This window comes from Capricornis sumatraensis, chromosome 9, assembly GCF_032405125.1.
Source record: "Capricornis sumatraensis isolate serow.1 chromosome 9, serow.2, whole genome shotgun sequence".
NCBI lineage: Eukaryota > Metazoa > Chordata > Mammalia > Artiodactyla > Bovidae > Capricornis > Capricornis sumatraensis.
Genome location: NC_091077.1, coordinates 6724838 through 6794276, shown reverse-complemented (window position 1 = coordinate 6794276; position 69439 = coordinate 6724838). Strand labels below are relative to the sequence as shown.

Here is a 69439-nt window from a genome sequence, read left to right as displayed (position 1 = left end):
CCTGCTAGCAGCTGGGGCATGGCTGAGCAAGGTAAGGTGTGTGGGACCTTGCCTGCTGCTGGGACCACCTCATACTGACTTCTCTCCAGCCACACAATTTTAGCTTTTTTTTTTTTTTTAACACTAGCATATATAGAGTCCCAGGGCCTTCCCAGCTGGTGGTAAAGAACCCGCCTGCCATTGCAGGAGATGTAAAGACGCAGGTTCAATTCCTGGCTCAGGAAGATTCCCCTGGAACGTGAAGACCCCCTGGAGGAGGGCCTGGCAGCCCACTCCAGGACTCTGGCCAGGAGAACCCCATGGACTGAGGAGCCTGGCAGGCTACTGTCCATGGGGTCGCACAGAGTTGGACACGACTGAAGCAATTCAGCACGCATGCTCACAGAGTGAGAGTGTCCCAGCCGCTCGGGCAGTAACCTGGGATTCAAATCCAGCCCCTTCCCAGCTCCTCACTCACTACTGTCTTTTACTCCTGCCTCAGTTTCCCTGCCCTGTAAAGAAAGGAAGTGTGAGAGGCTTCACACTCTCCTCAACCTGGACTGAGGACACCCAGATCCCCTTTCCTTGGGCAAAACCTTGCATCCAGACCCAAGGGGACCCTACTGCCTTCCCTCCCCTCAACCGCCTCCACTGGTCTCCTGCCCTTACAGCGACAGCTGCAGCCAGGGGCTGGGTCCTTGGAGCAAGCAGCCTCCTCGTGGCCTCTCAAGGCTTCACTCTCCTCACCTGCAAGTGGGTCTTCAGGCTGCCCTGGGTGTTCCTAAGTACTGGGACCCCTGCCCCCACAGCACACACAAGACCATCCGGCTTCAGTCACAGCCCCACCCCTCCTGCTCACCTTGCTTAGCGAGAAGGAGAGCACCGTTCTGCTATGCCTCAGGGAAGCCTGAGGCGTCTTTGTACCTGGGGAGATGAACATGAGATCTCTGGGCTCCGGGAGCCCAGCTATTCCCCTGCGAGACTCCCCTAGACAGAGAGCCCACTCCCACAGCCTGCACCCTCTCCTGGAAGACACTCAATCACGGTAGCCTGGGCCAGGCCACTGACGCCAGTGTAGGACAACCGCCCAGCCTTCCTCAGGGCCTCTGTCCAGGGGCAGCGGGTCTGGCACCCACACGTACTCCCCAAGCCCCTCCCAACTCCCTCTCAGAGTCAGCAGCCTTGGAGCATCAGGACCCTCAGGAAAAAGTCCCCTGGCCCTATGGGCTGTCCATTTAGCTCCCAGCCCAGCTCTGGACAGTTCAGGGACCCCAGCCCACCACTTGGGAACCCCTCAAACTCACACAAGTTCTGAGAGGCCTGGGTAGGTCTGAGCTCACTGCCACGACTGAGTCCTGTGACCCAGCAGGAAGGGGGGGCAGGGAGGACTAAGCCTGCCCAAGAGGCAGCCCAGGGTCCCCGCCCTGGTGGAGCCCCTTAACTGTCTGAGCGCCAGCCCTGAGCAGGACACCCTGCTCCCCACACCCACGTGCTACCCTCAGGACCCAGCCGGAAGTGGCAGGCAGAGAGACTGGGAAGGTGTGAAAGTGTCACTGAGATGGTGTGAGACAGAGTGGACAGGAGCGTTGACCATCTGTGTCTGTGCGGGGAGAGACGGGGGTGGGGTGAGCCCGGAGTGGGCAGGCGTTAAGTTTAATTGTTCCTGTGTTTGCTGAGAGAGGGAGGGAGACAGAGAGAGAAGAGGACAGACCCAGAGAGAGAGTCGGCAAGAGATGGAGACAGAGAAACAGGGAGAAGGGAGGCAGAGAAGCAGAGGGAAGCGCAGTTCTGAGGCCAGAATTGGGGGATTTGGGGAAGGTGGGACGAATCAGGAGATTAGGGTTGACATGCATACGCTACCACGTGTTAAACGGATAATCAGCAGGAAGAGCTGTATAGCGCAGGAAGCTCAACTCGCTGCCCTGTGAGGGGTGGCGTGGCAGAGTGGGAGGGAGGGCCACGAGGGAGGGGACATATGCATTTGCTGTGCAGTCCCTAACTCGTGTCTGACTCTTGGCGAGCCCAGGGACCGCAGCATGCCAGGCTGCCCTGTCCTTCACCATCTCCTGGAAGTTGCTCAGATTCAAGTCCATAGAGTCAGTGATGTTATCCAGCCGATTCCTGCTTTGCCACCCTCTTAAGCGGATACCATTTCAGGGGATCTTCCCGACCCAGGGACTGAGCCCAGGTCTCCCGCACTGCAGGCAGACGCTTTCCCTTCCGAGCCACCAGGGAAGCCCTGAGTGGATATCTGTATACGTGAAACTGACTCGCTTCATGGCACAGCAGACACCAACACAACACTGTAAAGCAACTGTTCCAAAAGAAAAAGGATGGGAGGACTTTATTTACCCCAGTCCCTGGGGTCTGGGACCCGGGCCCCACAGCAGAGGCCATGAGGAATGGCTTCAGGAGCATGCAGATGGCCTCCAGGGGGTCCCTGGAGGCTCTGGGAAAGTTACTTGCCACGCCCTGCTGCCCCAGGCAGATTGATGGCCTTTTCTGGCCCTCTGGTTGACACTCCCTTCACGAACAGTGGGGGCTGGAGCTGCAGCAGGAACTGGGGGCCTCCAGGAGGGGCTGTGGGGTGAGGGGGCGCCGTGGCCAGGGGAAAGGCCACCTCCCAAGCTGCCACAAGTTAATGTTTCACCAGACCTGCCGCCTGCCCAGGAGGCCCTGCTGTCCCCTCTGCCTCCAAGAATCACCAGAGCGTGACCCTTCTGGGGGCAGGCTTCACCTCCATGTTCTGGGTGACCTTGACCCCCAGCCCCTCTGACCACCCATTTTCACTGCACAGTAAACCCAGACCTGAATCGTGGCCAAGGGACAAGGGTAAGACCCAGCCTGAAGCCTCCATGTCCCAAGCTGCTAGAGAATCCTGGAAGGTCCCCATTAGAAGGGAAAGCCCATAACCACCAGGAGTCTGAGCCCCAGGCCTGCCCTGCCCTGAACTCAGTTTTCCCTCCTGTACAATGAGAGGGAAGAGAATGGATGCCTGGCTCAGACCTTGGGAAACGGGACTGAGATAATGGAGGGGTTGGGGGTAGTGGTGGCTGTTTTCTAAGCTATTTATTTATATTTGCTGCGTCAGCTCTTAGCTGTGATGTGCAGGCTCAGTAGTTGCCACGTGAGGGCTTAGCTGCCCCCTGGAATGTGGGATCTTAGTTCCCCAGCCAGGAATCGAACCCACGTCCCCTGTATTGGGAGGCAGTTTCTTAACCACTGGACCACAAGACTGGGGTAGCGGGGTGGGGATTGTTGTGACTCCCTGCTCCCTGCCTGCTTCTGGCCCTGTCCAGTCTCCAGGCCTTTGCACAGGCTGCTCCTGCCTCCCGCAGAGCCTCTCTCCCTGCTGATCAGCCCTCCTAAAGACCTGAAGTTGGATGTTGGCACTTGCTGCGTGAAAATGCCCCCACGGTGTTCTGGCTAGAACTCAGGCTCTTTCCCAAGCCCACCTGGTGCTCCACACGCCCCTCCCTCACGCTCTGACCTTACTCATCTCCTTGTTTCCCAAACACCCCGCGTGTTTCCTACCCACCACAGGGCCTTCGCACTTGCTGTGCCTGCCCCCAGGCACGCCTTCCCTGGTGTCCCCACAGCGGCCCCTTTATCTCTTTCAGGTCTCAGCACAAACATCACCTTCCAGGGAACTCCCTGGTGGTCCAATGGGTAGGAACTCCATGTTCTCACTGCTGAGTGCCTGGGTTCAATCCCTGGTTGAGGAACTAAGATCCCACAGGCTGCACGGTATGGCCAGGGAAAACAGTATCACCTTCGAGAGAGACCTCCCTTCCCTCTCGGCAAACCTGGGCACACAGGACCCTGGGCTCCAGCTGCAACCCCACTGTGTGGCCCTCAGCCATTTGAAATTACATCACTTGATTACCTGGCTGCTGTCGGTCTTCCCTCTTGAGACTGTGGGCTCCATAAGGGTGGAGAAATGGTCCCCACTGTGACCCCAGCACAGAGTAGACACTCTAAAATGTTTGTCAAATGAATTTATGACTCAAGATGCCTCGGAGGAGTGATAGGGGCTTTATTGCCCCTCGCCAGATGCCCCAGCCTCATCCAAGTCCCTCTCCCTCAGCTTCAAAGATGGAAGATCACGGCAGTCTGTGATGGGCAGAAGATGACCTTCGACTCACAAGCCCCTGAAGGAGGAACACATACGAGGGGGTGTTCAGGGACCAGCAGTCTCTGCAGCAGGGGCCTGCCCTGCTTGAGAGGGCACCCCCACCCCAGTCCCGCCTCCCCCCACCATGGATACCTCATCCAGCTTCTGGAACTCAGAAACCCCGTTGTGATAGCGCCTCACTGCCATGATCACACCTCCGATGAGCAAAGCAGACACTAGCAGACACACGGCCACCACCACACCAGGGTTCCTGTGCAACCTGGGAGCCTCAGAGTCACCTGGAGCTAAAGGGAGGAGCCCTGAGTCAGCCACGGCACTGGAACTCTTCTAAGACTGAGACACACCAGGGCCCCAGGGCCCTTTTTTTTTTTTTTTACTGTGCCGCGAGGCATGTGGGATCTTAGTTCCCTGAATGGAACCCACATCTCCTGCACTGGAAGGATAGAGTCCATGGCCTTTAAGTCCCTTCTCAGGACGTGATGCTTACTTTCCTCTCTGGTGGCTGCTCTATCTTTTCAAGCACATTTTTTTACCCTTTTACTTTCACTTTCGTTTTTCTCTTTCTTTTCTTTTGAATATATTTGTCTACAAGGCATTCGTTTTGTTTGCTGTGTTCCCACTCCATTGTTGGCCATTTCTGGGAGTTCTTGCAAAGTGGGGAAAAAAAAAAAAAAATTCAACCTAAAACTCAGTTCCCAAATGCAGTGACTTTCTGAGGATATGTACAAAATTTGACACTTTGTAAAGATGGGTTTATATCCTGTGACTTTAAGCAAAATGTTTTTATTTATAGCAAAGTGTTATTGAATTTATAGCAAAATGTTATTATACTTCATGTTTACACTCTTGTTTGCATGTTTTAGAGACAACATTATTTTGAATGATAGATTTTTCTAGACCCTCTAAAAAATGCCTGGCCTCTATGGGCCCCAGGGGCTCCGTATAACCACACTCTGCAAATTCCCCACCCTCACCACCCCAACTAGTATCTCACTCACCCCATTTCAGCCACCTCACTTCTTGGTGGCACCTCAGATACACCAGGAACAGTCCTACCTCAGGGCCTTTGCACCGGCTGTGCTCACTGCCTGTCCTGTTTCCCTCTAGGTACCGGCATGGTTCCCTCCTGCACCTCCTTCAAACTAAGACCTCTGCCGAGTAGTCTTTTAAAATTTCAAATCCTTTGCACTCACATTTCGACCCTTTATCCTGCTCTACTTTGTTCTTTTATAAACAAATTTACTTATAACCTATCTTTCAACATAACCGTTTCCCACAGGACTTGACCCACAATAGGTGCTTAATAAAATGTGCTTGGGATGAAGGTCTGAAGAGGCTTAGGTGATGGGAGGTGAGGGGTGGGGTGGCGAAGAGGCCCGTCCCAGCACATTCTTAGGACTGTGTTTCCCCCTGGTGGCCAATCCCAGAACTGCAATTTGGTACCCCCAACCGTACCCCCTTGCTGCTCAGTCGCTCAGCCTCGTCCCACTCTTTGCGACCCTATGGACTGCAGCACTCCAGGCTTCCCTGTCCCTCGCCATCTCCCAGCGCTTGCTCAAACTCATGTCCATTGGAGCAGTGATGTCATCCAACCATCTCGTCCTCTGTCATCCACTTCTCCTCCTGCCTTCAATCCTTCCATCCCCCTACAGGCCCCAATGTCCCAGTACTCACCATAACCAGATGTCTCGAATGTCCGGTCAGTGGTGGCCAAGGACACAGAGGGAGGCAGCGTGCTGGGCTTGGGGTGAGTGGGACTCCAAGGCAGGGTGGCCAAGGAGACAGAACTCAGGGCGCTGGAGGGGGAGGTGACGGTGTGCTCCGACCTGTGGGAGCCAGGGCTGGGGTGGGTGTCTGGCTCTGGTTGTGAGGAGGTGGGCTGGGTGGTGGAGGTTGTCCCTGAATTTGAGGGGCTGTGGTAGGTTGTGGCCTCTGAACTAGGGCTGTTGGGATGGAATGTGGAGCCTGTCTCTGGGCTCTCTTGGCTGGTGTGGTTTTCCAAGATAGTAGGGGAGCTGTAGCTGAAGGGAGAAGTCAGAGGTTTGGAAGTCGAGTTGTCCATCTCTGAGGCTGTAACATGTGGAAAGAAAACACCATTGGGGTGTAGGAAGGAGATAATTAGGAACAAGGATATGCAACCCCGGCCCCAACCAGCCAGATGCCTCTTTCCCTATTATGCCAGTAGACAGCACCCACCACTTAGGGAGACTTGGAGGGTTAGTGCACAGTGGGAGTGCTCAGTGGGAAACTGAGGTGTTCGTGTCTGAAGCTCCTCATCTGAGTTCCCACAGCCAGCATCTCAGTCTGGGGTGGACCCTCCCTGCCCCCTACTCTTCTTTAGGGCTCTGGAACCCTTCTGGATATAGGGAATGGCTGCCAACCCAGGCAGCATGCTGGGCAACTCTTTGAACCCTTCTGGGACTCAGTTTCCTTATCTGTAAAATGGACATCACAGAAAGTCAGAGTCTCTGAGAGCTCACGCAGGTCTGATACTCAGTGACACTGGGCAGCAGAGATCCATCTCTGAGCTCCCAGAGAGTATCGACCCTAATCTGCTTTCCCAGGTACCTGGAAGGTCCCCATGGGTAAACTCAAGGTTTTAATGGGGGCACTGAGGCCTGAGCTCTAAGAACAGTCAGCAGATATTCATTGGAAGGACTGATGCCGTAGCTGAAGCTCCAATACTTTGGCCGCCTGATGCCAAGACCCAACTCATTGGAAAAGACCCTAATATTGGGAAAGATTGAAGGTGGGAAGAGAAGGGGATGACAGAAGTTGAGATGGTTGGATGGCATTACTGACTCAATGGACATGAGTTTGAGCAAGCTCTGGGAGAAAGTGAAGGACGGGAAAGCCTGGCGTGCTGCCGTTCATGGGGTCAGAAAGAGTCAGACACAACTGAGCAATAAGACTCTGGAACCTCTGCTACCTTCTTCTAGCTGCTCCCTAGCTTAGGGCCCAGGGGCCAGGCTGAAGGTGGGTAAAGATTTCATGGGCCACCTGCCACAATTACTTCCTTCCCAGCTCCAGGCTGCTGGTAAACTTAACTGATTGCAAGTCCATTCATCAACCATATCTTGCTGCACCCAATCCGCTCTGCCCTGGGTGGATCTTTGTGCTTGCCTCACCCTAAGCAGCACAAATGAGGAAATAACATCTGGCCCTGGCCCCAGGAAGGGGCTGGGTCCACACGCAGATCCTATTTCTCTAACCAGTTTCCCAGCTCCTGAGGGGATGACAGATGAGTCTAGAAGGAGGCATGGTATACTGGCCTGACTTTATCGTCATTTTACAGGTGGGGAACTGAAGCTCACAATGGTAGTGTCTGGCCCACAGTGACTGGGAAGTAAGAAGGCTTTTCAACGATCTCCAGGGGAGAGTAGCGCGGAACCATATGCACTACCACGTGTAAAATAAACAGCCCATGGAAATTTCCTGTATGACTCAGGGAACTCAGACTGGGGCTCTAACAACCTAGAGGGGTGGGAAGGGATGGGAGGTGGGAGGAAGGTTCAAGAGGGAGGGGACATATGTACACCTGTGGCTGATTCATGTTGATGTATGCAGAAATGAAACCAATATTGTAAAGCAATTATCCTTCAATTAAAAATAGAGTAAAACACAAAACAAAACCTCCAAGGAGTCAAGGACTAAGAGTCCAGCCTCCTCAAAACTGTCTCCTACCATTCTTTGAGAAGGAATCCAGATGACAGAGGTTTCAGCTGAAATGAAGATGACTCAGGGGCCACAGTGGACCCCCAGCCAAGCGAGACCTCTGAGGAGTTGTACTTCTAAAGCAAACTAAGGAAAACTGGAAAGAGGAGGTTGTGGAGGACATAAGCTCTGCTGAGTGCCTGGCACAGATAGGGCGCTCATGAGCTGCTGGAGAGCCGACCAGAAGGTGAAATGGGGCTGAGTCTATGCGCCGTGCCAGGACTTTGCTTTGCCCAGAGACTCCTAGACCAGGAGGCTGGCATGAGTCAAGTCAGCTGGTTTAATCTGGGTCTGGCACAGGCTGGGAAATTTGGCTTGTCTGAGCCTCAGTTTCCTGAGCTATGTGGTCCTTCTGAGTAAAGCTTTTGTCTGCTATGAGAGTCTCATTTTGTGGTGGCCTCCACTCTGATATTCCAGGTTTGGGGCTGGGACGCTGGTCAGAGGCTTGATGGGATGGAAAGGATGGGGGCCATGGATGCGAGAAATCCAACTCTTCTCCACCCCAGGAGCTGTCGTATAGGGAAACAAAGAAATTAAGTCAGCGGCCAAGAGCCTACCCTGGGAGCCGCAGAGGTTCAGTGACCAGGAAGTAAGCCCTTCTCCCGCCCGCATCCCCGTGGCCCCTGGGTTCTCACCCTTCTCCCTTTGGGGGCGCCTAAGAGAAATTGAGATTGGGAACGGAACCTCAAATTGGGCAGGAGGCATTCACCAGCCTGTTGCTGTTGATGTAATGCTGGGGTGGCAGGCCTGGCACCCTCAGGACTGGGGTGAGGGGTGGGGGGTGGAGGGGCTGGTGCTCCCGCTGTTCTTGCTTCCAGGAGGAGCAACAGCTCCGGGCTGGGGGCACGGGGGTGGCGGTGGCAGACTAGTGTGGCCTGAGGGAGGTGCCCAGACACCAGGTGTGCGACTAGGCCGCTCCCCCCTCCAGCTTCCTGGAAGCCGGATCTTACCTGTTCTTACCTGTGGAGCTGCCCATGAGAACAGAGGAATTCGCATCTGAAGCTTTTAGCAGCAGTGGCAGTAGAGCCAGCAATAGAAGCGGCGGCGGCGGCGGCGGCTGGGGGCTCGCCATTCTTGCATGAGGAGAGGGGGAAAGATGGGCTCCGCGCAGGTGTGTGGCCAGGTGCCCGCTCTTTACACCTGCGCGCCCCCTGCTGTCGGCGCGCGGCACTGTTCAGGGCCGAGGCGGAGGTGGGGCCTCCGGACGCAGGGCGTTTGAGGGACCTACTGTTCACCAGGGCTGATATTCCTGACTTCCTCCTCCACCTCTCCTAACAAACCCTCTTGGTTCGTGACCCCAAAGCCTTACCCCTCAGGGGACTTCCCAAGCGGCGCTAGCGGTAAAGAATCCGCCTGCCAATGCAGGAGACGCAAGAGACTGCAGGTTCGATCCCTGGGTCGGGAAGATCCCCTGGAGGAGGGCATGGCAACCCACTCCAGTATTCTTGCCTGGAGAATCCCATGGACAGAGGAGCCTGGTGGTCCGTGGGGTCAGTGTCGGACACGACTCAAGTGACTTAGCACGCACACGTCTCTCCAGGACATCCTTGCCCCTCCTAGCTTCCACTGAAGCCCCCACCACTCTGCTGCCCCTCTATGCCTTTCCCAAGTCCATGCTGTCACCCCCATGCCCCTCCACTTGGCCAGGCTGCCCCTCTGGGTGCCCCCAGGCCCCTCCCTCTGCTGTGTCTCTGATCCCACCTGCATCCAGGTCTCTCTCACCTAGACTGGGGCCCCTTGAGGGTGGCCCAGCATCCCCCAAAGTCAGGATGTGGCTGGAAGCCTCTAGGATTTTCTAGGAACAAGGGCCTCATGGTAGCCACTCCAAGTCAGGCCCCCTAGACAATGGCTTCTGGGGTGCTTCCGTCCACAACTGACTGGATGCTGCCCTGCTCGCCCTGGATGAATACGGTGGCACATGTGAGTCCAGGCTGGCCACCCTGACCTCCGCAGAAGGCTTAGGGTCCTGATTCCAGGCACAGACCCCAGGTGCCTGCGGCGTGGCTGAAAGTTTTGGACCCCTCTGGTCCAGGATGTTCTAGGTCCCCCAGATTTCCACCCTACACCATGCCCGAGACGCCCACATGCACAGGAGGCCAAGACCCAGGCTGTGGAGGGCTTTATTCATGAAACCCAGAGAGCCATGTGGCCCCTCCCCTGGCATCCCCCCACCAGTAAGCCAAGGTCCTAGACGCCCGGCCACCGCGTGTGTCGTGAGTTGTCCCACACCGCTGGCCCCAGGAGCGCGTCCGTGGTGAGGGAGGCCCGGGTGCTGTGGCCGCGCCAGGTGGCTTGAAGCATCTTGGCTGCTTTCTGTTGCTGCTTCAGCCGACGGCGCACAACAAAACCCCTCCAGGCAGACTGGATGGCTGTGGCCGCCTTGGCCTGAGGAAGGGGTTGCCGAAGGCTCTGGGCCGTTGACTGGCTCAGGCAGCCCCGCGGCACACCGGCCTGGCTGGCAGCACCCCGGCCCGTGCCATGCACCACCCGGGTGGGCAGGGTGTGGCCGCACGTGTGGCATGTGCGGGGGCTGGAACCCACAAGCATCACCACGCTGGGTGGGCTTCCTAGTCCGGAGGTCAGTGACTGGCAGCGAGCACAGACACGCGGCTGGCAGGACTGGAAGCAGCGGTGGCCGGACGCCGCCCTAGCCCCGCTGCCGGTCTTAGCCCACACACTCTGGAGCAGCATTTGCTGGGCGCGGCTCTGGCGAATGGCGAAGCCTCTCCACGCAGCCTGGATGATGGCGGCAGCTCGGCAGAGGCGGGCCAGGCCCCGCCGCACACGGTAGCCACGCCAGGCAGCTTGGATGATGATGGCCCACTGGTGCCACGCCCTGATGGTGCGGCGCACCAGGAAGCCACGTGCACACGCCTGGATAAGAACCACCGCGTGGATGATTATCTTCTCTACAGCCTGCACGGATGCCACCAGCTCCCTCGGCTGTCTGGGGTCCACCGCTGCCTTGCTGCCCACGACGTCCCATGGCACAGTGCCCCTGGCTGGCTCCCAAGCACCGCCGGGGGCCACGGTGCTGCCCCTGGGCCCAACTGCTACGCGGGGGATGGCAGAATTCCACGCTGGGCCACCAGACGTGGCAGTGTCCTCCGGGCCCTGGAGTACAGCGGGAGTCAGGGGCACCCCGAGACGGTCAGCCGGGGTCAGGGGCACCCCGAGACGGTCAGCCGGGGTCAGGGACGCCCCGAGACGGTCAGCCGGGGTCAGGGACGCCCCGAGACGGTCAGCCGGGGTCAGGGGCACCCCGAGACGGTCAGCCGGGGTCAGGGGCACCCCGAGACGGTCAGCCGGGGTCAGGGGCACCCCGAGACGGTCAGCCGGGGTCAGGGACTCCCCGAGACGGTCAGCCGGGGTCAGGGACTCCCCGAGACGGTCAGCCGGGGTCAGGGGCACCCCGAGACGGTCAGCCGGGGTCAGGGGCACCCCGAGACGGTCAGCCGGGGTCAGGGACTCCCCGAGACGGTCAGCCGGGGTCAGGGGCACCCCGAGACGGTCAGCCGGGGTCAGGGGCACCCCGAGACGGTCAGCCGGGGTCAGGGACTCCCCGAGACGGTCAGCCGGGGTCAGGGGCACCCCGAGACGGTCAGCCGGAGTCAGGGACGCCCCGAGACGGTCAGCCGGAGTCAGGGACGCCCCGAGACGGTCAGCCAGAGTCAGGGACGCCCCGAGACTGTCTGCCGGAGTCAGAGACACCCCAAGACTGTCTGCTGGAGTCAGGGGTGCCCCAAGACTGTCTGCTGGAGTCAGGGGTGCCCCGAGACTCTCAGCAGGAGTCACAGAAGTTCCAAGAATGTCAGCGGGAGTCGTGGATGCCCTGAGACTCTCTGCAGGAGCCATGAAGCTAAGGGAAACCAGAGATGCCTGCGGCAACTCCTGCCTAAAAAGGGGCCGCCGAGAACCCCTCGGTGAAGACTCATAACCCAGAGACACCCTCCGAATCCCTGGGTTCAGCTTAGAGGGGGCCATGCCATGTGCCAGCTCATTAGTGTGGATTATTGGCGTTAAGGCTGGCGGTGCACCCAGGGAATGTTTAGGAAATTTCTGCAAGGACTTGGGGGCATCCTGCTGCTCCTGACCGGAGGGCACAGTCCCAGCTGCAGTACTCTCTGGCTTTTCTGGTACAGAAATAGCATGCATGGACCTGAAGGATGTTCTAGGGCGAAGGGGCCCGTGGCCATTCTGAATCAGACTGCCAGCTGTCTTCTGGGGTGCGCTGGGAATGGCTTCCTTCTGGAAACCACTGTACATCATCTTTTTAATCAGGGATGAATGAGGAGAAACATGTGGCCGTGACCTCCGGGAAGTGCTTTGGGTCCTCGTCCAAGCCACAGACCCTGGGTGCAAACCGCTGGCTGCAGTATTGTCATGGGTCGGCTTGGGTGACCCTGAGACTCCAGTAGAAGCCATGACCCCATGGGACTCATGAGTCATTGAGGGGCTCTGAGGCATTATATGAGCCATCAAAGCCTTTTGATAAGCCGAGGGGCTCCGGAGTGTAGTGTGAAAGCTTGGCGTCTGCGGGTGAGCCAGTGGGGCCCCAGTGCCCTTGATGGGCACCATCTGCACACTGGGGCTAGCAGTCACAGTGTGCAAACCAGGGGCCACCAAATTGGTCTCTGACCTGTGCTGCAGGGTTGGGGTGCCACTACTGACCGTGGAGGGCTTAGCAAGACTCGGGGACTGCGGAAGGACAGAGGCCACACTGCTGGGCATTGACTTAGCTTGGCCGGGAGCTACCTCCTCCAATAGCAGCCTCTGGTCTTTGGGAAGAGCCTCATTCTCTACAGGGAACTCTTGGCTGTGGTCAGTGTCTATTGCCAGGGGACTATGGTATGTCCATGGGGTTGCCTCAAGGACTTCGGACCCCTGCCTGGATATGGACCCCTGGGGAGGAGCCCTGCCCGAGTCCTCTGGTCTCATCACAGTCTTGGGATCTGTGGTCTCAAATTCTGTCATCACCCCAAGAGCCTGGTTCAACTGTGAGGCTCTTTGCAGAACTGAAGGTACTTGGTATACTCCACCGGCCATGCCAGGAGCTTCCTGGAGGGGAGCTTGAGCCAGGCCAGGGGGATGGGATGCCTGCAAGGTGGTTGTGGACCCTTCACCTGCCAGGCCCCCATGGTATGGACGAGGAGAGATTCCAATCAGCAGGGACCCCTGGGGAAGGCTCGGGGCCACGCCTCCGATTGTGGAGGGTGGACTGGCTGTACTAGCCATGGACTCCAGAAGTAGGTTCTGACTCAGTCCCCCAGGCACAGATGCTGTGTTCACAGTAGAGTTCACAGGACAAGGAGGGATTCTGGAGTCCACTGCATCTGCCACTGAATCAAAGAGCAGGTCCGGAGCAATTAGACTAGCTGACGGTTTCACCGAGAGACCTTGCTTCTTCCCATCAGTACCAGATGCTGCAATCAGACTGGGGGACACTGAAGTCGCCACAGAACTCATAGGCACAGTACTGGCCATGCCAGTTGCCCCAGACCCTGGAGGAAGGCCCTGGGCTACAGTGCTGGTCATGGGATCTACAGCAAGGCCCTGGCCCATGCCACCAATCACAGACCCTGGGGGAAGGCCCTGGCCCACACCACCAATCACAGGCCCTGGAGGAAGGCCCTGGCCCACACCACCAATCACAGGCCCTGGGGGAAGGCCCTGGCCCACGCCACCAATCACAGGCCCTGGAGGAAGGCCTTGGCCCACGCCACCAATCACAAGCCCTGGAGGAAGGCCCTGGCCCACGCCACCAATCACAAGCCCTGGGGGAAGGCCCTGGCCCACGCCACCGATCACAGACCCTGCCGGGAGGCCCAGGCCCAAACCACTGATCACAGACCCTGGGGGAAGGCCCAGGCCCACGCCACTGATCATGGACCCTGGGGGCAGAGTATGGACTACACCATTGACCACATAACCTGGTGGAAGGCTGGGGGCCACACAACTCAATATGGGCCCTGGAGGAAGGCTCTGGCCCAAGCCTCTGATCATGGACCCTGGGGGTAGACTAGAGGCCACGCCACCGGCTCTAGAGCCTGGGGCCATAGCACTGGGCATGCCCACTGCAGGCTCCTGGCTGATAACAGCAGCTTGTTGGGAACTGCTGGAGATTGTGGACACAGAAGGACACCGGTGGTCCAGAGATACTGGAAGATCCACGCTGACCTGAGATACGCTGGGGCCCACAGTGGTCATGGAAAACCTAGACGAACTCGCACCCAGTCTACCGGACACTGAAGCCTGAGAGAAGCCAGGAGCCACCCTGGCCGATTCATGAGTCAAAGGGGCGGCAGGCACGGAGGCACGGGATGTCCTGGGAGCCATGCCCCTGCTCATCCGAGATTGTCTTGGGCCCATAGTAGTGGCCACACTCCTTGATCTGCCAGGGGACACAGGTACCTGAGACATACTTAGGAACATGCCAGTAGCCAGAGTCCCCCGAGACACATCTGGGAGCATGTCGGAGGCTATGGCATCCTGGGATCTGCCCACAGACATGCCCCTGAACAGAGACACACTGGCTTTCTGGCCTAGACAAGAATCCTCCCCCTTGGCCACAGGTGCCTGGTAGAGGTCTGGAGCTGAAATGATGACAGCAGGTTGTTCAGTTACTCTTGGGTGCCTCCCACCAATACCAGGCAGCTGATGAAAGCTCAGGGCCACCTCGCTAAACTCAGGGGCCTGGGGATGCGGGGCCACCCCTCTAACCGTCAGAGGATCTTGACGTGGGTCCACCCTAGCAGACACGGCTGGCTGGCTCAGACCCTGGCCCGCGCCATTAGCCACTGATGCGTATGGTACACCCGAGGTGACCTCGATGGCTAATGATGAATAGTGCTGACTGGGAGCCACTGCATTCACCCTCGATGATGGTAAATTTGGACTCATCCTGGGGGCCCAACTCGGCTCACTCATAGCACAACCTGCACCACTGATCACAGGTAGCTGGGCCAGGCTGGGGGTGCCCCTAGTGGCCACAAATGGCTGGGCTAGGCAGGGGCCCACCACACAAGTCACAGAAGGCTGGCCTAAGCTAGGGGCCATCCCACTGGTAAAAGATGGCTGGGTGTGGCAGGGGGATACTCCAAAGCTCAAAGATGGCTGGCTTAGGCTAGGGGCCACCCCGGTGGTCATAGGTGACTGGGCTAGACTGGTCTCTACCCCAGAAACCTTAGATGCCTGGCCTAGGCTGGGGACAACCCCACCAGTCACAGATGTCTGGGTTAAGCTGCAGGCTACTCCACTAGTCATGGGTGGCTGGGCTAGGCTAGGGGCCACCCTAGTAGTCATAGCTGGCTGGGCAAGGCTGGGGATCATCCCAGTGGTCACAGGTGGCTGGGCAAGTATGGGGGTTGCCCCACTAGTCACAGGTGGCTGGCTGAGCTTGGGGGCCACCCCACTGGTCATAGATGGCTGGGGTAGGGTCAGGGCCAGTCTGCAGGCCATCAGCGGCTGTGAAAAGCTGGGAACCACCCCCTCAACCATCAATGGCTGGCCTAGGCTGAGGGACACCTTCTTGGTCCTGGACATCTGGCCTAAGCTGGGAGTCAGCTTATTGACCACCGATGGCTCAGATAGGCCGCTGGTCATTCTACTGGCCATGGAGAGCTGGCCTGGACTTGAGGCCACCTTACTGGCTACTATAGGCTGAGATAGGCATGAGGCCAACCTACCAGCCACAGACGGCTGTTCATAGACAGTAGAGGCCACATTACTCAGTGACAAACTTCTGGCCAACAGATTCCCATAGGGTGCCTGGGACAAACTCTCCTTCAGATTCATGGAGCTCTGATCTGAGGACACGTCTTCCTCATCCTCTGAGTCCCAGTGGACACTCAGCGTCATACGATTGGCCAGTGAGCTATGATGTAGAATGGGGATCAGCTCTGGGTCTGCAGAAGACTGGTCATGGAGGCTTGGGGCCAGGTGCCTGTGACCTGCGCCCTCAGTCTCTCCCACACTCCTGGGTCCCTGGGACCTCTCTACGGCCTCTGCAGAGAGGAGAGCATTTAGATCAAAGTCCCTGTCCAAGCTGGCTTCCCAGGGCTCCTCCACCACGTCGACAACGGCCATACTGGCCATAGACGTGGTGGAAAGGCTGAGTGAGCTGCAGCTGCGCAGCGAGCTCTGGGAATTGCTCATATTTAGGCCGTAGTCTGTGGAGCCCTGGGAGACGCTTCTGGACAGGTCATTGTCTGGACCTTGTGGCATATTGGCCACCAGTTCGCTAAGTATATGGCCAGTTATCCGCTCCTGTAGGCCATGTGCCCTGGAAAGGCTACCCCGTGTTTGATTCTTCTCCTTCCCAGGGATGGCTGTTCGGGAAAGGGTGGGTGTCAGCTTATTGCCTGGGGAGGCTTGGAACAGACCGGGATCCACCTGATCCCGTCGCTTGGGCGCAGAGCAACGACCAGGAGCCACGGAGTCGGGCCACTGACCTGCGGTTATGATGCAGGCCTTGGGGGCCTGCAGCTGTGCCTTGCTCACTGTGGCGGCCTGTGGCGGAGCTGAGTTCGCCTCTTTGGTCATCTGCCTAGGGCCCTTGCAGGCTCGTTTATGATTCGGAGACCGAGTTCTCTGCATGGTCTCCTTGGGGACCACAGGTAGCTGTTGCGGAACTTTGGCCCCTTGGGGCTGGCCCCCACTGGGGGGTACCCTGCTGATCCCTGAGGGCTGACACCAGCGAACAGACACCCCATAGTTGGCAGCACAGCTGTGGGAGTGGGTGCCCCTCCCACGAGCTGTGGTGCTGGGAAGCTTGCCCGGTGCTAGCCTGCACTCCCCTGGGGATGCCCTTGTGTGTGGGGCCACCCTGCTGACCTCGTGTGGATTGTGGGCGCTTGTGGTTGAGCTGTCCGTGGCCAGTGACGGCCGGCTGGTGCTCGGGCCGACGCCATTAGCAAGGAGTGGCTGCCCCAGACTGGGGGACGGCTGCTGGTGGGGCACGTTGGGCAAGTTGGGGTCCATGTCACTCACTGTGGGGCCGAGAGCTGATGCCAATTCACTCGCCCTGGGGTGCAGGCACACTCTTTCCTCACAGACCTTGGGGGTCAGGTACAGATTTAAGGGGTTCCTGCTGGGTCCCATCTCCCATGACAGAGTGGGACCCGGGGAAGAAATAGGGGGATACTGGTGAATGGTGATCACCCCAGCAATCAACGAGGCACCTACCGAGACCACGGATGAGCAGGGTGGCCCCCCGAGCATAGCCCCATCCCCCCTCTCTTCCAAGAGCCCGGAGGGCCAGCCTGTGACAAAACCCTCCCAGGCCCCACCCCAGGGAACCCTAACCTTGCTGGGCCGTAGTCTCATGGGGCCCAGGGTGGGCCCCCACGCGGCCGACAGGCTCCCCCTGCAGTCCACCTCCACGGGGGCCGGCATCACAGTCATCCCACTTCCCACTGTTTTTGAGGTAGCCTTGGGGAGGCCGACTCCAGACCTCAGGGCTGCCTGAGAGAGAGATTGGCTGAGGACTGCACCCAGCTCACCCTGACACAGGGCTTGGCTCAAGGTGGCGCGCTCCTCCTCCGTCAGGGCCTTGCTAAGCACGTCCGCCAGTCTGCTCTGAATGGCCTTAGTGAGCTCGCCCCGGGACAGTGCGCGGGACAGGCTGGTGCCCAGCTCGCCCCAGGAGAGTGCCTTCACCAGCACCGTGCCCAGGATGCCCTGGGGCAAGGCCTTGGCCATCGTGGCTCCCAAGACTTCTTTGGACAGGGCCTGGTTCAGGGCCGCCCTCACTTCCCCCTGGGAGAGGGCTTTGGCCAGCAAGGCGCGGAGGTCCTCCTGGGATCCCAGCACAGCGGCCAGCTCAGCACACAGGGAGGCGAGTTGGGAGGCCGCTAGCTCCTCCTGGCTGGGCGGGGGTGCGCTGGTGGTTGACGGCTGGGCCCGGGCAGCCCTGCTGTCCCCCCAGGATTCAGCGTTGCACGTGGTGTGGCCAGCAGAGGCCAGCAGAGGCACCAGCATGTTCTGGGTCTCAGTGGCCCCCTGGCGCAGGCCCAGGGTGGCCTTGCCCTGCACGTAGCTGTGGGATGGGAGCTGGCTCAGTAGTCTGTCCTCTGGCTTGGCTCGGGGCAGAGCGCCAATGTGCTGGCAGGGCTGGGTGGAAGCCTTGAAGCCCACCAGGAGTGGCTGCGACTGCGTCTTGCTGCTGAGTTCAGCAGCCTGGTGGGCCGCATAGAGGCTCTTAGCTGTATCTGTGACCAGCTGGGCCTGGGACTGCGCCTTCGTCAGTCCAGTGGGGAGATGCCCTTGGGACTGCACCTTGATCACTGCCGTGGTCAGCTGTGCCTGGGACTGCGCCTTCATGAGCTTGGCGGGCAGGTGTGCCTGGGACAGCGTCTTAGACAGACACACACTCAGGTGTGGTTGGGCCACGGCTGCTGGCGGTTGGGCCGGTGGATGTCCTTGGCCCTGGGCCTCGGTCAGCTTGGCAGACACGTGCTCCTGGGGCAGGGCCTTAGTCAGCTCAGCCAGCAGATGGGCCTGAGGCAAGCCTGTGGTTGAACAAGGGGCCAGTTGCGCTTGAGGCAGACATGTGCTCAGAGGCGCCCCAGCGGTTCTCGCAGGCCCGTACATCTGGGATTGAACCTTCAAAGCATCCGTCCTCGGATGTGCCCGCTTGGTCCTGTCGTTGGCCACTTTTGCCCAGGTCAGATCCCCGGGCATTTCCACAGCCATACTGGTGTGAGATGCGGTTTCTGTTTTGCCTTGTTTCTGGCAGAAGGCCTTGATTTTCTCGCCTTCCAAAGGAGGCCCAGCTGGAGGCTTGGGAGCCCCAGCCCCCAGATCCGATGGGGGAAAACATTCCACTTTTCTCTCTGTCAAGTATGAGCGGGACGAGACCTTGACAGCCCCTGTCGCCTGTCTCGTGTTCATTGCGCCCCTGGCCTTTGGTCCACTTAGACACGTGTGGGATGAGGTGTCGGAAATTCCAGCTGTCGCCGCTGCTGAGAATGGAGGCTTGAGGTTTCCAGCTGCTGAAGGGGGCAGGCACAGGGTTCTGAGGATGGTGGCCACTGAGCGTAACTGAGCTGGAGTCTTGGTGATCATGGCGGCCAGGCGCGTCTGGGGAGGAGCAGTTTTCACCGCCGCGGCTCCTTGGAGCATCTGATGAGATGCAGTCTTGCTCACTGTAGACACCTGACACGTCTGCAGTGGGATCTTGGTCCCCATGGGTGCTGGGCGCGTCTGAGGTGGGATCTTGGTCGGCAAGGGCACTGCACATGGCTGGGGTGGGACTTTGGTCGCTGTGGCCGCAGGCCGTGTCTGAGTTGGAGACCTGATCATTGAGGCCAGCAGGCATAGCTGGGGTGGGGCCTTCGTCATCGCGGCCTTCGCCGGTCGTGTCTGGGGTGTAGTGTTGGTCATGGAGGCTGTTGGTCGCATTGGGGCTGGGGTCTTGGTCCCTTGGGTCGCCGGGCAGGGCTGGGGTGAGGTTTTGGTGATGGTTATCATGGGCCCTGGGCATGGCTGGGGTTGGATCTTACTCATCATGGCTGCCAGGCATGACTGGAGTGGGGTCTTGGTCGCTGTGGCTGGTGGACACGTCTGTGGTGGGATCTTGGCCACTGGGGCTGGGGTGTACACCTGGGGTGGGGCCTTGGTTACTGTGACAGTTGGCATTGGGCATGGCTGGGGTTGGATCTTACTCATCATGGCTGCCAAGCACGACTGGAGTGGAGTCTTGGTTGTGGTGGCCGCTGGGCACGTCTGGGCCGCAGTCTTGGTCATGGGGGCTGCTGGGTACGTCTGCGGTGGAATCTTGGTCATCGCCCCTGCCAGGTACATCTGGGGTGGGGTCTTGGCTATCGTTACCATGGGCACCGGGCAAGGCTGGGGCGAGGTCTTGGCTATTGCGGCTGCCGGGTACATCTGGAAGGGAGTCTTGATCGTGGTCATAGTGGGCCCTGGCTGGGAGAGGGTCTTGTTTATCACAGGTGCTGGGCCTGTCCGAGGTAGCATTTTGAGGACCTCTGCTTCCATGGGGGCCTGGGTTTGGGTCTTGAATTGTCCTTGAACTGCCTGGGTGCACCTTCCAGATGGTGGTGGCCCCGTGGCTCCTGCCTTGTCGGCTCTGGCAGCTATTTGCTTAGTCTTCATTGTGTCCCCTTCTACTTGGGCAAGGCAGGTACTCCTGACGGTTCTTGTCATCAGGCATGGGCGGCACTTTGCATCGAGACTCACAGGACAGGGAAGTTTGATGGTGACTGTCTGGTGTGGCAGGAAGGTGATGCTGGGGCCTCCGGCAGAGCACGTCCCAGGTGGTGACATGCCCCGGGACTGGAGCAGGGCCAGTTGGTGGGTATAAGCGGCCAGGCTGTCGGAGGAAGGGAACTGGGTCTCCTTGCTCACCATGGTGGGCTGGGCTAGAAGGGACTTGCCCTCTTCCGGATGCTGGAACCGCACCTGCTGGGGCGGGTGGTAAGGGATGTCCCCCTCCTCCACCTTTGCTTTTTTCTCCATTGTCTTGCCAGACCAGAGGAGGCGCCTGGTGTTGAAGCGTCGCCAGGCCTCCTGGATGGCCTTGGCCGCCACCATCTGGGAGATTAGCTTCTGCCGGAGGCAGTACCCCCTCCAGTTGGCTTGAATGAGGGTGGCTGCACGGGACAGCATCATGTCCATTTCATCCACCAGGACATTCCTGAAGGCCTGGCTCTCCAACACAGCCCGGAGGCAAGGGACATGACGAGCCACCGTCTTGTCCTTGTCACGCTGTTCCAGAAGGGTCTCCTTGGAGGCAGGTGGTTCACTCTGGGGCTGTGGATGCAGTGGTTCCGGATTGTCTTGGAAACTGGGGACGGACTGATAGGAGCTCTGCCCACTGGGCGATGCCTGTAGCTGTGAACACAGTGTCCCCATTCTGTCTTGGAAATTGGGGATGGACTGATAGGAGCTCTGCCGACTGGGTGACGCCTGCAGCTGTGTTGCCTGCTGCATTGTCTTGGTTCCTAGGTGGGTCAGCTCTGCCTGTGGGGGCCAGTAGGGAAGTGGTCAGGGAGCAGCGTCATACAAGACACGAGGCCTCCTGGCTGGGGCGGGTACTCACCCCCCAGAACCTACATGTTCCTGTTCCTGGTATCTTGCAATCTTCCTCCTCTCCTTGGCAGGAACTCCTTCCCAGTCACATGCCCAGGTGGCCTTTCCTACCACCAGGCCACATCATCCTGCGGTTACTTCGACATCAGCACACAGGGCACATTCTCACCTGAATGCCTCACCACCTACCTGCTCTTCGACTTCCCTCTGTATCTGGAACATACGATAAGGACAGCACTGATCATACTGTTTTGGAAGTATCCTGCCTGTGTCTGTGTGCATGGTATCATTTGCTTCTTCCCACTGACAGATGGTATTCTGAATTCTTAGATGGTAGGAACCGAGCCTGGCTCATTTCTGTGGCCCCATCTCAGTCACAGGGCCTGGGCTCCCAGCTGTGAAAAGGTAGACATTCTGAGCGGCTAGCCTGGCTGTAAATGAGTAGGGGAGCAGATTGAAGGTTGGATGGATAGATGGATGACTAGATCCTGAATGGATAAATTAGTGGACGAATGAATATTGGATGGGTTGGAGGAACAGATAAAAGAGTTTGGGTTGAAAATGGGTGAGTAAATGAAGCTGATGAATGAATTGGCAAACAGATCAGTAAATAAGGAAATGGATGCATGGATGGATGGATGGATGAGAGGGTAAACAGATAAATGGATGGGGGTCTGGGTAGCAGGATAATTGGATAGATGGAGGGATGGAGGATAGATGAGTGGGTGAGCAAATAGATGGAACATGAGTAGATAAATGAGTGAGTGAGTGAAGGAAGGTAAAGGCGTTGGTAAAGAGATCAATGAAAAGGAGGTGGATTGATGAATGCCTGGATGCATCAGAGAACAGATGTGGGATAACATAGATGATGGATAGGTCAATGACAGAGGGGAGGATGGGGACAGGGAAAAATGAAGAGGTGACTGGATTTCAGAAGTACCCCGGTGCAGAGTATTCAGACACTCAGGCAGCCCTGGAACATAAGACACTTACTTTACAGGAGTCCCCCCTTCTGGCTGAGACCACAGACTGCATACCTTGGAAGATCATAGAGTTGGAGGAGGAGCAGGAGAAGAAGGTGCAATCTCAGAAGCCAGCTTGCAAGAAGCAGCAGCCTTCAGCCCTTCATCCCATGCAATGTGCAGCAACACTGCCCTGGGCTGACTCTGTCCCCAAGCCCAAAATGAAGAGATGTTAAAACCAAAAAAAAAAAAAAAAACACACACACACACACAAAAAAAACTAAATTCTATTTAAAAAACAAAACACACACACACACAAAAAAAAACAACAAAACAAAACAAAACCTTTTTTTTAAATTGCAAAGTTCACTTATTCAGAGGTAAAACTAGAGAAATAACAGTCAGGTCAAAGAGTAGGGTAAAGCCACCATCAAAAATTGCTATTTTGGAACCTGGGAGGCGTGGGGGAAAATTGGCATTTTGGGTGACTTCCCTGGCGGTTTAGTAGCTAATGTAGTGGCTAATTCTCGTGTCCAGTGGAGGGGACCTGGGTTCGATCCCTGGCCAGGGACTAGATCCCAAATGCCGCAACTAAGTCTTGGTGCATCCAGATAAATAAATAAATCTTTTTTTTTTTAAATTGGCATTTTTGGCTATAACTGTCAGTGAATATCCTCCATGTTCATGTCTTTGGATTAAAAATGAAACATCAAAAACAAAGCATTTTAAGTCCAAAAAATGAATGTGCAAGGAAGTTTATTCCTTTTTTAAAAAAATTTTTATTGAAATATAGTTGATTTACAATGTTGTATTAGTTTCAGGTATATAGCAAAGTGATTCGGTTATATATACATATCTATATTCCTTCTTAAAATATTTATTTGTGCTATTTTATTCATTTGGCTGCACCAAGTCTTATCTGTGGCATGTGGGAACTTTAGCTGCAGCATATGGGATTTAGTTCCCTGACTAGGGATTGAACCCAGACCCCTTGCACTGGGAGCTTGGAGTCTGAGCCACTGGACCATGAGGAAAGGCACATATATATTCCTTTTTTACATTCTCTTTCATTATAGGTTATTACAAGATATTGAGCATAGTTCCCTGTGTTATCTTGTAGGTCTGTTTGGTTATAGATTTGATATGTATCCAGTGTTATTTTGTACCTAAAAAAAAAAAACTGGAAATAACCAAAAAGGTGATTGCTAGGGGCGTCAGTTAACAAGTGCATAAAGAAGGGTACTCAGGATCTTCATCACTGTATTGTTTATGAGAGTCAAAACTGAAAACAACAATGCTTATCAGCAGAGGGGTGGCTTAAATGCAGGAGGCCCAGGTTCAATCCCTGGTCAGAGAACTAGATCCCACAAGCCACAACTAAAATTTCTCATGCCTCAGTGAAGACTGAAGATCCTGCATTCTGCAACTAAAATATGGCACAGCCAAATAATATTTTTAAAAAAGAAAGGGTTTAAAATAAGAAATGGTGTCCAGATCCAAGAATAGGTAAAATTTAAAAGGCAAACAAGTTACAACCACTTGGATCCATATCTTGAAGACAACTCATCAGTTCCACACAGATGAATATACTCAGGACATTCAGGTGTTTATACTCTCCCCAAACCAGAAACCGTACAAATGTCCATCAACAGAATAATGAGTGAGTCAACTGTATATCCATCCATATATTAATATAAATGAATAGAATTTAAAATATTGACCTCTTTATAAATCAATGGATCCTATTTGAGATGTCAGTGAGAAAGCGGTCAACAGTACAGAGGAACCTCACATACATTGTTTTGAGAGAAAGAAACTGAACGTAAAAGACGATAAATTGGTTACTCCAGTTACAGGACATACGAAAGAGAAGAGAAGAAATTAAGCTCTGCTATTAAAAGGCTGGACAAGGGCTTCCCTGGTTAAAAATCCACCTTGAAAGGTAAGGGACACAGGTTTGATCCCTGGTCCAGGAAGCTCCTACATGCCAAGGAGCAGCTAAGCCCGTGTGCCGCAGCTGCTGAGCCCGTGTGCCGCAACTGCCGAGCCCCACACACTTGGAGCCTGTGCTCCACGAGAGGAGCCACCGCAATGAGAAGCCCTCGCATCACAACAAAGAGTAGTCCCTGCTCACGGCAACCAGAGAAGGCCAGTGTGTAGCAAGGGAGACCCATCAGAGCCAAAAAATAAAATGCAGAAATGAGGTGATTGACAGGGGACATGAGTGGGCTTGGGAGGCCAGTCACATAGGTTTCTTTGGATTGTGAAAATATGGCCTGGCTTTTCTCTTTGCATCACCTTCATATAGAGGCCAAAATACTCATAAGTGATGATGAGGAGTATGTAAGGAGATAAGCAAATAATCCGAGCATACCTTAAATGAAAAATGCAAGTTACAAACAGCAAGCTCCACAGGCCTTGACCTTTTTTCTTCTGTTCATGTGTTTGGCTGCATCAGGGCTTAGTAGTGGTGGGCAGGCTCTTGTCCACCTACGGTGTGTGGGCTAAGTAGCTGCAGTGTGCCGCCTTAGCTTCCCCCGTGGCATATGGGATCTCAGTTCCCCGATCAGGATCAAACCCACATCCCCTGCACTGGAAGGTGGATTCTTAACCACTGGACCACCAGGGAGGTCCCAGGACTTGACTTTTTTTAAAAAAATAGCCCACACAAACACGCACAACACACACACACTGGAATGGACATTAAAAAGTCTGGAAAGGTAAACATTAAATTGACAAGTGCTTGTGTGTGTGTGTAAGGAGTAGACTCAAGGGGTACTTTAATAGACAAAATTTCACTTAAAAAATTAGAATTTGGCCGTTTAGTCAAGGTGGCAGATGGATATGATGTGGGAACCTAGCCTCCTTCACTTCTTCACTCAAACATAGAAAGAATGATGGAATATTTTAAAACAATGTTACGTGGTGATCATTGTTTAATGCATAGAAACATCAGATTACTAAATTGTAAACCAGTTGTAACTAACAACACTGTGTGTCAATTACACTTCAAAAACAAACAAACAGGGATTTCTCTGGTGATCCAGTGGTTAAGACTTCACATTTCCACTGCAGGGGTCTCGGGTTCAATCCCTGGTCGGGAAACTAAAATTCCACATGCCTTGTGGTGCAGCCCAAACAAACAAACAAATAAACTCATAGGAAGAGAGACCAGATTTGTGGTTACCAGAGGGACTTGGGTAGGGAGAGGGGGAAGCGGATGAAGACAGTCAAAAGGTGCATACTTCCAGCTATAAGCTAAATACATATTAGGGATGTAATGTACAACATGATTTAAAAATACTGTTGTATGCCGTATACGAAAGATTTAAGAGAGTGAATTCTGAGTTATCATCACAAGGGAAAATAATTTTTTTTCTTTTATTTTGTATCTATATGAGATGATGGATGTTCACTGAACATTTTTTTCTTTTATATATTTATTTATTTATTTAAGGCCATGACTTGCATTATGCGGGATTAATTATCCAAGTGAAAGTGAGTCGCTCAGTCATGTCCAGATCTTTGCAACCCCATCTTCTATACAGTCCATGGAATTCTCCAGGCCAGGATACTGGAGTGGGTAGCCTTTCCCTTCTCCAGCGGATCTTGCCAACCCATGAATCGAACCGGGGTCTCCTGCATTGCAGGCATGTGCTTTACCAACTGAGCTATAACCAGAGATCAAATCAGCATGTGCTGCATTGGGAGCTCAGAGACTTAACTGCTGGACCACCAGGGAAGTCCCAATGTTCACTAAACTTCTTGTGATCATTATTTCATGATGTATGTAAGTCATTATGCCATACACCTTAAATTTACACAGTGCTGTATGTCAATTATTTTTCAATAAAACTGGGGGGAAACTTTTCTTTAAAAAGAAAACTATACCTCAAAAACAAACCAACTCATAAAAAAAGAAAGAAAGAAAGTGAAGTGGCTCAGTCGTGTCCAACTCTTTGTGACCCCATGGACTCTAGTCCACCAGGCTCCTCCATCCATGGAATTTTCTAGGCAAGAGTACTGGAGTGGGTTGCCATTTCCTTCTCCAGGGGATCTTCCTGACTCAGGGATCGAACCGGGGTCTTCCACATTGCAGGTAGACACTTTATGGTCTGAGCCACCAGTTACCATAAAAAAAGGAAAAGAAAAACTCTGTAATTTCCTTTGTAAAAAAGAAGAAAAAAGAAAAATATTACCAAAATCTAGCTCTCACTAACAGATATGATGCAAATACTCTAAAAAAATGACCAGTTATCAGAAGAATAATACTATACCCAAGTAGGATTTATTCTAAAGATGTGACAGTAGTTCAGTATCTTCAAATTCCCAAGGTAATTCATTACATCTAGGACTTTAAAAGATAGCCATATGGTTTTCCAAATAGCACCCCAAAGCATTTTCCCAAATCCATAGCTATTTATAATAAATATTTTTTAAAATAGATAAAATAGTACCTAAAAATGGTAAGTCTAACCACAAAACCATAACAAATGCCATTTTAAAACTAAAATTCTGAAGTCACTTTTGGTAAAGGAAGGAGAAAGATGCTGCCCACCCTTGCTGTGGGCCTCATTATTTTTGGTAATTACAGCGAAAGCAAGATAACAGGGACTTGAACAATCAGTGTAAATGTTTGAAAAGAGAGCTTAGCAGGAATTGTCAACTTAGAAGATCCAAGAAATTCTAATTTTTAAAAGCATATATGGACACGCATGCAGAACACATGTATGTATATATATCCCATCATTCTTAAGGCACATGGCTGCATACAAAAAAACGAGCTGCAAATGGAAATGAGAAAAAAAATTCATAGTGATGTCCAAAACTATACAATTCACAGGAACAAATATTACACAAAAGCCAAAGGACTTACGTGAAGGCTAGGAAAAGAGACAAAAGATCTCTTGGAGGCTTTTCTCTCTGCATCACCTTCATATAGAGGCCAAAATACTCTGAAGTGATTTTGAGGAATATGTAATGAGGTAAGCAAATAATCAGAGCATACATTAAATGGAAAATGCAAGTTACAAACTACAGGCACCCTAGCACCTGATGTACCACCAATTTAGGAGAAAGAAAGAATTCCTATAACAATTATTACACAATGTCACAATTCACAGACTATAATTCATGTCCGATTAGAATCTCAATGTGGAGTGTTTTGGAAGTACTGAAGTAATTTCAGTATTCAGATGGAAGAGTGAGAGTAGCCAAAAAGATCATAAAAAATAACAGTAACAAGGAAACTTTGACTCGCCAGATGTATAGACTTAGAAGCCATCCTAATCACAGTATGCTTCACATCCATGACTAGAAAAATAGACCAGCGGGACAGAAAAGTGAAACCAGAAATTAATGCCAATGTACCAAAATACCAATGATATAATGTATTTCAATTCAGGAGAGGGAAATTCTGTGTTTAAATGAAGGGTACAAGGCAATCTATCTGCAAGAACATATGCTTGGATCTCTACCTCATACCATATACTAAAAAATTCAGATGGATTGAAAAATTATAAGAACATTTATTATTATGTGTGTATAAGTCAGTGAGCTCTTATGATACTAAACAGGAAACCCAAAAGCTTTGAAAAAGACAAACATGTTTGACATCATAAAGACAAAAACAAAAAAGTGTATGATTAATGGTGCCATAAAAAGGCCAAAGTATCACAGACTAGGAAAAAAGTTTGCAATGCATGTGGTAAAGAGTCCAAGTTACTCTCCTGCTAAAACAAAAATACCCATACTTTTGGAAGACTATGACAGTATCCAGAGTGTCTGCAACTTAACATTTGCAATGTCTAGGATATAATCCAAAATGACGACAAATTTGAATAAACTCAAAAAAATGAAACATTCTCATGAGAAAAGCTTATCAATGGAGTGTGACCCCAAGAAGCCCAGTTCTTGTAATTATCAGACAAGGATTTTAGAGTAGCTATTATAATTATACTTAATAGGAAAACATGCTCATAAGGAATGGAGGCAGGGGATCTCAGTAAACAGAAAAATGAAGATATTAGAAAAGAACCAGGTGGGAATCCTAAAATTAAAAATATAAAATATCTGGAATTCAAAAAGTATCTGGATGGGCTGAAAAGCAGAGTGCAGATGATAGAAGAGTCAGTGAGTTTGAATATAAATAAGTAGAAATTATGCAATTTGAAGAACACAGAAGGGATAAAGAATGGGCCATAGAGCAAGCCTTAGAGACCTATGGGGCAATAGCAAATAAATAATTGGGTCCCAGGAAAAAGGAGGAGGGTATAAAAATACGTAAAGAAATAGTGGCCAAAAATTTATTGATAAAAAATGTATAAGTTTAAAAAGCTCAGAAACCCTAAACAAGTAAGCACAAAGAAACACACCTGGGCTCAACACAGTCAACATCCTGAAGAGCCAAGATCAAACCTTGAAATCGGTCACAGAAAAATAACAGATAACATACAGTGGAGCCATGATTCAGCCAACTTCTCATCCAAAACTATGGAAGCCAGAGACAGTGGAATAATATTGAAGCAAGTCTGGGCCCAATCAGGAGATCAAAACCAACCATAGATTAAGTGAGGATGTTTAATGTACTGTTTCTGACAATAAAACGGTAACTATAAGGTAAAAAGAAACTCTGATGTGGTTTCCTAGGGTTGAGCTATATTTCCAAAGAAGGGCAAATTGGGAAGAAATTCAGACTTCCCTGGAGAAGATGTGGTAAGACTCATCAGACAATAGAGATACCAGCTGGTTTGGCCAGACTGAAGCAGGTCTGGAGTTTCCAAGCAAGCAAAGGCACCCTCGCCCTGAAATGCAAATGAGGGAACAGGTGATCAGTAACTGGTGATGTGAGCATATATCAGGAATCCAGTTGCTGGAAGCAGAAGGTCTGCAGAGGGTGTGGGCTACCATGGGGGCTTTGATGTCAAGAAGGCTACAGAAAGGTTTTCACCAGGCCAAGCCAGCAAAATCTCAGGAGTGAGGCAGATTCACCAGGAATCTTGACACTTCTACTACTGACCCATCCTGCAATGTCTCACCAGCACCCTCTACTAAGAAAGATTAATATTAGGCTCACTTGAGACAATGAAAGGAACTCCTTTGTTTATTACAGATAAGGTACATAGTGAAAGGTACATTTGGAGGCAAGAAGTAATAGATTGAGGACTGGGATGCACATAATTAAAGAGCTGAAAGAACAGCCACAAAACACTGCCAACTGGTAATTCTATACCTAGTAAAAACGTCCTTTGGGAATAAAGGTAAAGACATTTTCAGGCAAAATAAAACTAAAAGAATTTGTCACCTGTACATCTGCATTATAAGAAATGCTAAGAAACTTCTTCAAGTTGAAGGAGAATTATACTTGAGGGAGACATATCTGGGGAGAAATGAAGAATACATAAGGGATGATAGCTACCCACATAAAAAGGAAAGACTATTATTTTCATCTTAAAAAAAAACACATATGGCAGTATAAGCAGAGAGTTACACATGGTCTTCTCGCATCTATAATCTATGTAGATGTATTTCACATGAAAAATAGAGAATAAACAACAATGTTGAGGGTAAAAGGACCTAGATGGTTGGAAGATTGTTACATTTTAAATGAAGTAGAACAACAGTAACTCTAATTCAGTTATCATTTAAGGATATTTGTTAAGGATTACAATTCCTTGAGCAGCCCCTAAAAAGGAAAAAAAAAAAAAAAAGGCAGTAGAGTTTAAAATAGAATTCTAAAAATGATTCAAAAAAAAAAAAAGGCAGAAGGGGGGATGGAGGAATAAAATTCGGAGGCTACAGAAAGATGGTATATTTAAGTTCAATCATATTAATCACTGATATGGTAATGGGCTAAATACCTTAAGACAGAGATGATCACAATCAGTTTGTTTTCAAAGACCCAAGCACCACCTCCTTTCGCATTAGACATTTGACTTCACTTGTGTGATGGTCTGAATATCTGGCCCCAAGATGGGCCAGGCCCAGGCACAATGGGCATCAGTGGGAACTGACTCATAACAGCAAACTGGCCTGAGGCTGGTTCCCCTGGGGGTCTGCACAGTTGCTGTCTCCATGTCACAGAGGAGGAAACTAAGGTCCGCAGGAGCCAACATACCATGTCTTACTTCTTTATTTCGTTTCTTATTTGCCTCCCCCATTAGACTGTGAGCTGACCACCAGGTAGGACCCTTCGTCTGCTTTTGAGTCCCAGTGTCTAGAACAGTACAGATAGTAGGGTGTTCTAGATATATTGATGGGGACACTTCCCTGGTGGTCAAGTGACTGAGACTCTGTGCTCCCAATGCAGAGGGCCCGGGAACTGACCCCTGTTTGGGACCCTAGATCCCACATGCCACAGCTATGAGTGTGCATGCCTCAGCTAAAGATCCTGCATGCCACAAGAAAGATGGAAGATCTCGAGTGCCAGAATTAAGACTCAGCACAGCCAAATAAATATTTTTTTAAAACAGAGAAATGTATGGATAAATGGAAGAATGAATGGAAGGATGGATACATGGATGGACCAACAGATGGATGGATGAGCGTGGCCCAGCCTTCAGAACTTGGAGATGGCAACTTCAGGATCCGAATCAGTCCATCTCAGGTTCTGAGGTTTCCTCAACCACATGGTTCAGCCTGTCCCATAAACTCAATCAGAATGAGACAAAGGAAGGACAGGGTGACAGAAACAGGATGTCGAGAAACGAGAAGAAGGGGTAAGAGCCGCAGACATGTGAGCTGAGTAGCCAGTTGGGCAATTTTGAGTAAACCCCTCTGAGTCTCCATTTAATGTCACATGAGCAAAGACCACCTCCCCAGGTTCCCAAGAAAATGTGATAGGCTCTCCAGGCTGGGTCTCCGAGGCAGACAAACTCACCATCAGGCCTTTGGGGGCCCCTTGCACCTTTGCTGTGAGGGGCTGTGGGGCTGTCCCACCTCTCAGAGCAGCCTGGAAGGCCCAGGAGGACCCTGAAGTCCCTGGGGGCCCTGGGAGAATGACTAGGTCTCCACGTACCCACCCTTACTAAACCCACCACCAGCCTCACTCACCTGCCCTTGAAGCTGAACCACCAGCCCGAATAGCCAGCCTTGGGGCGCTGGTACCACGGCGGCTTTGTGACTCACAGCCAGGTTCCAGCCAATCCCCACCAGTTCCTGATGGGAGGGGGTTCTAGAAGGCTGACTCAGTGGGATACGGGAGGGGCCAGGACCCAGGTCAGGGCTGAAGTGTTGCTACATCTTGCCTGCATGTGTCCGGAGATTACTTGAGTCTCTCCCATCCCTTGGGCATTTGCTGAACACCTACTCTGTGCTGGGACCTTTGTGCTGGGGACACAAACAACTCAAATAATTTAGGGGTGTGAAACTGTTAGGAAGGAACCTGTCGACTGAAAAATAGTCACAACCTGTAAATAGAGAATTGTTCTATTCGGTAGGAATGTTAAGGACACCAAGCCCGGGAGCCAGCTTCTCAGTAGCTCTTGAGAAAACTGCTCCAAGGATGCGGAAGGGGGAGTCAGGCTATATCCAAGTTTGCAACAAAGGAAGCAAGTAGTCAGAACATCAAAGATTACTGTGAGGTAAGAAAAATCAGGTATCAAGTTAAGGAATTTAACGCACTATGTAAAAGATGTAAGCCTCTGGGCTCGCTGAAATGATTTCTTTCCCATGCACCTGAGCCATGTGGGGCCAAATCCTGTTTCCTTGTTCACTGTAAGGGGTGGCAGGTGTGGCGAACGGCTACTTCTTGCATCCTCCCTAACCCCGCACCACCCAGCTCCTCAGCAATCACCATGCGGGAAAGCTGCTGGATCGCAGGGATCTTGTGCCCTTTTGGGAGCCCTCATTTACATTTAGAAGCCAGAAATTGCTGATGGCTGTGACATTTCTTGCCCACTGGATTCAGAAGGAAATATTTCATTTCACAAACCAAAGAGGGGGTGGGATGGGCTGAACCCCACAGAGAGAGAAAAAGTTTACTGGGGGGCCTGCTGTGAGAAGGACAACCCAGATGGATGGCAGGGCACACGCAAAGGCCCTGAGGTGAGAACAAGCTGGTCACGTTTAGGGAACATGGTGAAAGCGTTAGTTGCTCAGTTTTGTTAGACTCTGCCACACCCCTGGACTGTAGCCCACCAGGCTCCTCTGTCCATGAAATTCTCCAGGCAAGAATACTGGAGTGGGTTGCCATTTCCTACTCCGGGGGATCTTTCTGACCCAAGGATCAAACCCAGGTGTCCCGCACTGCAGGAAGAATTCCTTACTGTCTGAGTCACCAGGGAAAACCATAGACATCATGGAGGCGGCTAAAGCCGTTGAGGGAGGGAAAGGAGGGTAAGGAGGGTGACTGTATAGGTGGGGCTTCAGAGAGGAGGATAGCAGCTTCGGTTTTGTTGAGAAGGTGCAGGGAAGCCATGAGAGGGTTTAAAGCAAAGGAGCACAGGCTCTGGGCTCCCGCTGTTGAGGATGGGGGCTCCTTAGGGTAGTGCCAGATCCAGGGCCCCTTGGGAACTTACCACTGCTTGGCAAAAGTGGGCACTGACCCTGAGCCACAGTCCTGGAAGGGGAACTGAGGCCACCGTCCCCAGTCACCTCCTGGGGCTGGGCCAAGGCCTGGTGTGAATCACTGCTGGCTGGGTCCCGGCTGACACACACTTTGGCCTCAGCTCAGCAAAGTCCTGCCAAAGCCACACAGCCTGGCCCACAGGCCTCTGGCTGGCCTCCCTGGGGAGCCTGCAGGGTGGATGGGGGTGACATCCAAGCAAGAGGCCATCAGGGATGCTCAGCCTTCCTCTCCAAAGACCCTGTCTTTTCCACACTGTGGGTGAGGTTCTGGGCAAAACCAGGGACATGGCAGTTGGACAAAACTTCGGTCTTTTGTTTCGGCAGCCACCAGGATAGGTCCTATCCCGGCCCTAAGAAAGCCAAACACAAATCCAGGGTGATCAGGGCAATAATAGCAGAAGCACAAAGCACCGATGGAGCCCCATAAGGGCACCTGCAGCAGAGGCTGAAAGGCGGAGATGAGCTGTGTGGCCGAGGGAAGCGGTGTCTCAGGCCATGCAGCTGTGCAAAGGCACCGAGGCCAGAAGGAAAGGCAGTAGTTTGGGTGGGGAGGTGGAGCCTGGAGAGAGACACCTGCCCAGGACCAAGTGCAGTCAAAGCCTTTTTATCTAGGAAAGTATCAAGTAGGGGTCAGATCTGTGGTTTCCAGAAAGCCCTTCATGGCACATGCTAGTAAAAAGACTGGGCTTCCACTGAGCCCCAAGGCTCCTTCGAGGGAGGTGAAAGGCCCCCGTGCTGCCATTTAGCAGGAAGGTGTAAGACACACTTGATCCTTTTTTGGCTGTGCAGGGTCTTAGTTGCAGCATGCAAACTTTTAGTTCTCACATGTGGGATCTAGCTGCCTGACCAGGAATCCAACCTGGGTTCCCTGCCCTCTGAGCGTGGGGTCTTTATCCACTGGACCACCAGGTAGTCCCAAGATATATCTGATGTTTGTCCTTGGTTTTTAGCACACAGCTTCTAAAACTTTGGTGAACTCTGGAGTTTTTTTTTGTATCTAATGTGTCTTTTGTATGCTATTAAGAAAAGCAGTGGCCCAAGGCACTTAAATAGCTTCAGAATGGGGCCTGGTCTCCAAAAAGACCCAAGGTATGACTGTGCTGTGTGAAGTCACTGTCCTACTCTTTGCAACCTCATGGACCTTAGCCCACTGGCTCCTCTGTCCACGGGATTCTTCAGGCAAGAATACTGGAATGGGTTGCCACTTCCTACTCCAGGGAAGGCGTGATTAGATGGTTGTCAATTTCAGCCCTAATTCCCAGAACTCCTGGGAGGGGAGATGGCTGGATTTTGAGTTAATCCCCAAATGCCAGTGATTTCATCCCATTGGTGAACACATGGGATGCTCAGAAGATGAGGTACCTAGAGAGGGCAGGGAAGCTCCTTGCCCTTCCCCCATACCTTGCCCTGCACGTCTCTTCCATGCGCTTGTCCCTGAGTTGTTTTCTTTATAATCAACTGGAAATAGTCTGTGAGCTGGGGTCTGTGAGCTGTTTTAGCAAATTACTGAACCTGAGGAATGGGTAGTGGAAACTCTCGGGTTTATTATCAGTTGTTAAGAACTATAAGGGGCAGAGAACTTCTTAGCGCTCCAGTGGTTAGGATGCTGCCTGTCCATTGCACAGGGCACAGGTTCAAATTCTGGTTAGCATGCTCGGCGAGGCCAAAAATAAATAAATAGGTGAATTTTTTTAAATTAAAACATAAAGGAGTATAGGTAGTAATCTAGGACTGATTGGTATCTGAAGTGGGGCAGTCTTGAACTCTTCACCTGTGCAGCCTCTTCTAATTCCAGTAGAGAATTGTAGGATACCCAGTTGGTGTCTGGAGTTGGAGAACTGGTTGGTGTGGGGAAAAATAAACATGCATTTGATGTCAGAAGTGCTGTGAGTAAAAACATTTCAGGGGGCATCAGATCTTTTAACCTCCCTGGGGTCCCCCCTTCTCTATAGATTTGGGGCTGCACAGGGTACACCTCGCCTGACTACTCTTTCTCTACTGTTTGTCTCCTGAGCACTTCCAGCTTCTGACCTGAGACATGTTACCTCGACACAGGAAACATCCTTTTTCACAGCACAGGAGATCAAGGCCAGAGCAGGAAGGGAACTTGGCTGAGGGTCACCGCGGCACACTGGCATTCAAGCTGGGACCCAAGTCTTCCGAAGAGTGAGGCTCTGCCGCCAGGCATGGTTCTTCTTGGTCCCCTCTGTGTGGACACCCCAAGCTCAGTTACCAGCCCTCTTCTCACTCCAGGCCCCTCTCCTGAAACGTCTGCCTGAAGGTGGTACCAAGGAGAGGTCACATGGTTAAAACAGCAGCTCTCAAAGCCTTGAAAAGTGGGCAGCCAGGGTGACCTGGAGGAAAAATGAACTTGTAGGTGGAGGCCCCTCTCTTTTGATGGCCAAGGGGGACTGTGGGCACGAGACCTTCCTTCTCTGCATGTTTCCTCATCTGTAAAACAGGCATACTTGCCCACCTTCCCTAGCAGGGTTGGGTACACAACTGGAGTTCAAAACTCACTTGCCCTGTGTTGTTGGCCACCAAAGCTCAAGGCCCTAGGGACCCCAAGTTAGGCAGAAGCCCAAGGTCTGGGGTCTTTTGCCCCAATAGGAAAGGCCAGAGCAGACAGGGTAAGAGGGGAACCTGGCAGTCAAGGCTCTGGAGATGAGAGGTCCAAGGTCCATACATCCCCACACAGGCTCCTAAAAAGGGTATGTGACCTCAAACCAGTCACTCAACTCTCTGAACCTTAGTTTCTTCAAAACGGGAGAATAGGATGTTGGGGGAGGGGTGTTTCAGAAAGTACTTGAAAAATCCTGGATTTCAAGTTAGTGCTCTAACAGGGAGGTCCCACAGAATCTACCTACACCCCAGGCCTGGAGGAAGACAGCCTTTCTTCTGGTCCTGCGATTCAGGTTTCCCATCCAACAAATGATAACACAAGCTTAGATTGAGCACCACCTGTAAGCCAAGACCTGTTCTGTAAACTAACTCTCTTAATCCTCACTTTATGGGACAAGTTTACGATTGCTCTGCCCATCTTAGAGACTAGCAGACAACAGCCCGGAAAATTCACGTTTCTGCCTTTCACTCCGTCTCAGGCTGGAGTTGCCCCCCGCTCCCCTCTCGCAGTCCCTCCTACGCAAAGGTGACACCCGCGGGCTGGCTATTTAAAAGGCAGGTTGCAAACCCCAATGTCCCCCACCCAAGCCGACTGGAGTCGGCCCGGCGCCCAGGGGCGCCTAGATGGCGCTCGCTGAGCGCCAAATGTGCAGGCTCTTCCAGGACGCCGAGTCCGGCCTCCTCCGAGCAGAGGCGGAGGGAGGAGGTGGAGGAGGCAGGAGCGGAGGGGACTCGGCCAGGCCCCGCCCACCCTGTCAGGCCCCTGCGAGAGAAGAAGGAGGCGAAGAGCCGAGCTGGCGTTAACGAGACTTTACTGAAAACAGAACACCGGGCGAACCAAGGATTACAAACAGGAATGTGGACTCGTAGCAAAACAAAACAAAAAAACAAACAAGAGGAAAAAAGGTGGGAGGAGGGGGTGTCGGAGGGATGGAAGGGGAGGGGGAAGCGAGAGCGAGGAAAGGGGGGGAGAGAGGGTTTTTTTTTTTTCTTTTTCTTCTTCCCATTTCCTTAAAAAACCAACACAGGAGAACACACACACACACAACCAACGTTTGTTCCCGAGTAGAAACATAAATAGGGCAGAATCGAACACTCTGTTCTTCTCTCTTCCAAAGTCAAAAAAAAAAGGGTAAAAGAAAAAGGAAGCGCAGGGCTTGAGGCTGCGCCCCCTCGGAGCCTCCTTCGGCGGTGGTGTGTACAAAGGGGCGGCCAGGACGCGCGGGTTTGTGCAACACGGGGTGACCGCGGCCCGGGATAAAGGCAGCGCAAGAGCGGGGCAGGGGAGGTCATGCGCTCACCCCCCCGGGAGCAGGGGGTCCAGCTTGTCGAGTCTGAGGCGCCCTCTCCGAGTCCTGGCACCATGGGGGGGGGGTCCCCGGGGCCGCGCCCTCTCCGAGTCCGGAGCGCCCACGCCCCCCCCCCACGCGAGCCCGCCTCTCTGGGAGGGGGCCGCGCATGCGCCCCGTGCGCGGGCTCAGTACGCGGGCACCTGGTGCTGGGGCAGCAGCTGGCAGCCGCTGTTGACGTGGCTGAGGACCTTCTGCTTGAGCTGCGCCACCTGCTCGCGCAGCAGGCTCGCCGTGGACGCCAGCTCCGTGTTCTGGCTCTTGAGCGTCTTCACTTTCTCCTCGAGGCGCGAGATGCGCTCCAGCTTGCGCTTGCGGCACTTGGAGGCAGCGATGCGGTTGCGCAGCCGCTTGCGCTCTGCCTTAATGCGCTCTTGCGTGTCCATGTCGATGGGCGACAGCGGCGGGCTCTCGCCGAAGCTCGGCACGTCGGGCACCGTCTGCGGTTCATCCTTGAGCGCGGCCAGGCGCGGCGGCCCCAACGTGCCTGGGGGTGGCGGCGGTGGGAAGGGCACAGGCTCCGCTGCGAAGGCGACCGTCGCAGAACCCGCAGCACTCCCGGTGCCGCCCGCGTAGCTGCTCAGGTTCGCGTAGACGGGTGCCTCGGGCGTGGCCGCCGCTGGGGCCAGCTCACTGGGAGGCGCGGCGCCCGCAGCCGTGCCCGAAGGTCCCCCGGCGGCGGCTGCAGCGGAGGCCGCGCCCGCGCCCAGCTGGTTTTGCTTGTGTAAGTCCTCTAGGGCCTTGACGAAGCCCTCGGCGAACTCCTGCTCCTCGCTGGCCGCCACCTTGGGAAAGAGGAACTGCGTGCTCGTCGGCGTGGTGGTAACCAGCCCGTTGGACTGGATGATGAGGCGCTCGAGCTCGGGCGAGGCGAGCTTGAGCAGCCCCAGGTCGGGCGAGGCAAGCAGACCGTCGGGGGGCGCCGTGCCCGGGGCGCCGTCGGTGCGCAAGGGGCCCGGGGGCGGCGCGGCCGCGGGCTTGAGCGCTGCCGCCACCTGTTCGCTCAAGCTTAGCGTCAGCGCGTCCTTCTTCATCATGCTGCCGGCCGCCGCCGTCGGGGGCGCCCCGGGGAACAGACGACCCGGGGACGCGAAGCTGCCACCGCCGCCACTGCTACTGCCGCCGCCGCCCAGGCCGCTCAGCGCCTCATCGCCGTAGAAGGGTGTTTCCATCCTCCGCCTCCCCCGCCGCGCCGGCCCGGGGGGGGAGTGGCCGCGGCCGCCCGGGGGCCCGCGCCCCCCCCCGTCCGCTCGGCCCTGCACCCTCCCCGGCCGCGGCCGCTGCGCCCGGCCCTCCGCTGGCGGCGGCTCCTGCGCCGCGCAACCCGTGCGCCCCCTTATAGCCTCGGCCCGGCGCGATGAGCTCACTGTCCCCGCTCGCCATTGGGCACGAGTGACGTCTCTCATTTGCATGATGGGGTGGGGCCAAGTCAATGACGCCCCCCTTATCCTCCACCGCCTGCCGTTGTCCGGGTGACGCGCGGTAAACGGCACAACAGCGCGCTGCCTTGTGGGTTGACGTCATGGGGGCGGGCCGAGCACCAGGCCTGGTCACTCCGCCCCAGGAGTGCTGTGTACGACCAATGCCCCCAGCGCCGCCTCCCGCCAAGGCACGTCCCGGGTGGCGTGATGGGCCCGGCCACCCGGCGCCCGCCCTCCCAGAGGCCCCGCCCCGCGTCCGCGCGTGGGGCCCCGGGCGGGACGGGGGCGGTGCTGGCCTCCGGGGACCGGAGGGGGATGGGGCTCCGGATAGATAAATAACTCCCTGGCGCCTCTCGCTTCACTATGCTGTCTCCCTTGTCGCGCCTCACACTGGGCATTGTGCAGGCCTAAGGGAGCTGTGTCCGGCGGCTCGCCGGGGGTGTGGGCCAGGTCTGTTTCCAGCTCACCCCCACCGCAGTGTGTTTGCCCCAGAAAGACTGAGGAGGGGAGAGGAGGTTCCAGCCAGAAGTTGTTGGAAATGCTTTGATCCTGCTGCTTTTCCTAGGGTGGGGTCTAAATCGCGGGAGTCCGACTTCCTGACTTTACAGACGGGAAATCGAGGCTCTGCGAGGTGGAGTGACCTGCCCTCGAGGCCAGAGCGTGACCAAGCCTGAGCTCTTATCCATCCAGTAGAACCCGGGCGTCCATGCCCCGGGCAGCGGCTTACGTTTTTACCTCTGCGTCTGCCAGAGCCTCCTGTGGGTACCTCGGTGGCTCCCGGACTGGGCTGTTAAGTCAGGAATCCCAGATGGTAATTATTACCTGTTAATTACTACTATGATTGTCAGGTCAGGCTTAATGGGCCTCCATAAAGACTGGCTGGGAATGGGAATATGAGGGAGGTGGGAGGGGCCCTTCACCACACTGCCAGATCCTTGGGACATCTGGGTCTGACCTACGACCCCTGCACAAACCCCCCCCCCCCAATGGCTCTCATCACACACTGGATGGCCCCCAGTCAGTCCATCACCAGTTGGTGGAGGGCCCATACATTCCTTTGTTCTTTCCGGTGACACCCTAACCTTTCACTCTAACCCTCTCTGAGGGGCGTCTTCCCAACTCCTTGCTGCCCTCAGGGCCTTAACAGGTGCTGGCTCCCTTTCCCCAATGCAACGGCTGGTTCTCAGAGAGGCCCCTCCCACTCACCTTGTTTCCATTATACCTGGAACCATCCACAATGCTAGGGCAGACTATCTTGGGGCTGCTGGGTCTTCGGCTCCCTGCATGAGGCCTAGCATCCAATAGCCAGTGTTAACAGAGAGGGCTGGTGGGGTTGCTGTGGCACTTTCTGGCCTGTTTGTCCGACTGGCCTATGGACAGGAACACCTGGTTTCTGTTTCCCTTCCTCACGTGGCCTTGCCCCTAACTGGGCCGTGGAGCAAGAAGGCCTTGAGGGAGGCTGCACCATGAGCAAGAGGCCTGGCCTGGCTGGTGGAGAGTTGGGGGTATGTGTGTCTGTGGGCCCACATTGTCTGTTTGTGCCCACATGTGCCTGTATGTGTTCATGTATGAACCTAGGCGTGTTCACACACAGGAGTGGGTGTCTGTGCTTGTGTGAATCCATGCATATGTGTATGTATGTATGTGTGTATGTGTGTGGGTTTCCAGGCATGTGGGTTTCTGTAGCCTCCAGTTGTGTCCTCTCGGGCCCCAGTCTGGCCAAAGGGATGCCTAAATGAAGGGGATGCAGCCGGTAGCCTATAACCAGCCGCAGCCTAGGACCCTTCTCTGGGCCTATGTGGTGGGGCTAGACTGAAGGAGATGGGACCATGCTTCTCCCCAAGGCAGGAGGGTGAGTGGGTAGCCTGAGGAGGCTCCCCCCTGACCTTGGGCCTTGACTTTGATAGGTAAGAATGGTCTGGTGAGCTGCGGCCAGGGCTAGCCTGAGCTGAGAGGGTGACCAGCAGACAGGCTTTGGAAAATGGAGGCAAAGGAAGCCCAAGGAGTATTACCTCTCTGTTTATATTTATTGCTTATGAAAATGGAGCAAATAATCCCACCTACTTCATAGAGTATTGTGACTTCTATTGGAAGTATTTGAACAAATAGTAAGAGCTCAATAAATGTTTTCTGTAATTGTTTTATTATCATTTGGCCAAACTTAACTGCAGTTCTTTGGAGTACCCTCAGCCTGGACTGCCCTTCCTTAGCCTCCTGGCAAACTCCTAGTCATCCTTCAAAACCCACCTCCAGTTTCCCCTCCTCCAAGAAGTCTTCCATCACCATGCCTACAGGGATTTCCCTAGACCCTTCCATCTGAGTGAGCCCTTCCTACTCTCTATGTCTAGATGGGGAAGACCTGTCTTGGCTGCCCTTGGCAGCCTCTGCCATCCCTACTCTCCAATACCTACTCCATTAGGCTCCTGTGCTGTGACTTGCCATTCCTTGTGACCCAGTGTCCTTCCTCATCCTCTCCTTTTTCCCTCTGGGACACCCCAGTCCTGATCCTCCATTGGGCCAGAGGTTGACCCCCCAGAGCTGGGGTGCAGCTGTTTCCAGCTTAGTCTTTCCAGACTGGGGGCTCCTCAGGCAGGTCAAAGGGGGCCTGAAATCCATCAACCAGTCCCAGGCAGTGAACATGGGCTTCTCCCATTCATTCATTCATTCAACATACATTGACTGAGCACTTACTGTGAGCCTAGTGATGGGGGAACACATGAATGACACAAACACACGAGCAACCGCTCAGGCACACAGTCTGAGGGAGGAACCTGACAAGCACAGCTTCAAAGAGAATAAATGGTACCTCCTTCCTGCAGGATGCAGGGGGAAGTGGTTTTAGAGTTGAGTACTCTGGGCGGGTTACCCCAGGAGATGATGCTGAATTCAGGAGGAGCTGGAGCAAATCATGAGATAATTCATTTGAGGGTAGTGTCCCAGGGAAAGCAGCAAGTGCAAAGGTCCAGGGGCAGAAACCTGCTGGCCACACTGAGCCAGGGAAAGCCAGAGGGAGAGAAGGTAAGGGTGGCGGTGAAAGGTGAAAGTGCTTCCACTGAAACCCAGGTGCTATTTGAACTTTGGGAAGTGGTAAAAGATAGGAAGTCCATGGGATCGCTAAGATTCAGACATGGCTGAGCGCCTCTCTCAAGGGCAGAAGTGGCAGATGGAATTGAGGCACTGGACGGTAAAAGGGCTAGGCTGGGACTCTTCATTTTCCCATTTATTCTCCCTGCAGCGTCTCAAGTCCTGGGAATTATCCCACCCCACCCCCCACCCAGAGCAGGGTCCATAGAGGATGTGTGACCTGCCCTGGGTCACAAAGCCGAAGCTGAAGCCCCATCCCCACCCTAGCTTTCCAAAGGGAGGCTGGCTGATCTTAACGGCCCCCTCGCCCGCTTTCAAATCTCCAGGCTCTGGCCTCTCCCCAGCGCGAAGAGATTGCTCTCTTGTTTAAAGGAACCTACAATTCGATTTAATGTTTAGTCTTTATTTGAAGATCGAGACCTAAAATCTACTTAATAAAACACAAAGCCCCAAAGAAAGAAAGTTAAGGAGGAAGCCGAAAGGAATGGGAGGGGTCCTGGGGCAGAGGGTCTTGCCAAAGACGGTCCCCGGGGGCTCGGGACCCCCACGGGGCGGGTGGGGCTCCTGCCTACAGAGTCCCCGGCGCTTAGGACCCAAGGGCTGGTGGGGGTGGAGCTTGCGGAGACCGTCCCCAGTGACAGGACCCGAGGATCGGCCGGGGGAAGGGCGCCGGGCTCGGGCTGGGGGCGCGTCTGGCCCCGGCGCATTCCAGAGGATCGGGTTACCGGCGCAGGCGGCGGCCCCTCCCCTCCTGCCCCGCTTCCGCCCTGGCCTGGAGCGGGAACGGCAGTCACCTTCCTCGTCCTGTGCAGGTGTTTGTCCGGTCGCTGGGTGAGGACCCAGCCCCAGCCCTCTGGCTCTTTCCAGTCTCACAAGACCATTTTACAGGCGAGGAAACTGATGCGCCGCCAGACCCCTTCAGCACCAGAAGAGCGGGCAGAGCCTGCTTTACGACCGGCGACCCTGTTGACTGTTCCCCGAGATTGTGATGTCCCTAGGCTCCCAGAAGAGCCGCTAAGTCCAATATATGTTGATTGATTGACTGTACCAAGTAAGCCCAGAAGGACTATGGGACAAGAAGAAAATAACTTAGCCCACTCGGACACCGCTCCCCCCCACCAGGATACATTTGCTGAATACCCATGCCCAGGTTCCCAGGTGGCTCAGTTGTAAAGAATCCACCTGCCAATCCAGGAGACAGAGATTCCAGTTAGATCACTGGGTGGGGAAGATCCCCTGGAGTAGGAAATGGCAACCTGCTCCAGTTTTCTTGCCTGGAAAATTTCATGGACAGAGGAGTCTGGCGGGCTACAGTCCATGGGGTCACAAAGAGGCGGACACAACTAAGCACATAGTACAGGCCTAGGTGAGTACACTTACTGTATACACAAGCCAGGCCCAATGTATTCACAGGTGGACACTGGAGAAACAGATTTAAGGGTCAGATGTCACAAGACCAACTTCAGAAGTTGATTTTTGCTTTTGGCCAAGTTGAAGCATCATCTACCACCCTCTACTGAACAACTGTGGTATCCCAAGGCCTATGCGCTGGGGGAGGGTTTAGGGCCATCCCTTATCACCTCTAAGCTGGCTAGAATCTCATGGGGGATGGGAAACCACCACTGTAACAGAGATGCCCACTTTAGGTCAGTGTCACCATTTTTTTTCCCCTTTAAGTCAACCCCTTTTCAGCTTTTACTTCAGTAAATGCATTTCAAAAGGGAAGCTTCGAGTCACCACCAGGAATGGAAAACCAGTTTCTCTTGCCATAAATAGAAAGAAACTGAAAAACAAAGAAATGAGAGCAAAACTCAGGCATTCCCTCCTCGGGGACACTCCGGGTCGATTCCGGACCCCAAATGTTCCAGTATCCAAAAAATAGTAAAGGCTGGGAAGCTCCAAACCAAGAAGACAGGCATGTGTGTTCACAGGGCAGGAAGGGCCGCAGGCACCCAAACATCATTCCAAGAGGGAGGTCAGCATACAGTAGGAGCTCAATAATGTGCCCAGCCTGGGTGATACGCACCTACTATAATATGTGTGGGCTTTGCCTGCATCAGCCAGAATCCTCCCAAGGTCCTTCGAAGTACTGAGCTGTTTGGGGAGCAGGGGGGAGAGATGGCAGTGGCAGGCAGAGGCCTCTTGGTTGTGCATCGCCAGGGGTCTCTCTGAGGAGGCTTCAGCTTGGTTAAGTGGAAGCTCTCATTTCTGCCTAAAGACCTTGGGGCTGCCCCACCCACAATACTGTGGGACCCTGACATCCTTCCCATACTACCTGGGGTTGGGGAGGGGGGATGTCAGTCGTGTCTGACTCTGTGACCCCATGGACTGTAGCCCGCCAGGCTCCTGTCCTTGGAATTCTCCAGGCAAGAATACTGGAGTGGGTAGCCATTCCCTGCTCCTGGGGATCTTCCTGACCCAGGGATCGAACCCAGGTCTCCTGCATGGCAGGCAGATTCTTTACCATCTGAGCCACCAGGGAAGTTGGGAATCAATAGATACAGTAACAAATAATTAAATGAATACGTGTATAATTTAGTGAAGTAATGAGCAGATGCTTCCAGGAGGCCAAGATGGGAAACTCACTCTTGCCATTGTTCTTTAAAAGCCCCACAGAAGCACCACGAAGAGGTACACCTGTCCCCATTTTTCACACAAATAAACTGAGGTTCTGAGCAAAGCATAGATCCAGACTTTGGAGGAAGACTGGAATCCAGGTGAATCTCTACGGGCAGACAGGGCTCAGGGAGCTGGGCATCTCGGGGAGATGAGACTGGACCTGGGGCTGCGGGGGCCCTTGGGGGCAGGCACCACGGCGGCAGCTCTACAGGATCCTGGCCCCTGTAGGGGAGTAGATCGAACGAGGGGGTGAGGCAGCCGGGAGGAGGCGGCGGGGGCCCCCAGGGTGGGGAGGAGCAGGCGGAGTCCGCGTCGCTTAGGAAGAGGCCCCAGGGAAGGAGCAGCCTGGGGCCGAGGGCCTACACGTTGGGTATGTATTAACGCCAGTGCTGCCCTTAATGGGCGAAGGGGCAGGACGACCCTTCCTCTGAACCTGAGGACATTCTTCCGAACCCCCTAGCCCGTCGCCTCCTCCCCCTCCCCCCAGGCTCCGCCGCCCCCGCCTCTCCGAGGGAGGAAGCGGTGAGGATGCGGGGGAGGGCCCCCCATTCTCACTTCCCCTGGGGCAGGGCGGGGCCTGCAGGGTTCCCTCCCCCGCAGCAGGGATCCAGGGCCCTCACCCCAGCACACACAAAGGGGTTGGGGCCAAGGCGGGGCTGCCCGAGCTGGGACTGGGCCAGGGTTGCACGCCCGCCACCCCCACCCCACCCCGGTAACACAAGTTCTCTAGGCTTTGACGGTTCTCATCTTAAATGTGAGGGTAAGAAGCTCGACCTTGAAACAGTGAATTGCTGGGTGAGAGGTCCCCGCCCCGGACCTGACGAGCCCCTCGACCCTATCCATTCCCCACCCCAGCTCCCGGCCCGGGGCGGGAAAACCCAGCCGGACAAGGACATGCCCAGCCTTGGAAGGGTCAGGGCCGGGCCGGAGGGAGCGACGTCGCGGTAAACGTGGACTTGGAGGGAGGAGGGAGGCGCATTCCGCGGCGCAGGCCAAGGCCGGATCCCGAGGGGGCCTCTCGGCTTGCCTCGCGGCTGCGCTACCCAAAACCTGTCTCACGTCGGTCCCCGCAGCCTGGCCCCGCCTCTGGCGGGGATCGGGGTAAGGTGGTGGCGGGGGTGGCGAGGTTCGGCGCAGCGGGCGGCAGCGCAAGAGTTAACCCCTGCGGCGGCCGGACTCTGGCGTGGGGGTGGGTGGCGTCAGAACCGACGTCAAGGCAAGGAGGAGCGGCGTAGACGCGGATGCTCGGGCCTCCCGGCCCGCGCCCCAGCCGCTCGGGAGGCGGTGGGTGTGGTTGGTGGGGGGAGGCCTACCCCCGCAGTTTCCCCCACGCGGTGCAAAACGACGGGGCAACTGAGGCACGAGAAGGGGCGTGGCCTACCTGGAATCGCCGCGGGTCTCCGGGCTTCAGGCCCCCGCCCGCCCCTGTCCCACCTGGTCACCCTCATCCAAGCCGGGACTCCCCACCTTCGTCCCCCCACCCGGGGTCGCCTGGCTGGCACGGACTGATGTGTTAGTTTTGTTCTCCAGCACGCGAACAAAGCCGCCTAAATACTCGCTGGGCGGCCCCAGGCGCTGCCGCACTTAGTCGCCACTTCAACGTGGGCCTCAGTTTTCTCCACCCGACAATGGGGAGAGAGCTGGCGTTTAATGCGAGTGCCCGCTCGGCCTTAGGGAGGGGGTTGGGAGGGGATTCCCACCCCTAGGGGCGGGGAAGGGAAGCGAGAGCCCAGAGGTACGAGTTGGGGACACTAGCCAGGCAAGATTCGAATCCCCACTGGCTCCCGGCCCCCCCTCCTTACCTCCAGCCCTCTCTGGTCCCTCTCCCTCCGTTCTTTTCCTCCCTTCCCCTTCTCCCCCCCTCCACCCCTCCTCCTTCCCATCGCCCCGCCACCCCCGGGCTGGCTGGCCTCCCCGCGGGGCCGCTAATTAAATGCAGGGCTGGGGAAGGGAGGACCGCACGCCTTAACCCCTTCCATGCCGGGCCCTGGAGCGCTGTTACTGCCCGGGAAGGAGGGAGAGTGTCAGCTGCCAAGCTCCCCTCCGCCCAGAACTTCAGGCCCCAGGAAAAGCCCATCTGATCAATGGGTCGTTGTTGTTTGGTCGCCAAATTACGTCTGACTCTTTCGCGACCCCATGGACAAGTAGCCCACCGGGCTCCTCTGTCCATGGGATTTCCCAGGCAAGAATGCTAGAATGAGTTGCCGTTTCCTTCTCTAGGGGATCTTTCCCACCCTGGGATGGAACCCGAGTCTCTTGCATTGGCAGACGGGTTCTTTACCACTGAGCCACCAGGATAAACTGATGAATAGATCGATCAAGGCTTAGGAGCTGGCCCCAAGATTCTGGACGAGGCAGACTCTTCATGGCCTCCTAACAGGAGGGCTGGAGCCTACAAATAGTTGGGAGGGGGAAAGGAATTATAGTGACTGAAATATAGTGAAAGAAGGCAATGGCACCCCACTCCAGTACCCTTGCCTGGAAAATCCCATGGACGGAGGAGCCTGGTAGGCTGCAGTCCATGGGGTCGCTGAGGGTCAGACACGACTGAGCAACTTCACTTTGACTTTTCACTTTTCATGCATTGGAGAAGGAAATGGCAACCCACTCCAGTGTTCTTGCCTGGAGAATCCCAGGGATGGGGGAGCCTGGTGGGCTGCCGTCTATGGGGTCGCACAGAGTCGGGCACAACTGAAGTGACTTAGCAGTTAGCAGTGAAATAAACAAAGGGAGAAAGGCAGAGATGGAGGAAGAGAGCAGGAAAGGGAGGGAGGCAAAGTCTGGGGGAGACAGAGGGAGACCAGAGAGAAAGGAGGTGGGAAGAGAGACCAGTTACAGAAGGCAGAAGAACAGCAAGAGACACTTCATTGTTATAAAATCAAGCCAGTTTTCACTGGGATGCATGGTTCTTGGCTGGGGATTGGAACCAGTCTTCAGTCTTGTTGGGATGGTGAGAAGGTGACATTATAAATCTGTACAAGGAAGGTACTATCTGAAGTGGCTGTCCGAGGGCAGCCTAGTTGGAGCTAGTGAGGACATGGTGGCCCCAGCGATGCTCAGTATGTGTGGTGATAAGGGATTCAGGAGGCCACCTTGCTACCCTGGAGGCTCACAGGGCAAGACCCCTGACGCTGGCTTCTGGCCGTGGCCTGGCTCACCCGCTGCTCAGTGACCTCTGACAGTGCTTTGTGGCCTGAACCACCCAGGGAGCTGAGGCTCTCGCTCCCAAGTCCCCAGCCTGGCCCTGCAGCTCTGGGTCAGGTGGAGAGGACCCAGACACTGGCATTTCATGGTCTGGCTTCCCCTTCCCTCGGCACACTGGCTACTGCCATCGTTGGATAGACCGACACTCTGAGAGGGGCCCGCATTCTTGGGGTGGGAATGTCTGAAAACATAGGTAATATAATATCTGGCAAGAGCGGTGAAGAAATCTCACCAGGAAGAGAGGAGTGGGGAATACAGAGGGTCCATGATATCTGCAAGAAGGCACCAGGGAAGGATGTTCCTAAACGCTGGATTAGCAAGTGCAAAGGCCCTGAGGTAGAGATGGGGTGTGTTGGAAGACAATCAAGGAAGAGGCTGGAGTGGAGTGAGGAAAAGGGACATGGGGGAAGGTAAGGGCAGGGGCGAATCACAGGGGCATCCATGTTGTCAGTAGCTGGGGTGGGGCTAGGTGGAGTCCTTGCCAGCTCAGGTAGAGCCTGTGACTACCCTCCCTGCCTCCGTTTCCCCACCAGTGCCCATGTTCCAGAGAATGCAGGGGAGACACGGGGCATAGAGGCTGCCCAGGGTCACAGGGGTCCATCTTTGGCTCTCTGAGAGTGCCCCCCTGGCCTCTTTACATGCCCTGTGACTCCCTGCTCAGCCCATCTCCCTGTCACCTAGCTCTCTGCCCACTGCTGCCATCAAGCTACCTAACCTTTGCCCATGATATTCCCTCGCTAGTGCCTAGAAAACACTCTGCAGCCCCCCTATCTAGCTGAGCCTGAAGACTTTCCCTCGGATGGCTCCCCAACCCCACTGGGCCCCTCACTCAGCCCCCTCACCCCATGTTTGGCTGCAAGCTCTGCAGAGAGGGGGTGGCTTAAGAGACAGAGAGGCTGACAGATGGGAGAAGGTGGGCATCGGGGTCCTTGAGCTCTGCCCGCAACCTGGTTAAAAATAGCTGCCCCTCTGCCCCAGCCCCCTGTGAGGAGGTGGTGGTGACGGTGGCTGCAGTGATGGGGGATGTGCCCGGAGGAGCATCCGGCAGGGCCCGCGTTGCCATGGTGATGTTGACTCAGAGGCAGAGGCAGGTAGCAGCATCTGGTACCCGGCGGCCGCCTCTGCACGCAAGGCACCCTGCCCAGCCCCCACCCTGCAGCCTCCACTCCACTCATCTTCTGAGACCAGAGAAGGGTGGGTGAGGCCCTGTGGCAGCTGGTTAAGTTCCTCCACAACCCCCATCCAATCACCTACTAGCAGGTGGGAGATCCTGTTCTCACTGCAGTGACTGGGTACCAGCTCTTCCTCCCTCCATCCACCTGTCATCCTGCCCATCTGTCTGTCCACCCATCCATCCACCCACCTATCCATCCATCCCTCTGTTCATTCATCCACTTAACGTTTATGGACCACTTCCTGTGTGGCCACACTGTTCCCAGCAGAGGGTAGTTAACTTGCCCATGCAATCAGAGTATCTGAGAAGGGTTTGGGCTGAGAGGATGCTGGCAAAGACCCTTGGCCACTTGGGCCCAGGCCTCAAGATGCTGAGGCCCTCTTTTCTCCCTTCTGCTGTCAGTCTCTCCCCCTCTTCCTGTGTCTCTTTCAGTCTCTCTGTCTCTCCATCTCAAAGTACAGCCCAGACGCTTCCCCACACCCCTCAGGCCTCACAGCTGTGACCACCTCACTCTTCACTTATCCTGCGCTAGCCACATCAGCCCTTGTGCCTTTCCTCCAGTACATGAGCTCATTCCTACCTGGGGGCCTTTGCACATGCTGCTCTCTCTGCCTGGAAGACCCTTAGGGTCTTCAACCGGTATCTGTCTTGTTTAGTTCTTGGTTTCCTGGTTCTCTCTCTACCCCCCATCTTCAGAGTATATAGACCTAAGAGATGGCCTGTTGTTCCTTAGGTGTAAACACAGCGTAAACACTCAACGGACAGTCCAGGAGCTGATGAAGGATAAACACAATGTATCCAGTCATATGGCATATTGTTCAGCCAAAGAGAGGAATGAAGCACCGATACACACTGCAACACGTATGAACCTTAAAAATCCCATGCTGAGTGAAAGAAGCCAGATGCCAAGGGCCGCATAGGATGTGATTCCGTTTATGTGAAATGTCCAGAACAGGTCAGTTCGTAAACACGGCAGGCAGATTAGTGATAGTCAGGGGCTGAGGAGGAGGGAGTGGGCGTGAGGCTTCTTTCTGGGGTGATGACAATGTTCTGGAACTAGGTACAGGTGGTGGTTACACAACATCGTGAATGCACTAAATACCGCTGAACTGCTCACTTTCTTTTGGTTGCTTCTAATTTGCCTGTGCCAGGTCTTAGATGTGGCATGCAGGATCTTTGGTTGAGGCAAGTGGGATCTAGTCCCTCCTGACCAGGGATGGAAGCCTGGCCCCCTGCACTGGAAGCAAAGTCTTAGTCACTGAGGTCCCTGAATTGCTCACTTTAAAAAGGTTGACTTTTTGTTACTGAATGTTACTTCAATTGTTTTTAAAGCACTTTAGGTAAAAACTGTCTGTGTTAGTTGCTTGGTTGTGTCCCACTCTTTGCAGCCTCGTGGACTGTAGCCCGCCAGGCTCCTCTCTCCATGGGATGTCTCAGGCGAGAATACTGGAGTGGGTTGCCATTTCCCTCTCCAGGGGATCTTCCCAATTCCAGGGGTGGAACCCGGGTCTCCTGCATTGCAGGCAGATTCTTTACCTTCTGAGTCATCAGGTGTGGACTTTAAGCAATAATGCTCACTTTGCTGTGTCTTCAAGACACCCAGCATGTGCCTTCCCCAGGGCCTTTGCACCTGCTATTCCCTCCAGCTGGAGGCTTCAGGGGGTAGAGAAATGAATCAGACCCCAGTGGGCCAAGCCACTCTCCAACTCGAATCATTCCCCTCTCCTTCCTGGGGCCACAAGAAAGATCAGGGAGCTTGGTGGTTAGGATGGAGTGTGCCCAGGACACTGAGTGGTTAGGATGATGTCAAAGATATTTGGGTGTGTTGGAGGGGGACAGCCTGCTCCCTGGGGGAGGGAGAAGGACCAGTAACCTACGTGGGATCCCAAAACAGGTGGCCGGGGGAGGCAACAGGATTGGATCCAGCTGGGGGCCCTGTCCTAGGAGCCTGCTTCCAGCAGCCTCGTGAACACAAACAGCAAGATGCATTTTCTAATTTTGAAGGAAAAGTGCTGAGTAATGAAGATCTCCCTGATCCATGTTCCTGCGTCCTGGCCTCCCTCTCCAGGAATCAAGACTTCTAAGGGTCATGGAAAAGGCTTCACCCTTCCAGAGAGTTCTGGGGAACCTGTGGAGTCTCTCCATGGCAACAGGGAGGAAGCAAGGCCACCTCACCACACTTGACAGGGATGTGGGCACTTGCGGACCTCCCACAGCCCTGCTGGCCGGGGAGGCATAACCTGCTGGAGGGGTGTAGCGTGGAGGGACGGGCCCGGGGTGCTTATAGGGATGGTTTTCCAAGGAACAGAGAAGGGAACGAGGGGAGGGGAGATGCATGCCTGTATTCCCCAAGTATTTTTAGGCACTGAACGTGGCCCTGAAATATTCCACGGCCACTCCCAAGAGTGAGCTGGGTGACTATTTTGGTGCCTGGTTCCAGCGGGGGCGGAGTGGGGGTGAGTCATCCCTGGGTGGCTGGGCCCAGACCAGGAGGGGGGGTCTCAGGGCAGGACCCAGGGCCTGTAAGGTGACAGCTTACGGACCTGGGGCCAGGCATCTGGTGTTGGCCTCCGGGGCACAGAGGACGGTGGCCTGGCCCCTCCCTGTGGCATGGCACCACAGCCCAGGTCCCCCCGGCCAGTCAGTCACGCTGCCCCCACAGCTAATGGAGAGAAAGAGGATCCCAGGTGAGGTTTCAGACACTCCCCAGGTGCCCAGTGAGGCGCTTCTCCTGTTTCCAAGCAGGAATGAGGGACTTGCCCAGAGGTCCAGCGGTTCAAACTCCGCGCTTCCACTGCAAGGGGCACGAGTTCAATTCCTAGTATGAAGAAAATTTTATTTTTAAAAAAAAGCAAGTATGGAGCACTGGCTGTGTGTCTGAGGCACAGTGGAGTTACACGTCCCAGCGTGTGTCCTGGGGTAGATGGCTCGCCCTCTCTGTGTTTGCACACGGGCACTGCCTGTGCCCCACTCGGCTGTTACTGGGATCGAGCCCCTGGGCCTGCTCATCCTCACTTCCCTCCCCAAGCAGGCCCCAGAGTCTCAGGGGTTTTGTGCTTACTGTTCCGTTTACCTGTTATTCCCTGCTCTCTTCCCGAGACCAGAGGCTTTTTTTTAAAGACTTTTTTGATGTGGACCATTTTTAAAGTCTTTATTGAATATGGACAGTCTTATTACTGTTTTCTGTTTTGGTTTTGTGGCCCAGAGGCATGTGGAATCTTAGCTCCCTGACCAGGGATCAAACCTGCACCCCATGCATTGGAAGGCAGTCTTAACCACTAGGCTTCCAGGAAAGTCCTCCCCAGAGGCTTCATGTCCTTCAGAAACCGATTTGACCATGTGCCCCTTCTTCAGAAAGCTCCCAGCCCAGCGTCCTGAGCTTGCAGAACAACCCTGTCCCCTTCCCCCGCCGCCTCTGTGGCCTCTCCCTTGGGCTGACCCCACCCCCCGCCCCAGCACTGCTTCCTCTGGTCTCTTGGCTTCCAGGCTTGCCTCCGTCTGTTCTAGAACCTTCTGTGGCTTCCTGTCTCACTCAGGGCCTGCACCTGCCCCATTTCCTGTCCTCTCACGTTGCTCCTGCCACCACCTGGCACAGGACCTTTGCACAGGCTGTCTCCCTGTCAGGAACACTCTTCCGCCGGGGGCATGGCTCCTCTGCCTCCCTCCAGCCCTGTTCTCAAATGTCACCCGTGGGTGGCCTGCCCTGACCGCCCCTCCCCACCCTCATTTTCTTCCTGGCATTTGTGCATTTGGCCCGTCCGTTGCCAGCTCACCCTCCTGGAAGGTTAAGGGTCACTGGGCTGGGGGACTCTGTTTAATTCACAGCTTAGTCTCCAGTGCCTGGGATGCGGTTGTGGCCCCAGTTCCTCCACCCCCAGCCAGGCCTCTGTTCCCGTTATGGCGAACAGCTGCCCCCACTGAGACTGTCTGAGTGGACATCAGACCACCTCCCGTACCTCCCACAGACCAAGCAGCCTTGTCCACGGAGGGCTCTCAGAGAACACTGAGACAGTGATGGCAGGTAGGGACACACAGGCCGGGACACGCAGACCCCAGGGCCCAGCTGGATGGCTGGGGCGGGCACCTGCCATCAAGCCTGCCTGAGGAAGTGGGAGGCAGCAGGCTGGGGCAGGGCTTCCAGGGGAGGTGCTGGTGGAGGAGGAGTCAGTGCTGAGGGGTGTGCAGGACAGGAAGGCAAGCGTCGCCCTCCTGCCCACCACTCCCTGGGGGCTGCTGCTGATGGCTGCCCACTGGATCCAGCTCCCTGAAATGGACTCATGGCCCCAGGTTGAAGCAACAGGGCAATCCAGGCAGGCCCCAGGCTGAGTCACACCTGGGTGTGTGGGCCTCCCTGGCCTGACAGCTGGAACAAACTCCAAAGGGAGGACGGCCCGCGGGAAACACCTACACTTCACCACCTACACTTATGGTAGCCCGCAGGCTGCGGGTCATGCAGCAGTCAGATGGTGGGGGCGCTAGCCCCCGGAGACAGACCATCAGGAGGGCGGAAAGAAGGAGGCCGACTTGTGGGAACCAGCCCGGCACTTTTGGTTTCTCTTCTTGTTCAGGGCGTTGAGGCTGGTTTCTTGAAACCAACCAGGAAGAAGAACTGGAAAACCGGGCTGTCCTGACACCCAGCTCAGGAGGACGGAGGCTTCCGGAAGCCCCTTGGCACCTAAGCGGCCAGTGCTGGGGAGGCGGCTCACGTCACCAGCGGGCTCGGAGAGAACTGAGCCGGGAGCCGGGGCTGCCCGGCTGGAAAGGTCAGGGGCGGCTGGCGGCGCGGGCAGGAAGCCGCGATTACGCACGCCGCCGGGGATGCGCCCCTGTGTGGAGACGGGGCGCGTCGGAGACCCAAGACCTTGAGCGGCCGAAGAGGCCCTTGGGAACGTCTGAACATGTTCTTGGTCCAGAGCTAAGGAAGAAAAACCAAACCGCGAACAGCAGGAAGGGGCGGGGCTTCTAAAGGGTTTCTCGTTCACAGCCGTGCAGGACACCCGAGGCAGAGGCCCCGGCTTTCATCAAAGCCTCACCAGACATCACGCCCTTGGCAAGTGGGAAACCCAGACTTCAGACCAAGGCCCCCAAAGGCCATTATGGGATTCTGTGTCCAGGGCTATGGGGAGGGGAGTTGTGAACACAGGCCCTCCCTCCCCGCCATTCTTTTTTTGTCTTCCTACCAGCCTGGCCTGGCACCACCCACGTCTCTGAGGGAGGTGGGTTCCCAGGGCCCAGGTCACACTCAGACCCCGCACCCCTGTCCCCAACCTATGCCAAAACAAGGACTCAGGCAGCAGCAGGTCCTGGGCGGGGTGCAAATGGAGAGAAGCAATGATGAGGAAGTGGCAGGGAACAGCACTCTCCAGATACGATGAGACTGAGAAATCTTATGAGAGGATTTGCGATAGCTAGGCCAGTACTTGGCAGACCTAAGTGGAGTTCTACAGGCACCACCATCTTTTCTTCCAATCACCCTTCAGAACCGGTCTCAACATGGTATCGGTGACAAGTAGACCTCAGGCCAGGTAGACCTCACATCCATAGGAACCAGCCTCTTAACACCAGGCTGTCCAGGAATATCGGTCAAAGGACCACATCGCCGGAAGTGTTCCGCACAAGTGCTGGCTCAGCGTCTCAGGCAAATCGCTGAGTCGCGGACAGGCAAGTGCCCCGACTCTAAGAGGTAAACGGTTCGTGAAAAGCCTTCTTCATGTGTTCCTGGAGGCAGCTCCTTGTCACAGCTTCTCAAGGTGCTCTGCTGTGAACAGTGCTTGCACAACAGAGACGGAGGCTGAGGACAGGCAGTGTGGGTGTCCCACTGGCTCCCACCCACAACTTCCCTCCCCCACCGCCCCATAGAGGGGGAAGGGGCTCCCCTACTAACCAGACCCCCACTTTGCCTTCCACCTTTTGTAAGAGGCTGCTGAGGGTCATGGGAACCAGTGTCCCATTGAAATGGTTCCCCTTGGTGAGAGGCCACAGGGGGCAAAAGGAAACTTCTTGCGTGGGGGCTGTGATTTCCTGAGGACACTACAACTAGATTCATCCAGTGGTTCAAAGGAATTATGGATTTCGCAGTTTGTAGTTGTATTTGTTTTTATTTTTCTAAGACAAAGAGGGAGAGAAGAAGGGACGGAACAGGGCCCAGCATCATCCCCCAGAACAGCTTCTGAGGCATACGTTTGCCTGGATCCATTTCGAAAAGGCAGTTTCAGGGCCCGTGTTTCAGGAGACCCTCCAGGCTGTCAATCTCAGTGCAAACAGCTGAAAATAAAAACCTCCCGTCTGTTTACCACACAGAATGCAAAACAAACCTGTTTGGAAAATGCCTGCCCTTAAAACAAGAGTGAGGGCTTTAACGATGCATTAAACACAGAATCTTCCAGGAATCCAGTTGGCTGCGGCTTCACAAAACCAGAAGCACAGAATTAACATTTCCAACCATAGAACTGCTGGCTAACAAAAAGAGGACCACAAGATGACAGGCAGGGGGTCCTCCCCGACCCCTGCCTCTTCTTTTTGTTCTGAACAGTCATAAACTGGAGACCAGGAATGCAGCCTCAGGGTGGGAGCAGGTGCTTGGTGCGGCAGCTCAGTCTCGGGAATGGAGGGGCGGCTCACTGCTTGCCCGCCTGTCTGCCTGGCTTCTTTTCTGGTTGACCTCTGCCAGTCCCAGGGATCCCACCTCGGCCTCGGCCACCGAACACACCTGTGAGACAGGACGGGGGCTTCAGTAGAGCCAGGCTGGGAGGGTCACTGTGGGCAGGGACCAGGAACTGGAACCCTTAGACTATAGCCAAGTCGTTGAACCCCTCTGAGCCTCAGCTTTCACCTCTGTAAAGTGGGGGCAGTGACCGTACCATCAGTGGGAAGAGCAGGTTGAAAACCTGAGATGGAGTGTCTGACCAGGGCTGGGCAGGGGTATTGCTCCACAACATTCTCAGTGTGACAAGGGATATCAGACCAGGCGCCCCAGGGGTGCGAAGGATGCCAAGAAGGACAGAGGTTGGCATCAAGTCACACTGGGGCTTGCGGGGGTCGGGGGGGGGGATGCTTCCTGGAAGAGAGGGCTGAGGGCCAAGGTGAGGGGGTGGGTAGTCATCGGCAGGACAAAATCAGAAGGGTTTCCAGGAGGAGCTGGGGGTACAAGCTAGGATGAGGCCTGGACTCAGCCCAGGGGTGGAGCAACGATGCTCAGCTCTGTGACTGGGGCTGCACCGGGGGACCCCACCCTGCCTTGCTGGCCCCGAGAGAAACAATGGGGTGGGGTGGGGTCTCTGTGTGTCCAGCCCAGAGAAGGGGCGGGGGAGCCTCCTGAGCTCTGACCTCTGCAGCCAGAGGTGGGGCTGTTTCCGAAAGGCATTTTACGTGGAGCACGCAGCACTGCTGCTGGGGAAGGTGAATGGCCCAAGGGTGGGTGCAGCCCCTGCCCAGGAAGTCGCAGAAGCAGCAGCCTGGCCTTCCAGGGCCCCCTTCCTCCACACGCATACAGGGGACAGAGCCAGTGCTGACAGGGTCTGCCCAGCCTCATCTCTAATGGAGCAAGACCCAGCTTGGCCAAGGGGAGCCTGGTCGTGCAGGGGCCCCTGTGCAAGCAAGCGGCTCTCCCTGTCCTCCCTGCTCCTTCAGGCAGTTTACTCGACAGCGAGGCCACCCTGGGTGGACAGCCTAGCCCTGGGGGCAGGTCCTGGGACCTCTGGGGCCCTGCTCACCCCCATCCTAGGTTCTTCTCCACCTGCGGTGCCCTCTTCTCTCTGGCTCCTTTCTGTCACTCAAGCCTCAGCTCAGGGGGGGCTCCTATGTCTTTCCTGGCTCTGCATATAAGCCCCCAAGGTGGGTTCCTGGAACCTGGCATACAAGGCCCTCCAGGTGGGTGAGACAGAAGTCGGGTGGGGGAGGTGGGGAAGGGTGGGGCCCACAGCTGGCCTCTGGGCTGCGGCTCTAGCTGACTGCACGTTTAGTTTTATGCAAGATTTATGATTTCAGGGTGGTGTGGGGTGATCTACCCAAAAGGCATGACCTTGGTTTTGTCTAAAGGAGTCGCAGCAGGGAAGGGTCCCAGGCTGGGCACCACGGGGATCTTCTCCGCAGGGGGGAATCTGAGCCTCCCCGAGGTGCCCAGAGCACCTGCCAGGAAACACAGGTGGGGCTCAAGTCCCAGGTCTGTGTGGGTACTGGGTTAGTCTGCCGGGCGGCATCTGGAGCTGAGGGAGCACCAAGAGCCACTGCGGGGAGGAGGGCCCATGTTGTGAGGATGGGCGCGGCTAGCACTGACCACTAGGGCTTAGCTGGGCTCCTGGGGCGGGGGACACGGGGCATGCAGGTGGCAACCAGCAGCATCAGCTGTTCTACAGAAGAGCCCCGTGAGTCACAGCCCCCCAGTGCCATGGAGGAGGGGCGCAGAGCCAGGCCCTCGGCAACATGACGCCACCAGTGGAGAATGTCAGCACTGGGCCGGGCCAGATGCCGCGTGCGGCAGTCACCCTCCAGCGGGGAGGCCCCGGCTGCCTGCCAGGGGAGAAGGCGGAGAGAAGGGCCTACCTCGCCCGGCGCCCCCCATCCCGCGGCCCTTCTGCTGCTTCTGCTGCTGCAGGCCACCGCGGCCACGGCCCTTGGCCACCACCTCCTCCTTGACCATGTCGATGATCTCGTCGGGGATGCGCAGGTACTTGATGGTGCTGCCGCGGATGTAGCACTCGGGCATCCGCCAGAATTTGTCCCCGTCCTGCAACAGGGGGTACGTGTCAGAGCCGTGGGGAGGAACGTGTAGGCAGCCGGGCAGCATCCATCCGCTCAGGCTCCCTGCGCCTGGCGTCACCCCCGCAGGGTATGAGGTTCCTCCTTCTGCACAGGACACGGGAGGGCAGCCCTCCAGCAGGCTCTCTCTAGACCCTTGGCAGCCCTTCACGCACGAGGGCGGGCGGGGCAGGGCCTCGTGAGCAGCCTGTGCCCTCAGCCTGTCCTCTGGTGGGGGATGCCATCCAAAGCCTGGAGAGGGGTGAGGCTGCCTCACAGGCCAGGCGCTGCCACAACTCAGCTCCTCCCCCTTCTGCTCCCAGTCTTCCCGAACTCTCCTGGAGTCCACTCCACACACCGTGACTCAGTCATTCACACAAGTGTCTCGTGGCAGGGTCTGAGCTGGCCAAGGGACACAGGTGAGCAGGACACAGACCCTGGGTGGTGGGTGAAGAGGGCCAGGAGAGGGTGGGGAGGCAGGTTTGGGGCCAGCCAGGGCAGCATCCAGTGATGCCAGTTTACAGGGGAGCTAATGGAAGCTAGAGAGACAAGGGGACTTGTACAGCTGTAGACTCTTGAGCAACGCCGACCTTGAAGTTTTCAGGATGCTGTCTCCCCCCGACTCTCAAACATCCTGTGACCAGCACAAGGCCTCACCCCACCCTCCTGCTGCCCTTGGGCAGGAGCCCGGGACCTCATCCATCAGATTGCTTCTCCTGCCCCACCCCTGCTGCCCCAAGCCAACCCCTCCCCCACACCCCTAGAAATCAGACCAAGACATCTCCCTGCTTAGATCCCAATCAGGGCCCCGTTGGCCGAGGACAAGGTCCAACTCTCTCAAGTGTGGCTCCAGAGGGCCTGAGATCCAGCCCCACTCTGGCTGCCCTCTCTCAGCATTCGATGCGCCTTCCAGATGGAACATTCTGGAACACACACAGTAGGCTTCTGGCCTCCAGCATTTTGCACACGCTGTTTCCTCCTTTTCATATCTGGCTAACTGCAGCCCTCGCTTGCAGCCTTCTTGAAACCCCCAGTCCTCCTGCATGACATCAGCAGTGCCTGGACCACTTGGCCCAGCCCAGTGCAGGCGCTCGGCAGGGACAAGTGGAATGTCTGAGGGCCAGCTCTTCCCAGGAACATACATAAGAGCCCCCGACCCATACAGGAGCCCCAAGAGGCCTCAGAGCATTCTTTTCCCAGAAACGGTAGGCGAGCAGCCAAGTCCGTGGGGATGCAGAGTACAGCCAGGCAGGACGATGATTCTGTGGAAGCTCAGGGCTGGGACCAGGGCGGCCATTCAGCATGAGGCATTTCCCCAGCCAAGGGCAGCCCAGCCCAGCGCACTCCCTGGGGGAACCAGGCTTACACGCTTTCCATGGGGGCAGCTCATGCCTCCAGACCCTTGCTCTCCTGCACACTCTCAGCCTCTGGGGTCTCTGGATCCAGCTGCCCAAGGGGAGAAGGGGCTGCTGTCACCTGTTTACAGGTGAGGAGGCCTGATGGCTGCACAGATTGGTTCCTCACACCCAGTTTCTCCTCCCAACTGCTGGGTCCTGAGGGGAACCCTCCAGGGGAAGCCATGTGTCCAGGCTTGGCCATGGAGGCAGGACTGACCTTGGCCCCAAGACCCAGTGATTGGCTCGACGTCCTCAAAGTGGACAGAAACCTGTTGGCCATGTGCAGAAGGACACGTGCCCAGCTGTGCACCATGGCGCCATGTGCTACAGCCACAATGGAAATCCCCAGCCACCTGCCACCTGGAGTTTGGTCCCAGGAAATAAGCCACAGAGCTGAGCAGCTGAGGGGGAGGGGGGGTGGTCCCGCCGCCCCTGTGTGTCTTCGAGGACAAGAGTGGCTGCCTCGTGCTCTGCTGAATGCTGGCGGGGCGAGCCCTGAGGGTACCCTGTCCTTGGCTCAAGACAGCCCAGGCCTCCCAGCAGGTTCTTCCCCGTAACATGGGGGGCTACCTTGAGCAGGTGTTGGAGACGGGAATCAAGGGGAAAGGAAAGCGCTAACTAGCAGAACCCAGTGCAGGTAGGGGGAGGGAGTCTGCCCTGGAGGCCACCCCCTTCCTGTAGAGAACGGCACAAGTCCTTCCTGGTCAGGAGTGGGGTTGGGGTTGGGGGGTGGAGGAGCAGCTCAGCACCTGCTGGGCAGCAACCACAGGTGCAAAGTCCAGGGCACCAGAGACTTGGAGCCTTGTGCCTCTGCCCAGCTCCACATCCAGCCCGGTGCCTCGGGCCCCGGCCCTCCACAAAGCCCTGCCCCTGGCAGGATGACCTGCAGTAGAGGCTGAGGTGTGGGCTGTCCCACTCCTCCCAAAAGTCCAGGCAGAGGGCTTGTACCGGACTTGGAAGTGGGAAGGCCGAGGCTCTGGAAGGTCATCCCAGGTCCCAGTGCATGACCCTGGCCACAGAGCCTCCACTCAAAACACCCACCAGACCAGTACCACCTGAAGGCCCCCAGATGGGGGTACAGGCTGAGGGCACAGGGTACTCACCCTGGACGTGCAGATCACCTCACGCAGGTTGATGTTCATCCAGTTGTCACAGCTCACCAGGTGCCCGTTGTATGTCTCCCCGTTTTTGAGCTCCACCAGCTGGAGAGAAACGGGCCCCACATCAGGCACAGGCCCCGAGGAAGGGCAGACCTACCCCAAGGAGCAGGTCACCACCATCGGGCCTGGTCAGACACGGCCTTGGCTCCTCTTGGGACCCAGCGGGCACAGCGCACAGTGCCCAGCCCCCAGGGGCCCATCTTGCAGGAGATGTGCTCTGCTTTTTCAGTACACTTTGCTGGGCATTGTACACTTTCTATGATGAAACCGTTTTCCTGTGTGTGGAAGAAATGAACAACACCCACACATCTTTAAAAGAACGAGCAAAGTTAGGGTGAGAGGGCGGCCAGGTGCCCAGTGATGCCACATGCGCGGTCCATGGTGGTCTGGAGGTAGTCTTTCACTGCAGGAATTACTTGCCTGTCTTGATGTGTTTCGGGAAAAGCACCTCATGCAGAAGACATGCTGTTGCTAGGAAAAGCCTGTCTTAAAAAAAATATCAACTGAGAGAGCACACTTATGGTCACCAGAGGGGATGGGGGCGAGGAGGGATAGTTAAGGAGTTTGGAATTGACATGCAGACACAACTATATTTAAAATGAATAACCAGGAACCTGCAGGATAGCGCTGGGAGCTCAGCTCAATGCTGTGTGATGACCGAGACGGATGGGAAGGGGGTGGGGTGGGACGAGGTCCAAGAGGGAGGGGATACATACACATACTGCTGACTCACTCCATCGCACAGCAGAAACTAACAGAGCACTGTAAACCAATTCTACTCCAAACGCAAACAAACACTGAGCAAGGATCTACTCTAGAGTACAGGGAATTGTTTGCTCGATATTATATAACAACCTACATGGGACAAGAATTTTAAAAATAACAGATACCTGTGTATACATAACTGAATCACTTTGCTGGACACCTGAAACTAACAAAGTGCTGTGGATCAACCGTATTTCAATATAAAATAAAAATTTTTTAAAATAATCAACTCTTGGGGCTGGAGAGGCACTGGGCTGCCCAGACACCACCTCTGCACCATTCTGTGGGCTGAGCCTGAGCACTGGCACGATGCCGGGTGCTGGCATGATGAGCGCCAGCGGCAGCCCAGCCCATGCCCGTGACTTCCTGCTCAAGTTTCTGCTGGTGGGTGACCAGTGACGGGGGCAAGGGTGAGACCCTGGTAGGCCTGTAGGACAGCTCAGCTGAGTCCCCGGATGGCCACCGGCAGTCATCACGTGCTCTCCCCTGCCTTCCATGGTGCTGTCGACATTTTACAGCTACTCTCCCTGTTTCCCTTGGCAACCACTTTAAGGTTTAAACATGATTTAGAAAGTCATCACTTTCCAGTTTGAAAAAATTGAAAAAAAAAAAAAAAAAGAAAGAAAAGGAATCAACTCAGCTATCTGCCCAAGAGAAATGAAGGCATACATCCATGGAAAAATGTGGACACAAATGCTCCCGGCAGCTCAAATTTTCAGTAGCCAAAAAGCAGAAACAACCCAACTGTCCGTCATCAGGAAGAAATGGATATGTGCTAGCTGCTCAGTCGTGTCTGACTCTGTGACCCCGTGAACTGTAGCCTGCAAGGCTCCTCTGTCCACCGAAGTCTCCAGGCAAGAATACTGCAGTGGGCTGCCATTCCCTTCTCCAGAGGATCTTCCCGACCCAGGGACCAAACTCTGGTCTCCTACACTGCAAGCAGATTCTTTACCATCTGAACTATCAGGGAAGCCACCAGGACAAATGGATAAAGTGTGATATATCGACACAATGGAAAAGCACCTGGCCATAAGGAACGGAGGGCTGACACACGTTATAAGGCGGACAAACCCTGAGAACACCATGCTGAGGGAGAGAAGCCAGACATGAAAGGACACATGTTGCGTGATCCCATGTATGGGGATGTCCACGACAGGCAAATCCACAGAGACAGAAGGCAGAGTAGTGGCTGCCAGGTGCTGGGGGAGGGGGCTGTGGGGTGGCTGCTAACGGGGACTGGGCCGCCTTTTAGGGTGACAGGATTACTCTGCAATGACACAGAGGTGGCGGCTGCACAACACTGCAAACGTGCTGCGCGTCCCTAAACTGTCCGCCTTGAAAAGGCTGAACTGCATGGTCGTGTGAATAACATCCGAATTTAAAAAAGGAAAGACAACAGAACATATTGACAGATATCACACTCTATCACAAAGGAACAAAAGCAGATTAGGAAATGTGTATTGCATGAACCCACCCACATTTTAAAAATTCATTCATGCTTACACACACGTTAAAAGTCAAAACGTGTAAATACCGAAGAATAAATTGTTGGGAAGATTAACAAAGAGGGGATTCCACTTCCTCCGAATCTCTAGTATTTGACACTTTTAATAAGTACGTATGACTTGGAGCAGGAGCGGAAATGACACAGGCCCTGGCGTGCGGGAGGGAGGAGAGGACAAGCTGCTGCTTCACGGACAGGCAGGAGGCGGGCTTGTCTGGAGGCACTTCGTCCTTTGCCCAGTGTCCGTTCCTGTGCTGAGGCTGGGCCCTGCTGAAAGGCACCACTCCAGAGTGGCACATACTCACCATTGGGTGATTCTGAGCCGTTTTCAGCAGCGACAAGGGAAGCTGAAAGGCAAACAAAAGTGCATGACTTGTCTGGCTCATCAGCACCGTGGACTCGGCCTCTAGGCAGGGCTAGCATATCCCTCAACAGAAACACAGCCTCTGAACTCTGCCCAACCCCAGGCCACATATCCGCCTCCCAGGTTAGCACTGAAGTCTAGAAAAAAATCTCATTTCAGTAATTCTGCAGCTGGGGAGACCCCAGCCTGGAGAAGGACGTTAGATCTTTGTCCTCCCAGCCTTTTGACCCTCCCCTGAAGTCCTTCAATAAAATGGTTTGATCTCTCCCCTGATAATCTCAGCAGCAGCTGCCCTCTGGTGTTGGGGTGATCATTCTGGGTATTTCTCTGTAGCTCATGCCTGACAGGACCAGGCATAGCCCTCCAGGTTTATCAACAGCATCATGGCACATGGGTCCTGCTCCTGCTTACGTGTTTTGCTCTGATGATGTTTCAGAGATACGTCCAGGTTAACACAAGCAGTTCTAGCTAAGCCTTTCATTTTCAGTATGGTAGATGGTTATCCTCACACCCACTTTACAGGTGAGGATGAGCTTAGAGACTGAGGAACCTGCCCAGCACCAGAGACTTAGTGAGAGATGGAGCGTGGCTCGACCCTGTCAGAAGCCAGCTCATGCTGGGCCCACACCTTGGGGGGCAGCCCTGACTGTCCCCTGGCAGGGGACAACTGGCCTCTTGATCTAAAGAGGTGACATCTGAGCTGGGTATTCAAGAGGAATTTACCAGGTGAGAGGAAGAAACATTTCAGAACAAGTCTGGGGTTACTGGAAGGGACAGCAGATAAACGATGGGATTTAAAAACTCACCCAGGAAAGGTAAACTTTCAAGATAGTTCTGTTTCCTTCATTACTGAATTTCTTTCTCGTAAAAAAAAAACCCATATAGTGTTAACTGGGGTGGGGGTGGGAATCAGTTTTCATTTTTGTAACACAAATCTTGAGCCTTACCCTGGGGCCTGTCTCTGGGCCTCCAGAAGGGTGACTCAAGGGGCAGTGCTTGGGTTCAGGGTCCAATGGCAACCTATCCAGTATAGGTAGGTGAAAGTTCTAGAGCAAGGGCCCCACCAGACAGGAAATTACCTCAGGGAAAACCGTACCATGCCCCAGTAACTGGGGAACTCTAAGTTGGCCTGACCCCCAGGAGCTCTTTACTGGGGAGTCCCAGCCTACTCTCAGGCTCTATCTAATAGGGGGTAGCTGTTTCTCCAGGTGGTGGGGACTGTGAGCCTCTCTGTCAGGAGGCCACAAATGGCCCTCAATCTCCAGAGGAAGGCTCCCTGTGGAAGGGCTTGGAAGGAGGGGAATTCCACATCCCACGGGCCTTCCCTACAAGCCACCCAGGGGAGGTCCAGTGGCAGCAGGAAGCTAGGCCCAGGCCCACTTCCTGCACAAGCTTCCTGAAGGGCAAGATAAGGAGGAAGAAGGGGCCACGTGGAAAGGAGGTGGTTGTTCCCAGAAGGGCGCGTAGGTGGCCAACCTGCCCTCTGCTCTGGAAGGAATCTGTGCGAGGCTGCCCGAGTGCGGTGAGCCGGAGGCTCAGACATGCATGCAGCAGCCACACACCCAGGGCATTTACAGCGGCAAAGCCTCGCACTCTTCCTGGGCAAGCCTGTTCTCTTGTGTCCACAATGGGAATCTGCACCGGGGCACACCGAGATCCTCCTCCCAGATCACCAGGTTAGCCCTGGAAGGTGAGAATGAAGATGGACTCTGAGAGGTTGGAGGGGGTTGGAACAGTCCCATCAAGCAGCCTCTACATGAGACACCAGCGGCAAGAGCAGGAGGAACCTGCCCAGGGCCACAGAGCAAGGTCCTGGTAAAGCTGGGGAGAGGGGGCTGATGCCTGTCAGCAGGGAACCCACAGATGTCCCTTTATGGCACACAGCCTCTAAGCTGGTCCCTCTCAGGCTGCCACCAGTACCAGCTACCAGTAGCACAGACCTGCAGGACCCACAGCCTCCACAGCTGTTGCTGGCAGTGTGCCCTCGGAGGATGGCTGCGACACAGATGGGACCAGCACCCGCTCCTTAGGCAGCCCACAGAGCCAGACCTGATCCAGCTCCAGCAAACTGGCCCACTCTGCGCCTCACACACTGCGCCTGGTGCTGCTGGCAGCCTTTGTTCTGAGGCTCCCTCTGCCTGGGGTGCCCTGCCCCCAGCTGGTGACTGTGCCCTCAGCCAGGTCCTCGTTATAACCCTGTTGAGGGAAGAAAGGAGGTTTCCACCTGGGTCACCCTCTGCTGCTGCTATTACAGGACACAGCCAGTCTCTAATTAACTTGTTTATTTATGATGTCTCCCTGGCTAGACTGGAAACGCCAAACCTCCTGCTAGACTGGAAAATTCGGAGGGTGTGGACTTTGTCCAGCACTGAACACCCGGTCAGGCACACAAGAAGGTCTCAGTAAATATTTGCTGAACAAATACAGCACACACCACCCCCTGGAGGCACGTGGGGCGGGGGGATTCCTGCTCCACCCTACAAAGAAAGGAGAGCTTAGGTAGGGAGAGGTGGAGCTGGGACAGCCCAGGGCCTGGAGCCACGGTCACATCTCACCATCTTCTACAACCCCAAACTGTGCTGAAGACGGGGTGAGGGGAAGGGGAGGATCCTGAGGAACCTGACAGCCAAGGGGAAGGGACAGCAGCACCGGTGGGGGACGGAAGATGCTTGAAGGTGCCGGGGAGACAGGAGAGGGCTGAACACTCAGTTCTGGGGGAGATAGGGTCCTCTGGAGTCAGGGAAGAAAAGTTGAGGAAAGAAAGGCCTTTCTCAGAATGCCTGGGGCCTGGTCCTCAGGCCTAGATCTAACAGTATCCTGAGGCTCCTAATTCAGGAATTTGTTGCAGACCACCCACTCCTTCACCCAGACCTCTGCTTCCGGCCCTGCAGGGACCACAGGGAAAAAGCCTTGTCAACGGCCTCAACACTCCCCAGAAGGAAGGAACAGGCTGAACGAGCCTGTCCTTCACGCAGGCACTACTCTAGGCTCTGGGACTCCTATGAGAATAAAAAGCAAAAATCCTGTCTCCACAGAGCTTAACACATGGATTTTTCCAGTTTTGCTCATTCCCTGAGACCAACTGTACCCTTGAGCAGAGAGGAACCTGCTCCCTTCTCTCCAGCCTTACACTGATCAGGAGAAATGTAATGAGCCCTCATGGTTGGCTCAGAGAAACGTGCAGCGACCACCTCAGAGCAACCTGGGTGCTGACAGGCCAAGTACTCTCTCAGGAAGCCCTCCGCTCTCAATTCCGTTGTGGGGCCACAGTTTCTCTGTCATACACTGGGCGGGGCGGGGGGACGTGCACTCTCTGGTTTAGATCTATAACTTGTCCACAACTTGTGAATAGCATGCCTTTGGAGAGGTTTCCTGTCAGGGTCTCAGTTTTTCCTTCTGTGAATTGGGAGGACAGTTAGCCCATTTTGGCTCAAAATGACCCCTCTCCCTCTGAACCGCATCCTGTGTGACCCTGGGAAAAGCAAACCCATCTCTGGGTGTTTTTCAGCCTGAAAAACAGAGGCACAGGAGATTGTGCCGCTAGCATCCTAAGGGCCTTGTTGTTGTTCAGTAACTAAGTCGGTCCGACTCTTGCGATCCCATGGACTGTATCCCGCCAGACCCACCTGCTCACGAGATTTCTCTGGCAAGATATTGCCATTTCCTTCTCCAGAGGATCTTCCTGACCCCGGGATGGAACTCGCGTCTCCTACACTGACACGCGGGTTCTTTACCACGGAGCCACGAGGGAAGCCCTCTAAGGACCTTACAAGCTCTGAAATTCCCCAAGTTGGCTTAATCTGAGAACGCACAACGGGTCTCTACTTCCTGGCGCTCTAACTTTACATTCTACGAGGTCAGACTGGGTCTGATCACTCGGAGGCACTTTAACTGAGAAGCCATTCTATTTCATTCACTGGGATTCTGGGAGGGGTGTGGGGGGGTTCCCCTTCCTCTCCGACCTCATTTCTTCCATACAAAAAATGAGAAGACTGCGGCTAGATTGCTACACTATTACACGTTCGTCCAATTCTCTATTCCCCTGAGACCGACGTGCCAGGTGTCTTGAGAGAACCCCCTGCATTCTCCGGTCTGTTTCCCCAGCTCCGACCGGGTGGCAGGACTCGAGGCCCGGATGACACACTCGCTCTGCATCGCCCCTGCCCCAGCACCCGCCCCGAGGGCCCTTGGCGGCCGGCTCCCCCGTCGCCTCACCATGGTGTCGGTAGGGACCGGCCTCCCCGGCCACTTCCGCCACCGCCGCCGCCGCTCACGTTCCCGCCCGGAGCCGCCGCTGCGCGCCACTAGGCTGAAATAGAGTGGCAGCGACGCGAGCCAGTCAGAGCGGGGCTCGTGGGAAGGACAACCAATCCACTCAGAGCAAGGCGGGGCCTACTAAGCTCGAGGGGCGGGCCGGGCCGTGTTCTCACCAGTGAAATAAGGACCAGAGTCGTAAAGTGCCGTAGTTGAGTGCTGCAAAAGGGGGCGGAACAATATTGCCCGAGCAGGAGGCTTTGTGGGTAAAGGCGCTTGCGCAGGTCAAACGCTCGAGGATCTCATCGGCTCCACGCTGTGGGCAAAGTCGGTTATTACTTCCAATTTCCTTGAGAAACGGAGGCTCTTCGGTTATTATCGGTTATTATTGGAATGTGCTTAATGTCTGCCTTCCCGCCCCTTTTCTGGTTCTCATTATTGTTGTTCAATCGCTCAGTGAGTCGGACGCTTTGTGACCCCCATGGACTGCAGCACACCAGGCGTCCCTGCCCTTCATTGTCTCTTGGAGTTTGATCAAACTCCTGGCCATCGAGTCGGTGATGCCATTCAACGATCTCATCCTCTGTCGTCCTCTTCTCCTGCCTTCAGTCTTTCCCAGCATCAGGGTTTTTTCCACTGAGTCGGCTCCTCGCATCAGGTGCCCAATGTATTGAAGTTGAAGCTTCAGTATCAGTGCTTCAAACGAATACTCAGGGTTGAGGATTGACTGCTTTGATCTCTTTGCTGTCCTGCTGCTGCTAAGTCACTTCAGTCGTGTCCGACTCTGTGCGACCCCATAGACGGCAGCCCACCAGGCTCCCCCGTCCCTGGGATTCTCCAGGCAAGAACACTGGAGTGGGTTGCCATTTCCTTCTCCAATGCGTGAAAGTGAAGTCGCTCAGTCGTGTCCGACCCTCAGCGATCCCATGGACTGCAGCCCACCAGGCTCCTCCATCCATGGAATTTTCCAGGCAAGAGTACTGGAGTGGGGTGCCATTGCCTTCTCCGTTTTGCTGTCCAAGGGGCTCTAAATAGTGTTCTCCAGCACCACAGTTCAAAAGCATCAATTCTTCTGGCGCTCAGCCTTCTTTATGGTTTAATCCTCATATCTGTACATAACTACTGGAAAAACCATAGCTTAGACTATACGGGCTTATGTCGGCAAAGTGAAGTCTCTGTTTTTTAATACGCTCTCTGGGTTCGTCATAGCTTTTCTTCCAAGGAGCAAGTGCCTTTTAATTTCATGACTACAGTCACCATCTTTTTGGTAGGTTGGAATCCTGGCTTTGTCCCTCGGAGCCTTAGTTCACCTCCCTTTAAAATGGGCATAATGAGTGCTGTAGAAGGTTGCAGTGAGGAGGAAATGAGGTAAGCCATGGGAAAGCACACAGAACAGTGTCTGCTTGATATATTCAGATATGCAATATTTATTGAGCACCTACTATGGGCCTGCTCTGGGAAACACAAAGTGAATAAACCAGACGAAACTCCTGGCCCTCCCAAGGCTTAGGAGGGGTGACAGCTGGTAAACAAGACAAATTGGCAAATGTATTAATTCCCTTGGGCTGCCACAACAGAGCAATCAAACTGGGTGGCTTTAAACCACAGAACTTGATCCAGAAGTCTGAACTCAAGGTGTGGGCAGGATTGGTTTCTTCTAAAGGATCTGAGGGACAGTTCATCCCAAGCCTCTCCCCCAGCAATCCAGCAATCCTTGTAGTTCTTGGTCATAAACTTGTCACTCCAGTCTCTGCCTGTCATCACATAGCTTTTCTCTTTCCTATTCTTTTCTTATGAGGACACTCCTTTCTCTTAATGTGTGCTGTGCGTGCTAAGTTGCTTCAGTCGTGTCTGAGTCTTTGCCACCCTATGGACTGTAGCCCTCCAGGCTCCTCAGTCCATGGGATTCTCCAGGCAAGAATACTGGAGTGGGTTGCCATGTCCTCCTCCAGGGGGTCTTCCCGACCCAGGGAACTGAACCTGCGTCTCTTATGTCTCCTGCATTGGCAGGTGGGTTCTTCACCACTGGCGCCACCTGGGAAGCCTGCCCACCCTAAATCCAGGATAAATTTCACCTTAAGATCTTGATTAAATCTGCAAAGTGTATTTCAAATAAGGTCATATTCACAGATATGGGGACTAGAACTTATCTATGTTATTTAAGATATGTTAGAATGTATCTTTTTAGGGCCAATTCTCAACCCACTACATCAAGTATAAGCTATGATTCCTTTGAACACTGACATTTATGTGAATAGTTCACGTCTCCTAGGTGACCGTGCATATACTTTCACACACTCGTGAGCATGTCTGCAGCCTAAATTTCCAAGAGAGATCCAGCTGGGTGACCACTGAGTGTTCCTTTCTCTGTTTTGGCTTCCACACTTGCCTTGACTCAGGTTTGTAAATGAGACATAGGTGTCCTCCTCCAGGACTACCCTTTTCCAGGCCTCCTTAGTGTCATCATCGGCCTGAGAGATTTTTCCTTTCTTTTTTTGGCAGCGTTGCATGGCTTGTGGAATCTTAGTTTCCCAATCAGAATTTGAACCCAGACCCTGGCAGTGAAAGCGTCAGGTCCTAACCCCTGGACTACCAGGGAATTCCCAGAGCCCAGAGCCAAGCTCTTCCAGCTGAAAAGACCCGATGCCTCTCAGAGCTGGCTTAGGGAACCCCTGATGCTCAGCTTCTCAATAAGAGATTCCCCTGCATCAGGTCTCAGAGACCGGGGCAGAAGAGGATGAGAACTGCCCCGCCACATCCCACCAGGCAGGGCACTAGAATCTCCCCTCCAGGACCTAGTGAGGGGAGACGGTCTGGGGGTCAGTTTTGTTATGAAGGGACTGAGTAGCTCAGGCTTGTTCCTCCCTCTTTCTTCTCGCTAAAAACAAGAATACAGATTTCCCTTCATTCGTGATAGCATGGTGGTGGTTTAGTCGCTGAGTCGTGTCCGACCCTTTTGCAACCCCGTGGGCTGTAGCCCGCCAGGCTTCTCTGTCCATGGGATTTCCCAGGCAAGAATACTGGAGTGGGTTGCCATTTCCTTCTCCAGGGGATCTTCCTTATCCAGGGATTGAACCCAGGTCTCCTTCATTGGCAGGTGGGTTCTTTACCACTGAGCCAGCAGGGAAGCCCTGTGATGGGGTTATGTCCCAATAAACCCATGGTAAGTTGAAAATGTAATGAATTGAAAATACATTTAATACATTTAGCCTACTAAATGTTGTAGCTTAGTTTAGCCTAGCCTATTTTAAACGTGCTCAGAACACTCAAATAAACCTACAGTTGAGCAAAATCATCAAACACAAGCCTATTGGATAATAGTGTTGAATACCTTATATAATGTATTGAATACTGTACTGAAAGTTAACAAAAAGTCAGTG

At 54.7% G+C, this 69439-nt stretch overlaps 3 protein-coding genes across 4 annotated transcripts; all 3 read right to left on the bottom strand.

The window, feature by feature from the left end:
- Positions 1-4002: 4002 nt before the first annotated feature.
- Positions 4003-8903, bottom strand: CIST1 (colon, intestine and stomach enriched 1). Of its 2 annotated transcripts, none has more exons than XM_068981505.1 (4): positions 8779-8903; positions 5789-6184; positions 4247-4398; positions 4003-4130 (listed from the first exon to the last, which is right to left on the bottom strand). In XM_068981505.1, the coding sequence occupies exons 1-4, from the start codon at positions 8822-8824 to the stop codon at positions 4083-4085; spliced, it is 642 nt and encodes a 213-aa protein (XP_068837606.1). In that variant the 5' UTR covers positions 8825-8903; the 3' UTR covers positions 4003-4082. The 2 variants fall into 2 exon arrangements, with proteins under 2 accessions (XP_068837606.1, XP_068837605.1); XM_068981504.1 differs by having other exon boundaries at positions 8789-8900.
- Positions 8904-35840: 26937 nt separating this feature from the next.
- Positions 35841-37549, bottom strand: JUND (JunD proto-oncogene, AP-1 transcription factor subunit). The gene has a single exon (XM_068980328.1). The coding sequence runs from the start codon at positions 37547-37549 to the stop codon at positions 36506-36508; it is 1044 nt and encodes a 347-aa protein (XP_068836429.1). The 3' UTR covers positions 35841-36505.
- A 16435-nt stretch (positions 37550-53984) lies between these two features.
- Positions 53985-66088, bottom strand: LSM4 (LSM4 homolog, U6 small nuclear RNA and mRNA degradation associated). The gene is made up of 5 exons (XM_068980811.1): positions 66021-66088; positions 61747-61788; positions 59116-59214; positions 56421-56604; positions 53985-54588 (listed from the first exon to the last, which is right to left on the bottom strand). The coding sequence occupies exons 1-5, from the start codon at positions 66021-66023 to the stop codon at positions 54497-54499; spliced, it is 420 nt and encodes a 139-aa protein (XP_068836912.1). The 5' UTR covers positions 66024-66088; the 3' UTR covers positions 53985-54496.
- Between the last annotated feature and the right edge of the window lie 3351 nt (positions 66089-69439).

Excerpts from the sequence above, each read along its gene's own strand:
- LSM4 (XM_068980811.1), bottom strand. Across the intron at positions 59,215-61,746 it reads CGGCTCAGAATCACCCAATG|CTGGTGGAGCTCAAAAACGG; the intron begins GTGAGTATGTGC and ends GTTTCTCTCCAG. Across the intron at positions 56,605-59,115 it reads AGGTGATCTGCACGTCCAGG|GACGGGGACAAATTCTGGCG; the intron begins GTGAGTACCCTG and ends CCCCTGTTGCAG.
- JUND (XM_068980328.1), bottom strand. The coding sequence starts at position 37,549 with ATGGAAACACCCTTCTACGGCGATGAGGCGCTGAGCGGCCTGGGCGGC.
- CIST1 (XM_068981504.1), bottom strand. The coding sequence starts at position 8,900 with ATGGCGAGCCCCCAGCCGCCGCCGCCGCCGCCGCTTCTATTGCTGGCT. Across the intron at positions 4,399-5,788 it reads ATTCGAGACATCTGGTTATG|CTCCAGGTGACTCTGAGGCT; the intron begins GTGAGTACTGGG and ends TCCTCCCTTTAG. Across the intron at positions 4,131-4,246 it reads AGTTCCAGAAGCTGGATGAG|GGGCTTGTGAGTCGAAGGTC; the intron begins GTATCCATGGTG and ends TTCCTCCTTCAG.